Source organism: Dasypus novemcinctus, chromosome 12, assembly GCF_030445035.2.
Source record: "Dasypus novemcinctus isolate mDasNov1 chromosome 12, mDasNov1.1.hap2, whole genome shotgun sequence".
Taxonomy (NCBI): Eukaryota; Metazoa; Chordata; class Mammalia; order Cingulata; family Dasypodidae; genus Dasypus; species Dasypus novemcinctus.
In genome coordinates this window covers 99,265,490-99,332,113 of record NC_080684.1, presented here as the reverse complement: position 1 = coordinate 99,332,113, position 66,624 = coordinate 99,265,490, and the positions used below count along the sequence as shown (strand labels likewise).

Here is a 66,624-nt window from a genome sequence, read left to right as displayed (position 1 = left end):
AGGGCCGGGCACCGCGAGACCCAGACGGGGGAGCCCACCCAGAACCCCCTCTCCCAGCCCCCCGCGTTGGCTTTGGCCAAGGTGCCCCCAAACCCTCCTAAACGGGCTGCCTCCCAGCCTGCCAGTCCGCGGCGCCTCTCCCGCCGCAGCCCCACGGCCAGGCTGGGGGCAGTGCCAGGCACGGAAGGTGACCTTTGGACCTGGTCTGTCTTCACTTCTCTGAGCCTGAAAGCCACGAGCCCGGGGCCCTTTGGGCCAGTGGCTTCCTGACATTTTTAATGACAAAGGGTGGAAACCGCCCAGGCCCTGCTCAGGCCCAGGTAGTCGGCTGTCCAGCTGGAGTCAGGCCAGCGGGTGGGACTGGAAGAAGAGAGAAATTCTCCCCCGAAGCCTGGGGTCAGCCGCAGAAAAGGCCATTGGGCCGGTTCCCCACCCAGGGACCCCGCTGGCGCCCGGAGCCTCAGCCGCTGACCTTAGCCCATGGAAACTCTGAGACTGCTTGAGCCGCCCAGCTGTGGCTGGATGGGGTCCCACACCTGTGAGCTTCAGGTGGGTGCAGGCGCCACCAGCTTGTCCTGCCATCCCACACAGCAACTCCAACACAGCTCTGTTTACCTGCCCCCTGTGACGTGGTGCTCACTCTTTCCCCAAGGCAACTCTTTTTGTTGTGGGACAGCTTTGGCTATCAGAAATCCCAGAAGCCACTGCTCGGAACTGGCACATGAGTTTCATCATTGGCACCGCCGTCCTTCAGAAATTCAGCAAAAGTCCTTCCGACCGCTTCTCCTTCTAGGCTCTCTAAGCTCCTCTTATGACATGGTTTCCAGATCTTTCCATCCCAGCTGCTCTCCTCGGGCCACTTACCTGCTTGCCCTCCCCTCCCCGGGACGAGGCCTGACCAGCTCAGGCACGCACAGGGGCAGGGGCCACACTTCCCTCCCATGTCTACCCCTGTAAATGCAGCCACTGTCCTCCTGGCAGCTGCCGCACGAAGGACGGGGAGTTGGTGCTTAGTAAGGCTCAAGTGCTCAGAAAAAAATTCTGGCATAGGAACTGTAGACAAGAACACGGGCTTAGAAGGCCAGGTTCAAATTCTGCCTTTGCTGCTTCCCATGGACGTGGCTTTGGGCCAGTCACTTAACATCTCAGTATGTTATAAAACAGCCAGAGGTTGAAATCTGAAATTGCTGGAACTGCACCAACCTTACCCTTTGTACATGGTCATTTCCAACTAAAAACCTGCCATTGCGATGATTATTCTAGATGGACCCAGTCCCTAGCCCTGTTTATGGCCACTCTGGACTAGCCCCATCCTTGCGCATGCCTGCTCTTGCGATGGTCATGCTAAACTGGTCTCACCTTCTTTATGGTTATGCCAAACTGGACTCACCCTTAGGTATACGTGCTGTTGGGATGGTAACCACTGCACCTTCCCCTGTTCAGATCCATAAAACCCCCAAACTCCTCACAATGGGGAGGCAGTTTTTTGGGCTGTTAAAGAGCTGGCCATCCTTGGCTAGCACAAACTCTTGTCTCTGAAACCCCGTGTCTCTGGAACTGGCCTAGAAAGTGCATCGGGAGGAAGGAAGGCACCTGTGCTGGCTAGCTGGCGGCTTCCGCCACTTCTCCGCTTCTGACAGTTTAGGGCCGTGGGATCTTCTCCTCCGAGGGGGTGGCGGTTTGGTGCTCGGTCTCCTTGACCCCTGCTGGGGTGTGAACTCTTGTGAACAGGACCTTTAGACGAGGTGACTTGAGCTAAGGTGTGGCCCAAGGCAGGTCTTCCCTATGACTGAGGCCGTATAGGGAAGGTCACCAAGAGAGAAAAAAGTCTCAGCGGGAGCAGAGGGCGGCTGCAAGTCCACGGGACCCAGAAGAGAAGGCAGCTGCGGGAGGCCGCCATGTGCACGGCCATGTGACAGAGGAGCCCAGGGCCGCGCAGCCAGCGGCAGAGAGCCCGTCCCCGGGAAGAAAGCCTCGCCTCGCGGACGCTGTGATTTGGAATCCAGCCTCAAAGCCACGAGCCAATAAATTCCCGCTGTTTAAGCCGACTCGGTGCGTGGTGTTTACTTGAGCAAAATGGAAACTGCAGCAGAGGGTTTGGAGGCCGTGGCATGGCAGCCTCCTCTGGTTCTACCAGGGAGGGAACTGGGCCCCGAGAGGCAGGCGCCTGCCCAGAAACCCCGGAACCGGGAGCCCAAGCCCGCAGACGGTGGCCTCAGGCAGGGGCGGTGCATGTGGCCGTGCCGGCCCTTCCTAATGCTTGGCCCCCGCACCTGGCCAGGAAGGGGCCCCGGGGCCCTCAGGGGCTTCGCCAGGACAGGGGCCCATGCGGACGAGACACCCTGCCTCCAGCACCTTGCCTCGGGCTGGGGACCAGCGGCTGCAAAGGGTCCAGACTTGCTGGGGCCCCCCGGCCTGGCTCCTCCTGGGAGGAAGATGACAGACGGAGAGTGTGTGGAGAGAGCAGCGGTGCGCGCCGGGGGCCGGGTTTCTAGAACGACCTGCATGCCTCGACTCGCCGAGGCTCACCTGTGCCGTGAAGCGCTTGGTGAATTCCTGGAAGGAGCAGGCCCCAGCGAGGGATGGGCCGGGCGGAGGCGGGCAGCAGGACGGGGTGGGGGGCCTGCCTAAGCCCCAGGGTCTGACTGTTCGTGGCTTCCAGCCTGCAGCACCCACCCCACCCCACCTAGGCCAAGCGGCTAGGAGGAAAGATGCAGGCCACCTGAGCGCAAATCCTGCTTGCCTAACTGCGTGGCCAAGTCATTTCCTGGGCTGATCTGTGAAGAGAGGGGAAGACTGGACCCCACCCAGAGGGCTGCTGGAAGGACCGAAAGGGTTAAGAGACGTGCAGTGCTCAGCGCCGGGCTCGGCAGGATGAGCACGTGCTTGTTCTCCTTTTTCCGCCACATTTCAGATGAGGAAATGGAGACACAGAGAGGTGAAGTAACCTCCCCAAGGTCACACAGCTTGTGAGTGGCAGAGGTGAGATTTAACTCCAGAGCTTTTGCAGTTCCCAGAGACCTTCACGGGAGTGGGGGCAGGGGAAGGCTGGCGTCCCTCTGCCCCTTCCTGACCCCCTTCAGTGAACGTCGCTATCCAGGACCAAGCGTTTCCTCCGAACCGGGGAGGACTGGGCAGGGCAGGCTAAGGGCAGCCTCCACGGCGCTGCTCCCGGCCAGCCTGGCACCCCCAGCAAAGCCAAGGCAGGGCCCAGGGCCCGGCCTCATTCCCCACTGGGGCGGGGAGCAGGGTGGCTGGGGCCCAGGGAGGGAAGCACCCGGAGTCCTAACAGAAGTGGGCTCTGGGGCCGCGGGCCGCCCCACCCTCCCTGCAGGCCCGCGCCAGCAGGGCCACCACCTGCTCTCCCACCCCCGTCCCTCGGGAGCCCGTCAGCAGGTGGACGGCGCCCTCCCAGGGCAGGCACCTTCGGGTGGAGGAGTGTCCTCCCCGGCCTAGGCCGGGCCTGGCCCCCCAGGAGGGGCGCCTCTTTCCCTGCCCTGGAATCAGGGCTGGCCTGTGACTTGTTTGGCCGAATGACCAGTGGGAGGGACTTCAGAGGCCTCGCGGCTTGGGTTTTCATCAGCTCAGAAGCCGGAGCCCAGGTAAGGAAGCCTGCTCACCCTGCTGCAGGGAGGGAGGGGCCCCGGCAGCCCCCATTGCGACAGCTGCCCCCACCCGAGGTGCCGGGCATGGGGCAAGTCCATCCGGCTGCCCCGGCCAACGTCGCGGCAGCAGAGATGAGAGTCCCCGCCGAGCGCGGCCCAAGTTGGAGCAACGTGAGCATGTCCACACCAGTTGTTTCAAGGCGCTGTGTTTGGGACTTGTTTGTTACTCAGCAATCGATAACTGTTACACTGCAAATCATGAATGTTTTAAGGTCCTGATGTCTCAAGATCAAAGACCCATCAAAGTCAGAACTGGTTCAAATCCTGCTCCTGCTGGGTGGCCTGAGTAACTACTACAACTTTTCTGGGACTCGGTTTCCCCCCAAACGGGGCTAATGACAGCACCAGGCATCAGCTGTGGTGAGGGTGAGGGTGCAGAGTGAATGAGTGGGGGTGAGCGGGGGCCTGACCCGGGGCCCTGCCGGAGAACCGTGAGCCCCTTTCATCAGCGGCCGCTCGGGGCTCCCTGGAGGGGCTCCCGGCCTGGCCAGGCTGGGCCTTGGGCTTCCCCCCGAGTGGCTGCGGTGGCGGAGCAGAGGGAGGGAAGGCTGGTCCCCACCGTGTCCCGCAGGATGCTAGCCGGCTCCTGGACTCGGGGTCTTCTGAGTGGCAACGCCCTCCGGGGTCGAGCCGCAGACCCCTCCCCAGCTGCAGATGCCCGGAGTCAGGTCCCATGCCGCAGGCGCGCCTGCAAGGTGCCACGCTGCTTCTGCGTCTGCTGACCTCCTGGGAGGCGGGTGCCGCGGCCCGGTGGGCAGGAGAGGAAGTGGGCCCTGGGGGAGGGCAGCGCGTCCCCAAGCTCGCCCCTCGGGGGTCCTTCTACTGCCCCCTCCTGCTCTAGGAAGCAGAAAGATGGCCCGGCGGCTGCCAGCTGAGGCTGATTTAAGGGACACAAGGCCCGTCCTCCCCGCTGCCCCTCCAGGCCCCCGCTGCCCGCCCGGTCACCACGGGAGCTGCGCTCGTGGGTGTCGAAGCTCTCGGCTAAAATAGCAGGGGCTTCCTGTCGGGAGGGGGGGACACCTTCACCAGCTGGACATCCAGAGCAGCCTCCCAGCCGGCCGCGCTCCCCGCCTCGGCGCTGCGTCCCCTTCCCATCTCCCACCAGCTTATTTCTGGCTCTCCTGTTTGAGAACCTGCCAGAAGAGCTCAGCTCAGCCCAGAGGGACCGTGGGACCAAATGTCTACCAGGGAGGAGCTGGCGCAGGGCAGGGGGGGCGTGATCCTGAGGAAGGGACGTGCCTTGCGCTGCTCTCCAGCCACCAGGCTGCTTTTACCGGAGCAGCACGAGCTTTCGGGGTGCGAGGAGATTGGGGGCCACCCGCCTGACCACTGCCACTGCTGTCCTAAAGCGTCTGTCCCCCAGTCGGGGGTCCACAGTGACCTCTGCACCCAGCTTGTCCCTCCCCTTCCCCCGCCCCTCCTGCCCATGCCCCGTCCTCTCGGGACCTCGCACAGATGAGAGCCTGCCCGCGTGGCCTGGCACGGGCACCGCTCGCCCGCCCTGCCACCCCGCGCCCCTCCCCGCCGCGCGCCAGCTCTGGTCCCTCTGCGCCCTCTTGTCGGTCATGTCGGTGGCGGGAGGGAGGCCGGGTGGGAGCCGGGCTGCCTGGGCAGACCGTGTGACTTCCTCGGGGTGACAGCCAGGACCCCAGGGACCCACCCCGCCCGTGCCCCCCCAGCTCGCCTAGAGATACACCCTCCCTGGTGGGCCCACGGCAGGAAAGAGGCAGAGCCGACCCCCAAACCCCACCCAGCTCCCTGCTTCCTGATCTCGCTCCTCTGGGGCTGAAGGAGGGAGGAGGCGGCCCCAACGATTCCCCATTTCCTGTGGCCACCTCTCCTCTGCCACCCAGATTTCACCAGTTTTTTAAAATGCTCATTTCTGGAAGAAGAGTTTACTGACCCCCTCCCAGCCCTGAGGGAGACCAGGGCCACTTTATAGATGTGGAAACTGAGGCTCAGAGAGGTCGAGCTCGCCTTTTTTTTTTTTTTTTGAAGATTTACTTATTTCTCTCCCCTTCCCCCGCCCTAGTTGTCTGCTCTCTGTGTCCATTCGCTGTGTGTTCTTCTGTATCCACTTGCATTCTTGTCATGTGGCACTGAGAAACAGTGTTGCTTTTTTGTTGTGCCATCTTGCTGCGTCAGCTCTCCACGTGGGCGGCGCCACTCCTGGGCAGGCTGCACTTTCTTTCGCGCTGGGCGGCTCTCCTTACGGGGTGCACTCCTTGTGCGTGGGGCTCCCCTACGCGGGGGACACCCCTGCATGGCATGGCATTCCTTGGCGCATCAGCACTGCGCATGAGCCAGCTCATCACACAGGTCAGGAGGCCCTGAGTTTGAACCTTGCACCTCCCATGTGGTAGACGGACGCCCTATCCGTTGGGCCAAATCCGCTTCCCTAAGCTGTCCCTTGACCCAGCGCTGCCAGCCTGGCCTCAGGCCTCCTGCTGGTCCCCCAGGCTGCCTCCAGGGCCAGCAGGCAGCCATGCCCCTCAGGACCCGAGCGCCCTCCCGTGCTGCTGCCCCCTCCACGCTCCCAGGCTGTTGGCACGTGGGTCCTGGCTGCAGGAGGCGGCCCTGGGCTGCTGGCCTATGGGGCGAGCCCCCCGGCAGGGCCGCCAGTGCTGACCAAGCCCGAAGCAGAGCCCACTCCACAGGGAAGCCGGGGCCCGGGACTCAAGTCACCTGCCCAAGATCACCCAGCCCTGGAGGCCATGCGGGATCCGAGGTGGGGGCCAGTGCCCCTCCTGAAAATGAGAAAGTGGGGGAGCCCGAGATCAGGCCGGGCTGGAGCTTCTCCGCTGCTGCTGGTGCCTGCCCTGCTCTCCTCCCTCCGGGAGGCTGGGCCAGAGAAACTGGGGGGCACCTGGGAAGGGCCTGGGGTGGAGAACTTGACCCCGGGGCCCAGCGAAGCCGCACGAGGGCCCCTCTCCTCGCCCTCCCCGCTTCCCTTCCCCTCTCCTCCAGCCGCTGGCTGCTGCTGGCTGCTGTGGGATGGTTTCCTTGTGGGTTGTCACTCCCTCGGCGGGGTGCTTTGTTTTGCTCCCGGGGGGTCCTCCAGGCCTAGTCAGGGCTGGGCGCCGCGCTAGGTACACGGGGCCCACCGATGGGACCGAGAGTGGACGCCCGCTGCACGGAAGCCAGGTAGGCTGGGCGGGGCCAGGGCAGGCCAGGGCGCAGGTGCAGGACCCCCGATGCCCGCAGAGGGGGCGGGGGCTGGGCCCAGGTGGCGGGCGGGCTGGAGAGAGGCTGGGTGGGCATTACATTTAGGGAACGAGTGAGCAGGACTTGGTACCTGCTGGGCCGTGGCGCTGAGGAGAGGGGCGTGGTCTGGGGAAGGTGGGAGCAGGTGAGGGGGGCACCCCGAGCTTGCCGGGAGGAGCGGATGAAGCATCAGGGGCCTTGGGTAACGGGTTCTGAAGCTCAAGTGAAAGTCTGACCAGGGGTCTGGAATCTGGGGGATCTCGGCCCGTGGGTGCCAACGAGGAGATGACTCAGGAGGGACAGAGGGAAAGTGGAGAGAGGGGATCCACCAGGGGTTGCGAAGGGACCCAGCTGTCACCTGGCTGCCCGCCCCTGCCAGCCGGGCTGGGAGGCTGGTACCTCGCCCAGGCGGGACATCTCCTGAGATACACCCCCCGTCCACTCCTCAAACTCCTGCTCCCCTCCAGGCGCCCCCAGGCCTTCCCTGAGTCTCCTCCCGCCCCCTTCCTCTAGCAAGACAGTCCAGGGCCAGCTCCCCAGGGACGCGGAGCCCGTCAGACCCAGCGACAGCCCCAGAGGGCAAACCACGGCCCTTCCCGACACCCGGGCCACGTGGCCGCTCTCTGAAGGACAATAGCTTCTCACGGATCCGGGGCTTGTCTTAAATAACACGTATTATAGGGCTTCTTAAACACACACAAACTTGGAGTGTGTGTAAACCTCTGTGGACGTATTTGCCTCCAACATTAAAACCAAAGCAAATTTACAAAACAAATACGAAGAATAGAGCAGAGCCAATAAAAATTCAAATTGACAACAGTCCAAGTCTACCTTGTTTGGAGAAATATCTATTGAACCAATTTTGGGTTAAATGTCATAATCTTCAGATTCTGTCTTAGAGACTCCAGAGTTGCACAGTCCAGGCTGGTGGCCACAAGCCATGTGTGGCTACGAAGCCCTGGAACTGTGGCCAGTCTGAATAGAGATGTGGTGGATGGGTAAAACAGTGCCAAAAAAAAAAAAGTTAAACATTTTATTAACAATTTTTGTATTGATTACATGCTGAAATGATACTACTTTGGCTATATTGGATTAAATAAAAATATAGCATTCAAAATAATTTGACTTTTCCTTTGTAGTTTTTAAAACATGGCTACCAGGGGAAATGGACTTGGCCAGTGGTTAGGGCGTCCGTCTACCACATGGGAGGTCCGCAGTTCAAACCCCGGGCCTCCTTGACCTGTGTGGAGCTGGCCCATGCGCAGTGCTGATGCGCGCAAGGAGTGCCGCGCCACGCAGGGGTGTCCCCCGCGTAGGGGAGCCCCACACGCAAGGAGTGGGCCCCGTAAGGAGAGCCGCCCAGCACAAAAGAAAGCGCAGCCTGCCCAGGAATGGCGCCGCATACACGGAGAGCTGACACAAGATGATGCAACAAAGAGAAACACAGATTCCCGTGCCGCTGACAATAGAAGCGGACAAAAGAAGAACACGCACCAAAATGGACACAGAGAACAGACAACTGGGGGGGGGGGGGACGGTAAGGGGAGAGAAACAAATAAAAATAAAATAAAAATTAATTTAAATTAAATTAAAACATGGCTACCAGAAAATCTAAAATGAGGAACTGCCGGAGGCCACCTGGAAAGCTTCCCAGAGGAGGAAGCCTTGGGCTGGTTCTTCTTGTTTATTTTTTACTTTATTTATGAAAGTTCTAGATAAATATTCAAAGAGTCAACTGGTTCCCAGGGTTTGCTAGCCCAGTCACTTGAGCTTCACTGAAGGCAGATGCAGGGGCACTCGTTGGGGACCCCCTGTTTTACTCGCCCAGCGGCTGTGGCAGACAGCACACAGTGGTTGCCTTAAACCCCAGCAGTGGACTGTTTCGTGGTGTTGGAGGCCAGAAGCCCGAAATCAGGGTGTCTGTGGCCCAGCCCGTGCTTTCTCCCGCAAGTCCGTGGCAAGCCGGGGCGGGTTCGCCCCGTCCTTGGGCCTCCGTCACGTGGCCGTCGCTCTTTCTCCCGCATCTGCTCTTCCTGTGTCCACCGACTTCCGGCTTCTCCCAGTGGCCTCCAGGGCTCCCAGGAATACAGAGTAAGGCCCCCCGATTCAGTTGGCTGCACCTTAACCACTAACATCTTCAAAGGGTCCTTTTACAACAGGAAGGTGGATTAAGATGAATGACATGGCTTTTTGGGGGGACGGGCATGATTCGATCCCCCCCACATCAGCATGTTTAGGGTGTTGACCTTGGGAGGGCGGGATTCTCCAAGGGACCCCTGCAGGGGAGGGCGTCCCAGCCACGCAACTCAGCGGCTTCCCTTGGGATGGCGGGAGCTCGCGGGACTCAGTGCAGACGGGCCCTGGGTCCCCTCCCAGGTCCCAGCTCGCTTCTGACGCGGGGCCAGGGGGCGGCCCGAGCTCCTGCTAGCCCAGGAGCCCAGGGGAGGCTTCCCCGGGGAGGCTGAGGCTGAGCTGGCTTCTGAGGACAGGCAGCTCTCCCCGCGCGGGAGGCCTCCGGCCACGACGCAGCCTGCTCAGCCCTGAGGAGGGGGGGGAGGGGGCTGCGCAGGCAAGGGCCCAGGGCCCTGGCGATGCGCCCCCTGCAAGGTCAGAAAACGCTTCTCTCCAGAACCTGAACGGCCTGTCACCTCCAAACCCCTTCCCCAGCGGGGGCCAAAGTCCTGGACGCTTCTGGTTTGCCCGTTAATATTTCCCAGGCCCTTCCTGGGGGCCGACCCTTGGAAAAGACCAGCCCCTCCCCCGCGCCGCTGCCCGACTCCCCTCCCTCTGCGCCCTCAGCCCGGCCCCTTGCTCCCTGCTGAAAGCTTTCACTGTTTCCCGGGGGCCTTGGGGCCTCGGAGAAAGTCTGACCCCATGGTCCCCCAGGCCTGCTGCCAGCCACCCCTCACTGGGTCTCCTCGCCCCAGACCTGGGCTCGCGCCTTTTCGGTGGCCCGGAGCTCCCTTCCCTGCCTCCTTTGCCCGGGCGACTCCGACTTTTCCCTCAAGAAGCCACCCTGGCCTCACCCCCCTTCCAGGCTGCTGTTAGCAAGGTCAAGGCCGAGCCCTGGGGTGCCCCTGCAGGCCAAGGTCACGGCTGAGTCCCCTTTCTTTCCCCAGAGTCCTGTGTGGGGCTGAACTTGATGGGGGGATGGGAGGCGGGGGGGGGCCGGGACCCCATTTGTCTCTGCCTGAGTCTGACTCCGCTGCACCCTGGCCCTGGCTTGACCACTGGTCACACAAGGAGTTCCCTGGCTAGACCTGGAGGAACAGTCTGGACATGCCCGAAGAGTTCTGAGCGGACCTTGGAGAGGACTGGCAGCGAGGGGGAGGACGGGCGGGGGGATCCAAAAGGCTTCAGGGAGGAGGTGACGGCCCAGGGCCCAGGGTAGAGGCACAAACCAGTACCCGCCAGATGGAGTGGGTGAGGTGTTTAACCCGAGAGGCCAGCGGGCCCACCCCAGAGGGGACACCTGCCCCCTGGGAGCTGGCGTGCTGGGGTGGGGAGGGCGGGGCCGGTGGGTTCCCAGAGGGTGGAGCCTGGAAGCGAAGGGGCGAGGGTATAGGGAGGGCTGGGGCGGGGGCCGGTTCTCGCCCGGGGACAGCCAGAAACCTGAGGACAAGGAGGACGCTGTGGAGAGGGTCGGCGGGAGGTGAGGAAGGGCTCGGGCCTCTGGCAGGGCCCCGGGGGCCGTGGTGCCCCCAGCGTGGGCTTGGGAAGGCCGGCACGGGCACGGGGCTGCGGGGGGCGGTGGCCGGGTCCATGGGGAACGAGCTGGATGCTGGGACCTGTGGGATGTCCACGCAGAAATGCCGAGGGGGTGGTTGGGGCTTGGGCGTGGGCTCTGGGTTGGAGTTACGAGGGTTTGGGGGCCCCAGATGTATCTGAGGACACCCCCAGAGTGTGTGCAGTGGGAGAGAGAAGCTCGAGAAAGAGGAGCCAGTGGTGGTGGTTGAGAAGAGCTGGTGAGAGGAGGGGAAGCTGTGCGTGCATGGGCGCACAGCCAGGCGAGGAGCAGGGCGACTGAGGGCCACACCTCCTCCCGCCCGCACGGCCCCGTGGCCGAGGCGCTGCCCCCCCTCCCGAGCCTAGGCCGCGTCTGGTTCCCAGCCCTGGGGTCTGGGCTGGCCTCAGGACGGAGCCAGTGGAGTGCAGGGACCAGGGACATCATGCCACCCAGGCCCGGCCTCAAGAGACCCGGCAGTCCCTGCCTTCGCCTGTTGGGCCGCTGCCCCCACATGCCCGCCCGACGCTGGCCTAGCCTGCCGCTGTCCTCTGCCTCCGCCAGGCCCTGCCCGGTCTGCAGTTGAGGAGCAGGTTCCAGGGACGTTGACAGGTCAGACCCCGGGGACAAAACCTCAGCATGACCTGAGGGGTCCTTAGCATGGAAACTTCCTTCCCGTACGCGGGGGGGGGGGGGGGGGGGGGGGCAAGGCTGTCCTAGTAGGTCAAACTGGCAGCCCCCCTCTCCAGGCTGCAAGGGCCTTTGGAAACTAGGAAGATCATGATACCTAGAGAAAATTCCAGAACTCAAATCCCTTCTCCTGCGTGAGCTTGGGTAACTTGTTTAATCTGAGTCTCCACCTCCTCATCTGGGTAATGGAGTTAGGTCCCTAGACCATGCCAAGTCACTAACTGTTGAGTATTACACATCAGGGACATGTCTGGCACATAGTGAGGGCTCATCGAATAGTAAGATTTAAAAAAAAAACAAGAAAAAGCTGAGCTGCGCACCTTCATTTGGAGATGAGACAGGTCAGAAAGAGTTGTGGCCTTGCCAAGGTCTCCCAGAGGCACGGGTGTGCCCCTTTCTCTGCCAGCCGCGGTCCGTCCTCCACGTGGCCCCCCAGGCGGGTGATGTCAAGGGGCTGCATTTCCTGTGCGCTTGCCGGGGGCTGAGGTCCCCTCTGCGTGGGCACGACGCGCGTGCTCATGCCGCGCCATCACGACTGGCAGGCGGCCCAGGGGAGGATTCGTGAAGATGCCCACGGCGGAGACCCCCGGGAGCCGGGCGCCAGCCTCCGCCGGCCCCGTGCTGCCCGCCTGCGCCGCGCTGAGGAGAGCGCACCACTCCCCCTCGCCACGCGGCCTCCGCAGTGCTGGACGCCCCCCCCCCATGTGAGGCCCGGGTGGAGCAGGCGCAGGTGGAGCGGAGGGCGGGACGCGGCCCATGCCTGTCGCTTTTCCATCAGCTTCCACACCTGGGGGGCGGGGGCCACTCACCTCTCAGGGTAAAGGCGGCACAGGCACGGCGGCCATCTTATTGTGAAGAGCTGGGCAGATCGCTTCATAGATGGAAACTGAGGGTCAGCGCGGCCAAGTGACTTGCCTCCCGTCACCCGGCTATTTGTTCACTCAACGCCTGAGGGACCACTAGGCGCCTGGCCCTGAGATTGGAGCTGCGGAACCCAGTGGAATATGCAAAGGCCCTGCTCTCACACAGTGGGCATCTTTATGGGTGAGATGCAAGTACCCGGATAAATGAGAGATGTCTGGAAGATGCCTGGAAGAGCTTCTACGAAGAAAACCAAGCAGGGTGAGGTGTAGGAGGCAGCAGGAGTGGGGGGCAGGACAGGCCTTTCTAAGGAGGGGACATTTGTGCTGAGACCTGAATGACCTGAAGAAACCAGCTGTGCCAAGATTCAGGTGATTCTCCGCAGGTGAGGGTGGCCGCAGTACCCCAGACAGCGGTCTGGACAGATGTCTTCAAGGGATGAGCCAGCACAGACGGCAGGGGCAGGGCACCCTGTTCTGTCCCACCCAGCCTGAGAGGAAAGGTGAGGGCCGGCCCCAGAGAGGCGGCTAAGGGCCCGCGAGGGGTCACCTCGGCCCCGAGCCCCCCTTGCTAGCCGCCAGCTGGGGAAGGGGCTGAGAGGGCTGGGGTGTCCCTGCCACGCAGCTCTGCCTGGCCGTGCTGGTTCTCACCCTCTGGTCTTGGTCCCCGGCCCCGCTCCCCAGGCCTAAAGTGACCACCTAGCTCTCCCCGCTTTGCACCGCACCTCACGCCTTAACCAACAGGACCCTGGGTGTGGACAGCGTCCCTCTCACCTCCGCCTGCCCACAGAAGACAGGCTCAAGTGGCACTTAAGGGACACCAAGGAGGACAGGGGACAAGGCCAGCAGGGCAGTACCCTCCGCCACGCCTGGGTGAAGCGGGTGCTGGGAGGCCTGGGGGCTGAGGGGTGGATGGTGGCCGCCGGTGGCCAGGACTATGCCAGCACCTCTGGGCCTCAGCTACTCGTCTGAGAAACGGGCCAGCTCACCCCTCCCCGACAGGGTGGCTGAAGCAACGGCTCCAGAAGCGGGCAGGGGCCAGCAGGGGTGGTCAGCGGGGGGGCCAAGGAGGCGCCGTGCTCACAGGCAGGCAGATCCTGAAGGCAGTCCTGGGAGCAGAGCCCCCTGCAGGGAGCCCCTCCCCAGCAGAGGGGACCTCAGCGCACAAGCGCAAACACCGAGCTTGGCTGCAGTCCAGGCAGGCACGACGTCCATCTTAGCAGAGACTGTCTTGTTAGAAACATGAACTCTCAAGTCACAGAAAGCAGGAAGGGGCACTTTGCAGGACTGGTGTTTATAGAATATTCTTCACCCGAGCAAAACCAAAATGGAACAAAAGAAGGCCTGAACACCTGCTGGCTGGCGAGTGGGCGAGGGCTGTCGGCGACCGGGGGCACCACTCCTGGCACACCGAGGACCTGGACTCACTCCGCGGAGTTGGAGCATGAGCGCGGCCCCGAGGCCCCGCCCCTGCCCACAGGCCTGTCGGTTCTGGCCCAGGGTGGGAGCCACCTGTCACTCGCTGGAGGGGCACCGGACCACCTCCGGCTGTGCGGGCAGCAGCGTGGAGCAGCTGGGGGCCTACAGTTGAGTCCCAGTGCTGCCACTCGGTGCCGGGCACCCTACCCCTCCGCAGGCAGGCGGCAGCACCCCCACCCCCTCCCCGGCACACCCCGCGAGACGAGTAAAAGTACTATTAATACTACAGTCTGAGGCCAGCATTTATTATTTCTTTACTGCATTGAAAAAGGGATTCTATTTCTAGAGACCGAGAGAGAATTCCCTTTGTTCTGAAGCCTTTGTGACTGTGCCTTAAATCCGCTCACCTGCAGAAGAGGTGATGTTAGAGTGGAGGGGGAGTCAGGGCCCTTTGCCAAGCCCCGTGTTTTTCTCTGCTTATACTGCCGCTTCCTCAGGAACCCCAGGCTCTCTGGGACTGCACTGGGACCCTGCTCTGCCACAGGAGAAACCTCTTCCAGGAGGACAAGTGAGCAGGGGCTGTGCAATTTATTTAGCAGGAGCCCAGCTCACCAAAGGAGGCGTGGCAGCAGGCCAGCCCTGCCGGGCCACTTCTGGGGCACTGTGGGGCTCGGAGGCTGGGAGCTGGCAAGCCACGGCAGGAACCAGGGGAGCTGTGGCCACTGATGAGAACGGCCATGGCTCTGGGGTCACTGACTATGGGAGCAGGGCAAGCTCTGAGCCTCTCTGGACCTGAGCCTCCTCTGAAAAGGGGGTGGCAATCCCAGCTGGCGGCCTTGGCGCCCACTGCCCTACCCCCAAGACAGGACAGGCATGAAATGGCCTCACTCAGGGCCCGGGCCGACCAGCCACCTCCAGGGTTTGTGGTCACGCGTTCCCGAAGCCCGTGCCTCCCGCAGGCTCTCCCCCTCTGAACTCCTTCCAAGGAGTTCCACAGCTGGGCCGACAAGCCTTAGCCAGTTACGCTGGAGCCAGTCAAGAGTCACAGCTGTGGAAGCTCATTCATCACAGTCACCCCCAGCCTGTGGCCGCCCCTGCACCAGGAAGACAAGAGCAGAGCTGGAGCCACTCAGCGTGATTCAGGCTCCGGCAAGTCCTTCCCTCTCCCACCCCACCCCACCCTGTTCCCCCTTCTCGGAGAAGCCATCACCCTAGGCTGCTCACTCCCCTTTCTGGAGTCCGTGCTTCTCCAGGACCAGTTCCCCAGTTCCGTAGGCTGGTTTTTTCACACTTTTCACCTGTCCCCTCTGCTGCCACCCCAGCCCCCAAATGCTTTGCTGCTCTTCCCAGGTGCAGGGCTGGCTTCGAAGGTGCAAGCCTCACCAGGGGCACTCTGGATTGAGGAGCCTGGGCCTGAGAGGCTGGAGAAGGGCACCCAGCGCCCAGTGACGGGTGGAGGCAGCCGCTGTGGGCTCATCCAGGGGAGAGGGTAGGGGGGTGGCCTTGAGAAGGCAGTGCCTGCTGGGCCTGTGGCATGTGGCTCACAGGCCGCGCATTTCGGGAGGTGGAGATGGTTCGGGCTGAGGCTGGCCACTGGCCTCCTGTACAAGGTATATACAAGGTCCATACAACGGTCCAGCCTGCACCGCACCCTCGAGAGCCACAGGACGACGGTAGTGCAGGCTGAGGCCTGGGGGCTGTACTCTCAGAAAAAGGCGCAAAGCCCACCCCTGCCTGAGTGGGGCTCCTCGCTCCCACGCAAGGCCTTGCTTGGGCTGGCCCTGAGAAGGCTGCACTGCCCGGCTGGAGCTACGGTGCTGTCATCACGCTCTGCTCGCCATGGTCCACACTCCAGAGGCGGTAAAACTCCGCGAAGTCCACGTAGGGCTCAACGCGGCCGTCCTCGCCGGGCGGGAGCGAGTGTGCCGGCCGCGAGCGGAAGAGGCCCCCGTCGGAGCTGGAGCTGCTGCTCTGCGTGTGAGTGTTGGTGGACTGCAGGGTCAGGGTCGGGCTCTGGCTGCAGGGACAAGAGGGGTCCATCAGGGCAGCTGGCTGGAGGGCACTGGCCTTCAGCTGGGGTCACAGTGGCCCTGGCCTCTGCCAGCCTCTTTCTGGCCCAGTCCCTTGGGCCATAGGCACCTCTGGCAAACGTAAGCACAAAAACTGGTCCAGCCAGATGCTTTCAAGGGCAGAAGAAAAGTCAAAAGTATTTTTGAAGAACCTGCTACATGAGGCCATTTAAATGAACTAAAATGAAATAAAATAGAAGGCTCAGCTCAAGGGCTCCATGGCCACGTGTGACCAGTGGTGGCTGCTGGGGCGGCACAGATACGGAGCACTCCTGTCAGCCACAACCTTCTCCTGGACGCGCAGGGCTAGGGGGCAGCCATTCCGGTCTCTCCCAAACCTTCCTAATCCAGACCCCACTTACCAGAGGCAGGCAAGGGCCCTTCTCCCAGAAAACCTTCCTCGCTCCCCTCCCCCGTGTCCCTCCCTCCAGCTGGGCAGGGACCAGCATTTGTGTTCCCAAAGCTTCTGGGCGCCCAGTTCATAGCCAGCAATCACCGCTGTGAGCTCTGAGCACAGCACAGCACCTGTGCGGCCTGGCCCACGGGGGGACCAGTGCTCTGCTGCTGGCCGGACGGACAGAGGTTGTTGAAGGTCCAGGCAGTTTGAGGCAGAGACTGGTGGGTTCCCTGTCTTGCCTGGGGACTGTGGTGTCACCCCTGCCTTGGGTACACAGCTGGGCAGCTCCCTCTGGGCAGCCCTGCCAGGCTGGGGAGAGACCGCCCCTCCCCCCACGGCAGGCAGCTGCCAGCTCAGAGGTGGGGCGGGGAGAAGGGAGGGCCTGTGGGCTGCGGGAAGCAGGCCCCCTCCTCCCCAGGCCCTGCCCACTGGCTGCATCTTGTTGGCCCCCAGTGGGTTGGGTGTGGCCCCTCCCTGAGTCCCTGAAGGGCTGGAATGTGAAAAGCAGATCCCGGTTCCCTGGTGTGCCAGTGGGGGGGGAGGTTCAAATTCCACAGAAGTGAGGGGGTGGGGTGGACGCCAGACCTGTCAGGCAGGCCTGCAGGTGGGAGGGGGCCTCCGCCCTGCCCAGGTCCAGACCCTGCGACCTCTACCCTCCTTAGCCTCGAGAGCTCAAGGCCAGCAGTGGGCAGCTTAGAAAGCTGGACCCTGGCAGGCCAGCACAGGCCCGAGCAATCCACCCTAAGCACAGCGCCATGGGGGATGCCACCCCACCCCACACTCTCCAAGATGGGTGAGGGGGGAGAACCCTCCCTGGACACGGGAGCCTTTCTGGGGGACCCATAGGAAGCAGGAGCAGGGGCCTGAATGGGGGCCTGGCTGCCGCTCCCTGCCAACCTCCACCTCATCTTCGTGGGCTGCTGGGCCCAGCGGGCCTGCCTCTTCCTGCCGCGTCTCACCCCGGAACGGCGCTGGAGAACTGGGGAGGTATGAGACCCCAGGGCAGCTCATCCAGAGTTTCTCTCCACAGGACTAGGCCGCATGGCCATCTCTGGCCAGGCACCAAGAACTGTCCCTGTGACACACCATGGAGCAGCTCCTGCTGGGGTGGCCCCAGAGGGGCTGGGGGTGGGGGGTGCAGCTTACTTGGTGAGGGTGGGTGTGGCTTCGTCCAGGGTGGACGCGCTGTGGGCGCCGTTGACCATCTGGCCCTGGGAGGGCATGACGAGGGAGAGCGTCACACTGGTCTTGCTGGTGCTCTGGGCGCTCGAGTAAGGCACGGACACGGGGTAGACACGGCCTCCTGCAGCTGGGAAGAGAGTGGCAGGGAGGCAGGTCAGGACAGGGAGAGAGGGTGGGCAACTGGGACCTGGCAGAGAACTAGGCCGTGTGACCCCACCTGGAAAGCCCCTGCTCCTAAGAACAAAGCCAGAAAGACCGCCCCCCCAGACCCTGGCCAAGAGGTCCCATCTGGAACTCTTTCCAGGGTAAAGGGGAAGCCCTGGAGAGCTCCAAACAGGCCTCCCTTTGCCCGCCCCCCCACAGCTCACAGGAGGGGCGACTAATCAGAACAGCAAACAGTTGTGGCCCCTCCCCAAATTAGGAAGGGGAAGGAGGAAAGGTCTTAAAAAGGCCAAACCTGCGGCCTCCTGTACCCGCCTCTTCCATGAGTCCCTGTCTCGGATTGTGTGCTTGTCTCTTTTCCTATTTCTTAATAAACTGCTTATTCTCTTGCCTCCCCTACGGCGTGTCCTTAAACTCTTTTCTGTGATATAGTCAAGAACCTAGAGGCCAGAACCCAGAGCGTTCTGCTAATAGCAGGGCCATAGGCAGCGGCAGTTCCAGGGCCTCTGGGGAGGGGCTGAGGGGAAGCCGGGGCCCTGCCTCCCTCCCTGAGCCCTAAGTTGGCTCTCTGCCCTCAAGGACAGTTCAGGAAGATCCCTGATGGAAACTCTTCCAGGCCGGGCCGGGCTGGGGTCTCCTTCCACGAGGAAAGCATCCCTGTGCCCAGAGCTGAGCGCCTGAGGGGCCTCAGTGGAAGGTTACTGCCCGCTCCCCACGTACCCTTAATCCAGGGGACTAAGTCTGCTTCTACTTAAGGTTGGTCCAATAAAAATACCATTAAAATAATAACAAGAGACACTCCGGTAACCCTGGTGTCTGTGGAAGAACAAAATCCATCTGCGCATGCTTCTGTGCTAAGGTTTGCTTATTTTAATAAGGCAAAAGGAACGCGGTCCTGGGGAAGGGAAGGCTTTGACTCCAGGCGGCACGGGGAGGGAGCACAGAGAGGGCCAGTCACTTCTCCTGCCAAGCCCCTTGACTTAGAAACCAAAGAGGGAGAAAGTAAAATCGCTCATCCCCTGCACCCCTGATGCGGCTGAAGGACGGTGCCCAGGCCAATCTGTCCAGATGCCTAACCTTGTCCCAGGTCCTTTCTTCTTTTTTCTGTTGTGAGAACATAAAATTTGCCATTTTAATCCTTTTTGAGTGTAAGATTTGACGGCATTAATTACATAAGGTTGTGCTACATCACCACTATGTATTCTCAAAACTTTTTTATCACCCCAAATAGATACTCTGTAACCATTAGCAAAAATTCCCCATTCCCGTCTCTCCATCTCCCCAGCCCCTGGTAACCTCTTTTTGTCTTTATGAATTTGCTTCTTCTAGATATCTCACACCAGTGGGATCACATACTAGCTGTCCTTTGTGTCTGGCTTATTTCTCTTGGCATAATGTTTTCAAGGTTCATCCACATTGCAACACCTATCAGAACTTCCTTCCTTTTTAAGGCTGAATAATACTCTCTCACATGTACAGATCATGTTTTCTTTGTCTATGATAGATACTTAGCTTCCACATTTGACTTCTGTGATTAATGCTGCAGTGAGCACAGGTAACTGTTTGATTCCTTGATCTCAACTCTTGGACAAGGACAGAGAGAACTGCTGGGGAATATGTGAGTGTGCTCAACCTTTTGAGGAACCACCAAACTGTTTGCTGCTGCAGCTGCTCCATTTAGCAGCTGCCGGCTTCTTGGGCCTGCTTCCTCTTTTGTACAATGGGGGCCCACTCTTTAGGACTAAAGGCAACAGAGCACAGGGGGGAAGGGCCCAGCACTTGAAAGGCCCTAGCGGTGCTGCAGCCTCCTGCTCTTAAAAGGCTCCCCAACTTAGGGTGTGGTAGGGCAGGCACTGTTACCCTCATTTTACAAAGAAAACCCAGCTCAGAGAGGCTTGGGGATCTGCCCCCTCCTCGGGCATCTGGGGGCTTCACCTTTTCCTGTGGGCTCTCTCCCTGGCACATCTGTTAAAATTGAACCTGCATAAAACTCTAAGATTAATATGGGAGAAAAAAAAAGTTAGCCAAAGTTGGAATCGCTCAAACCAGTCCCCTGGCTCCGACTCCATCCCCACTGCAGACAGCGGCCCCCGGCCTCAGCCAGCGCTCCAGACAGAGCAGCCAGGGCGGCCTGTCTGTGCACCACACGTACCTGGGGCAGGGGCCGATGCGGGCTGGCTCATTCCACCCAAGGGGTAGCCAAAGTTCCTCACCAGCAGGGTCATGTCTTCATGCCGTGGGCAGAACTTGGCACGTTCCCCACCACTGGCAAAGGTGTCACTGTGGATACGCTTCACTCGGTCCACCACGGCCTGGGCCACTGCGTCCAGGGAGGTCTGCTTGGCAAACTCAGTGTCGATCATTGCGGCGATCTCCTGGGCGTGGGGGAAGGCAAAATCTCAGGGCCCTCAATCAGGATCTTCTGGGGTCACTGGCCTAGCAGGTGAAGGAAGTCCCTGCCAGCCAAGCTTGCAATGCGATCTTTTCAAGGTATTTGGGATAATCCTTCTAGAACTTTCTCATTAGAAAAGCTATGTGACCTTGCGATCGCTCTGATTGTTGGCTTCCTTACCTTTAAAAATGAGGAAAATATCCAGCTTACTGGATTATTAAGAGGATTAAGTAACTCAATGGCTGTGAAAGCAATTTGTAGACCCAAATGCCCAGTAATACTGGTCATTATTAAGCTCTCTTTCCTGGAACAAAACTATCGTAGGCTATGATGTGCCAGACCTTTTGCCAGGAATTGGTAATACAGGAATAAAGTTAGGGTTCCTGTCCTTAGAAAAGCCCACTGTCCATTGTATTCTAGAATCTAGTAGAAGGTCACTGGATAATTCTATTGTGAAGATCAAGACAAAGAACAAAAAAAAAACCACCTTGATGACCAGGCGCAAAGTACAGATATGAAGGCCTCTAGGAGAGGGCGGACGCCGCCTGGCAGAGGCAGGAGGGCGCAGAGGCAGGAGGGCAGGGGCCTTGGTAAAGGGCTCCACCCCTTCACCAACCAGCCGTCACCTCCAGCAGGTCCTGAACTCTGTGGGCTCAAGTTCTCCAACACTACGCAGAATAAGCCCCTGCCGCCTGCATGTTACAAGACTACTGGAAGGAATGATGAGTAAAACAGGTGAAAAGCCTGAGAACCAGGTATGGGAAAGGCTTTTTCCTCATAATTGTAAAAAGGACAAAGCATGGAGAACCAGCACTCTGGCTCCCTGAGCACCTCAGCGCTGGGTGGGAGGACTGGTCAGGATGAAGTGGCAGGGTTCACGACCGCCGCCAGCCTGGCTCTGCCCTGCAGCCACCCGTTCTGCCTGCCCAGCGCACCTGATTGGCCTGTCCAGGTCCGTGGGCTGCCTCCAGGGCCTTGTACAGCCCCTCAGACATGAGCACAAGGAAGCCGGTGACCCCGTCCACTGGATGTCCACCGTGGATTTCAGGCTCTGCGATGATGGGCTTGGACTTGGCAGCACTACGGGGAAGAGAGTGGAGGGGAGACAGTGGAGGGGAGAGCTTTGCTTGGAAGGGCCCCTGGGTGCACTGGGATTCTCTGAGGGGAGGACTCTATACCCAGAATGTAACACAGGACACACCACCAGCCAAGAGGAAAAGAAATAGTGGAAGAGAAAATCAGAAATGGATGTGTCTTCTGAGGACAGCTACTAAAATAAAGCTCAGAGGACCAGAAAAAGCCAGTGCGGAGCAGGGTAAAATGTCCAGTTCCAGCCCATTCCGCATTTGTTCACCAGAGCCCAGGGTGGCGGCAGAGAGATGGGAGAGGAATGGTCCATCTTTTAAAAGCCCGCTCCTCTTGCTATCGCTTGGTCTCTTCCAAAACAGGTGTCCAAGCTAACTAAGACCCCCAGATACATGGATCATTTACTGTCATGGTATCAAGAGTCATTAACCGTCAAATACTTCCAACATGTGTATGTGCACACAGAGGCAAGCACTCAAGGACATTCGAAGCAACATTCTTCAGAAGAGTAAGGTCTGGAAACATCCTGTGCGGCCACCAAGTGGGTGGGGCAGAGGACTGCTCATACAGTCACCCGACAGGACCCTGGGAGCTGCTATCAAGAAAGACACTGGGTGGGAAACGGACTTTGGCCCAGTGGTTAGGGCGTCCGTCTACCATATGGGAGGTCCGCGGTTCAAACCCCGGGCCTCCTTGACCCGTGTGGAGCTGGCCGCAGCGCTGATGCGCGCAAGGAGTGCCGTGCCACGCAAGGGTGTCCCCCGCGTAGGGGAGCCCCACGCGCAAGGAGTGCTCCCGTGAGGAGAGCCGCCCAGCGTGAAAGAAAGTGCAGCCTGCACAGGAATGGCGCCGCCCACACTTCCCGTGCCGCTGACGACAACAGAAGCGGACAAAGAAACAAGACACAGCAAATAGACACCAAGAACAGACAACCAGGGGAGGGGGGGGGAATTAAATAAATAAATAAATCTTTAAAAAAAAAAAGACACTGGGGAACAGATGTAGCTCAGTGGTTGAGCGCCTGCTTCCCATGTACAAGGTCCTAGGTTCCTCCACCAGTACCTCCTAAAAACAAACAAACAACACTCAATGGTCTATATCCTGTGCAGGTAAAGAGTCGGAATGTGCACTTTCTAAAACAGGAGGCCTGGTGTTGATGAAGGAGTTGCCAGCATGACTCCCCACAGTTCTGGCAATGCCCCCATGTGCCCTAACGGGCAGCCCATATGGAGACGTGCTCATTTTCCTAGCCAACATTCCCACATGCAGATAAGCCAGTGGTTAGCCCGGGGTGCACGGCCTGCCTCGGTCCCTTGCTAGTCCTAAGACCAGGGCAGGCTCTCAAGGTCTCTGTGCCTCAATTTCCTCCCATGTCAGTGCTTTGGGGTGGGTACATACCCACCTCCTAGGGCCAGAGTGAGAACTGAATAGATGGATGCGTGTGAAGTGCTCTGCGCGGCCTTGGCACAATACGGTTTCACAGTCAGTGTTGCTCACATCACTGCTGACACCGAGAAGGGATGCTTCCTTGGAGGGGAAATGTGAAACTCGTCCCCACCTTGGCCCTGGCCCCAGCCACACTCAGCACTGACCAGCAGGCCTTCGGCTTGGGCCTTTCCTGTGGGGAGAAGTGCTGCTCTTGGCTCTGGCCGGTCCCTGATGCCACCCCTTGTTCACACCGCCCTTCAGGATCAGGGCAGCGGCCTGTCCCGTTGGGGGCAAAGGTCTCCTCGGGCTCTAACTTCAGCAGCACCTCTTGCCCTGGAGCCCAGCATCTTCCCGTGCCCCAGGCCCTCTGGTCTTCCACACAAATGGAGGGGGATGGGGCAAAGCAGCTGACTGGCCACCTACCTGAGTAGTTCAATGTCAGTGTAGCCGTATTTGACCTTGTAATCCCCGATGCGCCGGGTGCTCTCCTGCCCACAGATGATCCCCACCTGCTTGATCTTTCCCGCATCCAAACCTACCAGAGGGAGAGTAACTCAGCGACCCCATCCCTTGTTTATAAAGAAGAATAAAAAGAAGGGGGCAGAGACCCATCCACCAAAAGGCAACAAGGGGGAAACGGACTTGGCCCAGTGGTTAGGGCGTCCGTCTACCACATGGGAGGTCCGCGGTTCAAACCCCAGGCCTCCTTGACCGGTGTGGAGCTGGCCCATGCGCAATGCTGATGCGCGCAAGGAGTGCCACGCCACGCAGGGGTGTCCCCCGCGTAGGGGAGCCCCACGCGCAAGGAGTGCGCCCCGTAAGGAGAGCCGCCCAGTGCAAAAGAAAGTGCAGCCTGCCCAGGAATGGCGCCGCCCACACTTCCCGTGCCGCTGACGACAACAGAAGCGGACAAAGAAACAAGACGCAGCAAATAGACACAGAGAACAGACAACCGGGGGAAGGGGGGGTTTAAATAAAATAAATAAATCTTAAAAAAAAAAAGGCAACAAGGATGCACTGAAGAGGAAATGTAGCGACCCGAGGGTGCCCTGGAGAGCGGCTGGCCTGAAAGTCCCCAGGGTCCCCGGCCCCACAAGGAGCACTCTGGGAAGAGCCGGAGAGTGCAGAGGCAGCAGCTGGAATCCCGACTTCTCCAGCCTCTGCTCAATCTCCTCCTGCTCTGTGCCAAATACTCTTTAAAGCCCTTTATACCTATCAATTCTTTTAATTCTCACAATACACCAAGGCAAGTGTCATTATGCTCATCACACAGACGAGGAACGTGTGAGGCACCAGCGAGTGCGCAGAGCTGGGCTTCGCCCTCAGGCAAGCCAGTCCCAGAGCCCAGGGCCACCGCCCCGCAACCACACGCAGCTCTCTGCACAGTCTCCAAAGGAGGGGAGGGACGAGCCCACGGGGGGCAGCCCCCCCTCAACCCAGTGACCCCTGGCCCACTCACCCAGCTGCGAAAGGCGGAAGAGCTCATCCTCGTTTTCCGTGGTGTGGTCCACATTCAGCTGCGTCACCTGTAATCCGTCCACCGTGGATTTGCATAAAAGAGCACGGTTTGTACCTGCAGCAAAATTTGAGCAGTTGAACACAGACCAAGCGTAAGGAGAAAAAGGACATATTGAAAAGTTAAAAGAAAAGGTAAGCATCTCAGGTGTAGAAATCCTTGAAAAGGGCAAACAAAATAGACTTAGACCACTGGGTAAAAGCTGCCAGCCAGGAATAACTGATGATATCAAGGAATTAGGTTAAACTTTTGAAGTGTGATAACAGGATTATGATTTTAGGAAGAGAACTTTTCTCTAGAGATAATGGAAATATTTGCACATATTATGATGTAATGTCTGGGATTTTCTTCAAAATAATGTGGGGACGAAGGGAGTGGGTAGGTCGCAGATAAAACAAGATTGGGCAAGAATTGATAATTTGGGACCAGGTTCATTAAATACCATCCACTTTATTATTTTATGTTTTTGACATTTTCTTATAATGAAGGAAGAGAGGGAAGGAAATCATCAGTTGGGTCTACAAAGTTCTTAAGCTGGTCCTTGTACAGGCTTCTCTGGTTCCCAGACGGTCCAGCTTTGCCTAAATATCTGTGGCCCCCCGCCCTCCATCTGACACCCAGCCACATTTCACTGCCATTCATGGGTATACTGAGAGGGTGTTCCACAGCAGGCCCTTCTCTTCCAGAAGATGGAGACACTGAAGCCCACCCAGAGAGGGACACCCCTTCCCCAAGACTCACAGCCAGTTCGGGGCTCTGGAAACCTGCCTGCCACCTGTGCTCTTTCTCTCTCAATTCAAAATTTCCCTCCAGCTTGCACTGCTCATTTGTGTAGAGTTAAGAGGGGAAAATATCTAAATGGCCTCAGAGGATTTGGGGTTCAAAGCATCTTACCTGATTGGAAAGAAGAGTGCCCAAAGCATGTAGCAACCCTGCAGGCTGACCTTCTCCCTGCCCAGCCCCCCAAGCACCCTCCCTAGGACAGGCAGGAGCTCACCAACGTTGGCGACATAGAGCTTGCTGTTGAGAAGGACTGCCACAACGGCCATGGCTCCTCCTGAGATCTCCCTCTCCAACGCTTTGAGTCTCTCAAGGATCTTCTGATACTGAGGAGGCAGCTGGTGCTGAGGGACACCCTATAACCCACCGGCAGAGCACGTGAGAGCAGGACAGGTCTGCGGCAACATCTTACCAGCCTCCTCCCTCCCTTAGAGCGCCGGATCTGAGGGCCTGGAGGGCAAAGGGACAAGCCATGGCACAGCCAGGACATGGCAAGTTCTCTCCAGGCAAGCCGGAGATGAGCGCAGTTTGTGCCATGTGGGCCAGAAGTCAGAGGCCGGCTTTTCCAGTGCCGTGAGGGATGTGAGCGGGTAGAGATGATGAGGCTATGAACCGAGGGGAGGAGCTTTCTTCACGCCCCTTGCTGCCCGCCCCCAGTGCTGAGCCTCAGAGTGAAGCTGCCGACAGCGAGCAAGAGAGCCGCTCAGAAGGCAAACCCATCGCTGCCCAACAGCGTCACCCAGTCAGGAACCATCCCCAGACCCTCCGCCACCCTGGCCCAGGGGCACCAACAGCCGGGCAGTGATACGGTGGATGAGTCCCTGTTCCTGGTACACGCAGGCCTTGACGTCTCCTGGGTTATAAGCTAAGGAGGTTACCTCTGGCAGCTGGGACTGGAGGCTCGCCTTCTCAGCCAATGCGTCATCGATGGACTCCAGGAAGCTCCTTTCCACCACGTCAAAGGCCTGGAGGGACAGGAAAAGGCATGAGGGCAAAGGTTGGTTCAAAACACCAACTGTCACTTAATGCTGAACTATCCCCCATTAATAGCAACAAACTGGATTCCCAGCAAGTCCTTAGGTGACGGAGATTTTTCACACACTGGTCCTGCCTCACACACAGCACTGCAAGGCACCACTACCCCCTCCGGATCAACCTCTTTGACAAAGACATCCTGCCCCAGGGGAGGGTATGGCTGTGTGCGTGCATTCCACAGGGGGCATCGCACAGGTTAAGAGCCCAGGTTGGATTCAGACCACTTGGGTGTGAATTCCGGCTCTGCCACTGCCAAGTGTAACCCCAGTTTCCTCATCCACAAAACGGAGATAAGAACCGTCTAGAGGATGCTGGCAGGTGTCCCACCTTTAACACTCAGCACAGCCCCTGACTCAGAGTATGTGCTAGATCAGTGCCAACTGGGACCATTGCTACGGCCACTGGGTGGAAGGCTCCAAGTCCTCCGCTGGCTCCTCGACTCAGGTCAAGCTGATCCCTTCCGCCTGATGTGTGTGACTTCCTGAGAATCAGGCACAGGAGCCAGGAAGCCAGGGGGGTGCACTGGCCCCCAGGTGCTGGGGCAGAAAAAAGACTGGGAATGTGTTCCTGAGAAACATGACTCATCCTTCTCACATAAAACTCAAAAGTCTCCAGATATGCTTCTAAAAGGAGACACCAGGAGGAAAAACAAAACAACACGCAGAAACAGAACTAGAACACGAGACACCAGCCAGCCAGGAAGCGGAGGCCAGGCCTGGTCCCCGAAGCCCAGGGACGCTGGCGGCAACCACACTGGGAGGCACCGGCTGGTGCTCACCTCCCTCCAACTGCGCGCGTCTCCTGCAGAGCCAGCCCTGCCAGTCATGGGAAGGACTGGAGCTCCCAGGCATATGGGGAGCCCCTGCTACGGGAGATGCTCCTGGTACTGGCCAGGGGCAAAAGAGCTGGCAGGGTCTGCAGGTGGGCCTGAGTTCGAGGGGAGTGGTCTATGTGAGGTGGCTGCCAGCAGCCCCAGCACCATTACCTGCATCAGCACCCGCCGCACGTCGGCCTCCGTGTGCTCGGTGTTGAGCTGGCCCAGGAGCAGCTCTGCAGAAAGCCGCTGGGCCACAAAGTTGGTCACCCGGTTGCCATCGTAGCCATTAAAGACGCCATAGAGGAAGCAGTTGTTCTCACTCCTGACAGAGAGGGAGAGGGCGGAAGGAGGCCTGAGCCTAGTGGCTCACAGAAGAGTGATGTTAGCTCCTGGGTGGAGGGGGGGAAGGGGAGAAGCCGGGGAGAGACCAAAGAAATAGCAGGTGCAGCTCCTGGGGCCCGCGTGGGGTCCCCACTCTGACCACGGTTCCACTCCAGCCATGACCCTCTGGGTGGTCGCTACCCACCAACGGAGCAGGCCCTCGACTGGTTGGAAGCCTGGATGTGGAAGGGGCAGCGGCAGAGGCCACCACCTCACAGGCAAACCCACACAAGACAGTTGCAAAGGGGGGCCTCTTCTTGCTTGCCAACCAACTTCTTGGAGCCAGAATAGCGCTGCTGGCACTGTCGCTGTCACCTGAACTTGAGCCAGTTGTCCTCTGGCGGATGGCTCTCGGTGCTCTTGCCATCAGCAGAGTAGCTGCGGTTGGAAGCTGAGCCGACGCCAGAGAGGTGGCAGAGTGGCAGGTCGTCCGTCCAGCTTGGCTGCTGCTCCTGGGGGAGGGAACGAGGAAGCGGTGAGGTGCCACCTTCCTCCCAGGCAGACCCCACCTCCCCTTCTTTTTCTTCTCCAACAAAATCCTAGAAGGCCCAGAGCCCCGTGCAGAAGGTTCCACTTCCTTCAGGGAAACGACGATGCTCGTAGCATAGCTAACTGGCTTTGGTCTCTGTTTTGTAGAAAGGGTCTTGGGACAGGGGTGGAACAAGGTGAGCTAGCAGCCATTCTGTAAGCAAGGACGCTTATAAGCCAGGACTCCTGTTAGCCAGGTGTCGGTTATTTGGGGAACTTCCTATATAAACACTTAACACAGTGAAAGAAACAGATCCTTTAGATAATAGGTCAAAACCAGCTGTGAAGATGCCATGTGGAGGGCCCTCTGAGGGCCTGGGCTCTGAGGCATCTAGAGCTCACCTCAGGCTCCTCGCAGGTCCTGAGGAACCAGAGCTACCAAGCAGCCCCTCCTCTGGGGCGGTCAGAGGCTATGAGGGAAGGCAAGGGGGCAGCTTGGCAACCTTGAAAAAGCAGCAGAGGCCTGAGCCCGCGGCCTGAGCCCCACAGCCAACCCTGTGGGTGGCCACAGCACGTGGCTCTCCCAGCAAAAGGATCAATTAAAGGTCATGAGAGGTGGCAGCCGCGAGCTCTTGAATTTATCTTGACTTCGAAAAAGAACCAGACTTTTCGCCACTCGATGGTAATCTTTACCTCCCTGAGTCCACCATTATGGGAAGCCTCTAACTCCTCAAGTCCTCATTAGAGCACTGACTCTTGCAGTGATGGTTTCCAAAGTGACTGTTTTGCTAAGACAAAGCAGGGAGCCAGAGTTAGGGGGGTTACAGACCTTCCCACTGGGGACCACACTGCAGTCCCTGCTATCAGAAGGACACACACAACACAGACTTCCTGAGGATCTTAGCCCTGGTCTTCTGTCTTCAGTGAACCGTCCGAGTCTATCAAATAATGTCTATCTGCACCATCAAAGCAGTTCCTCTGGGATTATTTTTTTAGAAGACACCGGGGATTAAACTTAGGACCTAGTACATGGAAAGCAGGAGCTCATCCACTGAGCTACATCCACTCCCCAGGGAGAGTTGCTGTTTTTTGTTTTTTTCAGGAGGTACTGGGGCCTCATACATGGAAAAAAGACACTCAACCACTGAGCTACATCTGCTCCCAACTTTCTGATTCTGAATCTTCTTGGGGTGAGCCCTGAGCATCTGTATTTTTTTTTTTAAGGAGGTACCAGGGATTGAACCTGTACATGGGAAGTAGATGCTTAACCACTGAGCTACATCCATTCCCTGTATTTTTTTAAGCCTCAGAAATAACTCTGAATCAAGGCCCAGGTGAGCGCCCTGCCCCAAGCCACCCAGCTCCCCATTTGATGCGGGAACTACGCCTTGCTCACAAGGGCATTCCCAGGACCACCCTGGAAGAAATTACTGAATTAAATAAGTGGAAGAAGCAAAGTTCAACTTCAAGGAAAATAATTAAAACTCAGATGAAGAGCCTTATTGAAATATTAAACAAGCAAGAATACTAGGCATGGTTTCTTACAGGTTAGGAGTAACAGTCTTCAAAAAAGGATGAAAATCACTTCAATAGGCTTTAGCAATCAGATATATAAATAGCCTGCAGTTAGCTCTAGTGGCAAATTTCATCTTTGGTTTATTTGCATACTGCAGGGAATGAGTTTTTCTTTATAGATTTTTTCCATTTTAATTGCTTTCATGCTGCAGCCATCTAACACTTTAGTTGTGTGCTTTGTACCCTAGAGCAACTTCTGCAGGGTGTGGGAGTTTGTTTTTCTTTAAAAAATAACATATAGTAAAATCGACTTTTCTGGCATACAGTTCCATGAATTTTATTTATTTATTTATTGGAAACTGTCATTAATTTATTATTAGGAAATCCACTTATGACTGTCATGAGCCCAGGCTGAGTTAACAGTAACATGCTCTGGAGATATCTACACCCCACTCTGGACTTTGTGGCTATTATCAGTCTCGTCTTTCTCCACCTCAGTTGAACACCTAGATTCACAAGCGCTCAATCCCTGCCCTTCTATTCCTAGCAAATGCCAAAGCCAACTATGTAGGAGGCTTTTTCAAAGGAAAAGATCACTTAGTCTTCCCAGAAGACAAATCCTCCATTTTGGTTTATGAGGCAGATAGCAACCCCAAACCACAGACAGGTTGGGGCCTGCGCAGGCCTCAATAGTTCCATGAATTTTAAAACATATATATATGTAGGAACCACCATCACGATCAGGATACGGAAAAGTTCCATCACCCCAAAGACTCCTTCCTGCTGCCTGTTTGCAATCAGGCCCTCTCCCCACTCCTAAATTCTGGCTACCAATGACCCATTCTCTACCACTATAGTATTGTCTTTTCAAGAACGTCCTATAAATGAAATTATATAGTATGGAAACTGCTGGGACTAACTTCTTTTGTGCAGCATCATTTTTGAGATCCCCTAAATTACTGCATGCATCAACAGTGTGTTCATCTATATCAAAGAGCAGCATTCTCTCCTGTCTGGATGTAGCAGTTTGTTTATCCTTTCATCCAAAAGGACATTTGGGCTTCTCCCAGTTCTTAACAACTGGAATCCACTTGCTAGAATCAATCATTCATGTATAGCGTTTGTGTGAACATAACCTTTTATTTCTCTAGGACAAATACCCTAGGAGTGGGATTACTAGGTCAAATGGTAAATATATGTTTAAATTTGTAAGAAACTGCCCATTCGTTTTCCAGAGTGGTGGTAATACACTGCATTCCCACCAGCAATGGTATTGTCTTTTTTTCCCCTCCTTTAAAATTAATTTCAGCCAGTCGAATAGGCATATAGTGGTATCTTAGGGTGGCTTTACCTGCAGTTCCCTAATGGCTAATGATGTTGAGTATCTTTTGTGTGCTTAACTGCCATCCTTATATCTTTTTGGTAAAGTTGCTATTTAAAGTCTTACACCCATTTTAAAATTGGGTTAGTTGTTTTATTACTGTTGAATTTTGAGAGTTCTTTATTTACTCTGGATAAAAGCCCTATGTTAGATATGTGATTTGCAAATATTTTTCCCAACTTGCACCTTGTCTTTTACAGTATCTTTTGCAGAGCAAAAGTTTTAATTTTGAGAAATTCCATTTTATCCATTTTTTTTCTTTCATGTGGTTCATGCTTTTGGTGTCATGTCTAAGAACTCTGACTAGCTCCAGGTCACAAACATCTTCTCCCTAGGTTTCTTTCTAAAAGTTTTATAGTTTTGCATTCTACATTTAGACCTGCCATCCATATTGAGTTCATTTTTGTATAAGGTAGGAGAGATTTAGGTCAATGTTTTTGCTTTGTTTTTTTCTCACTGGATGTCCAGTTGTTCCAAAACCATCTGTTAAAAAGACTATCCTCTCTCTATTGAATTACTTTTGTACCTTTTCCAAAATTACCTGGCCATATTTGTGAGGGTCTCCTTCTGGACTCTACTGAGCTACATTTCTATTCCTCCACCAATTTCACACTGTCTTAAAACCAGGTAGTAGGATTCTGCGGACTTAATTCTTCTTTTTCAAAATTGTTTTGGCAATTCTTGTTCCATTGCCTTTCCATATAAATTTTGGAATCAGCTTGTCAACATCTTCAAATTCTTGCTGGGATTTTGATTGGGACTGCTTTAAACCTAAAGATACATTTGGTTAGAAGTGACATCTTCACTATGTTGAATCTTCCAATCCATCGAGATGGTGTGTCTACTTATTTAGGTCTTTTTTATAGAATTTTTTTTCATTCATACAATTTTACCACAATACCTGAAGAGGAACTAATGCTTACTCACCACCTCTGAAAACAGATAATATGACTGAAACTTACTGATGGAAAGGAAACAGCAAAATGAGCTGGATTTCTGATGACAACTGGCATTTAACACTTTCAGGTCAAGACAGGCAAAGAAAAATTTCTTCACAATAACACAAAACTCTTTCTAGCTCTAATCATGACCTGTCCCATTTGAAAGCAAAACAAGTGTCTCTCTTAACATAAGAACAAACTTGTCTTTGGACTCCATGAATGATATTCATGCAATTACAACATATTCAATTAATATAGTCAGGTATTTGTTGAAAGTTCTAGGCCCTGGAGACATAGCAGAAAAAACAAGAGAAGATCCTTGCTTCCAAGCCACTTTTCAAGGAGAAACTTTGAATATATAATGTAATAAACAAACAAGTGATTTCAGACGCGGATCTGTACTAAGGAGAAAATGCAACAGGGTAACGGGACAGAATAATGGGGTGGGCTCTTTTAGATGAGATAAGTAGAGAGCAGGATTCTCTGGGGAGGTGACTTCTGAGCCATACCTGAATGACTACAAAGCAGTGACCCTTCCAGAAAAGGAGGTAGGCATTTTTCTGAGCAGAGGAAATAGTACTTGCAAGGACCCTGAGGTGGAAAAAAAGCCCATTAGATTTAAGGAAGCATGAGAAGGTCAGCGTGGCCTCTCTGCTGTGATCACCAGGGAAAGTGGCTCACTGCCGTGTCCGTGTGTGTGTGTGCATATGAGTCTATGTGGGGGTATGTGGGCGATCAAGTAAAGCCTCTGCGGTCAAGATAAAGAGTTAATTGCCAAGGAATCTGTTATATTTTGAGGAACCGATTTGTTGCCAATCATCAGCTCTGCTTTAGATTTGGTTAGTATACCTCCATTGCCAGGGACCTCAAAAAGGCCTCGATACACTTCCAAAAGAAACTCCTTTTTCTAAGGTCTGTCTCCTACCTCCGCCAACTGGAATGAAATTAAACCTAAGATTAAGCAGAAGAACAAAAGCATCCCATATCAGGAGCATCCTATGTCCTCCTCCTGAAAAGATGGCCCTTCAGCACCCCAAAGTGCCACAGCTATATTAAGACATACGTGGAAAAGAATTTATATTTTTTGGAATCCTGTATGTGATTAAAAGTGCAATCAAGATGGACTGAACTTGTCCTTTAACATGAGACACAAAATACAAATTTGTCACCCATGACACAAAACTTGTAATTGATGCTGCAATCACAGTGCTTCCCACAAGGAAGACAGGCTTTCAGGTACCTGAAATCTTCCCACCAAAAAATAAGAATATCCAAGCAACAAATGGGCCCACTAGCCATTGAGAAATATGCCATTAAAAAAAGAGGGAGGGAGGGGGGCAGGGAGGGAGCTCTAACAGGTGGCTGCAGAACTTGCCGTTTCAGTATGACAGCACAGGAACAGCTCCAGCTCGGAGCAGTTCATGACTGGCCCCCACAGCGCTGCTCTCCTACGTGGGCTGATGCTGCCCTGACGGCTGCCCCCACACGTGGCCAATGTGTGAAAACCAAACTATCCCAAATTAGAAAGCCTGCGTAGATGACAGCAGTCAACGTACTTAACTAGCATCCGGTTTGTCATAAAGCACTTGTCTAGATACTTCTACAAAGTGAAGTTCTTTTTTTGAAATCTGATTTTCATTATGTTGAACTGGTGATATACTGGAAGCATATTATTTTATTTTGTTTACTGTAATGAACATGTCAGGTGGTGTTCTGGTCAACTGGACTCCAGTTCTATTGTTTATGTCAAGAAAGTCTCTGCTCATTCCTGATTTTAAAAAACACTTAGGAAAACAAAAATTGATGGATGCTTCCTTAACATGCTTCAGTCCTGATGCCAACATCTCATTTATTATAGGGAAACACAAGAGGTATTCCCACTAGGATCAGAAACATGGCAAGGTGCCCACTATCTCCATTATTTAACAATGAACCAAAGTTGTTAGCCAATGCAAGTAGACTAAGAGATAAGAATGAAAGCATAAGACTTGGAAAAGAAATATAGCTGTCTCTATTTGCCGTTGACCTGACATTATACCTGGAAAACCCTAAAAAACCAATGACAGGGAAGCAGATGTGGCTCAGGCAACTGGGCTCCTGTCCATCACATGGGAGGTTGCTGGTTCAAATCCTGGGGCCTCCTAAAGAAGACAGTGAGCTGGTGCGATGGGCAGGTGCAGCAAACTGACGCAATAAGATGACTAAACAAGAGACATGGGGAGGAGAAACAGAATGAGACACACAACAAAGCAGGGAGCACAGGTGGCTCAAGCGGTTAGACACCTCCCTCTCACACTGGAGGTCCCGTGTTTGGCTCCCAGTGCCTCCTAAAGAAACAAGGAAGGGAAGTGGACTTGGCCCAGTGGTTAGGGCATCTGCCTACCACATGGGAGGTCCGTGGTTCAAACCCCAGGCCTCCTTGACCTGTGTGCAGCTGGTCCATGCACAGTGCTGATGCGTGCAAGGAATGCTGTGCCACGCAGGGGGTGTCCCCCGCATAGGGGAGCCCCATGCACAAGGAATGCGCCCCGTAAGGAATGCTGCCCAGCGTGAAAGAAAGAGCAGCCTGCCCAGGAATGGCGCCACACACACGGAGAGCTGACACAAGATGATGCAACAAAAAGAAACACAGATTCCCGTGCCGCTGACAACAACAGAAACAGACAAGAAGAACACACAGCGAATGAACACAGAGAACAGACAACTGGGGCGGGGGGGAGGGGAGAGAAATAAATAAAATAAATCTTTAAAAAGAAAGAAACAAGGAAGATGAACACATTCAGCAAGTGAAAAACAACAACGGGGTGGGGAGAAATAAATAAATAAAAATAAATATTTAAAAAAATGTTTTTAAAAAGAATCAATGATAAAACTAATTCAATAGAACAACTATAAGACCCAGCAATCCCACTTCTAGGTTTATACCCAAGAAAATTGAAAGCAGGGACTTGATCAGATATTTGTACACCAATGCTCATAGTAGCTTTATTCACAATTAGCCAAAAGGTAACAGCAACCTACATGTGCATCAGCAGATGACTGGATAAACAAAATGTGGTGTATCCACACAATGGAATATTACTCAGTCTTGAAAAGGAATGAAGTTCTCACCCATGCCACATGGATGAACCTTGAAGACATCACATTGAGTGAAATAAGTCAGACATGAAAGGACAGATATTGTATGATTCCACTTAAATGAAATAGGTAGAATATGCAATCTCACAGAGACAGAAAGTAGAGTACAAGTTACCAGGTTATCCAGTCCTGGACTGGATCTAATAATGGAGGAGAAAAGACCCAAAAGGACATTACTGGGACATATGAAAAAACTGGAATACAGACTGTAAGCTTTATATCAATGTTAAATTTCCTGACCCTGATAACTACGTAAGGTGGTTACATACGTGAATATCCTTGTTCTTAGGTAATGCACATGGAATGATTAGGTGTTCAAGAAGTACGATTTATACAATCTACTCTCAAATGTTTAGAAGATAGATGCATGGATGTATGGATGCATAGATGGACAAATAGATCATTCAGCAAATGTGGCAAAATGTTAAAAGTTGGTGGACCTAGAGGCCTGGGAGGAGAGTATGTTGGAGTTCTGTCTAGGTTTTGCATTATTTTTGCAACTGTCCTGTAAGTTTGAAATTATTCCAAAAAAAAAAAAAGTTAAAAACAAAACAAAACATGACTAACACAAAGAATTGAAATCAGAAAGGTAGCAGGGTATATAATCAACAAAGAAAAATCAATAGCCTTCATGCAGTGCAATAACAGATGGGCATCTAGCCTCCATGTGAAAACTCCATCTTGCTGTCAACTAAAATCAAAGGGCATTTCCCTGTGAGCTTTTATCAAGTCAGTCTCCCCCATTCACACTTCTGTAGAGGATTTTTTAAAAATCTAAACTTTTATCGGTTGGATTACATCTTAATGCTTTCATCCCAGCCTTCCCGCCTGGTGACACAGTTCTGCGACATGCCCTTCAACAGGCGAACAGTCTCATTCAACATTCTTGGACAGATAAGGCCTTCTATACAGCCTTCTGTATGATTTCTAAACTGTGACTAAAGGAAGCAGATGTGCGTCAAGCAAGGAAGGTCCATGGTTCAGTTCCTGGTGCCTCCTAAAGAAAACAGTGAGCTGGTGTGAAGAGAAAGGCACAGCAAGCTGACACAATAAGGTGACACAACAAGAGACAGTAGAGGAAAAACATAATGAGAGACACAGCAAAGCAGGGAGCAGAGGTTCCTGGTGCCTCCTGAAGAAGATGAGCAAGACAGCAAGCTGACAAAACAGGTAGGTGCAGCAAGATGACTCAACAAGAGATACAAGAAGAAAAAAAACCATGAGAGACACAACAAAGTAGGGAACGGAGGTGGCTAAAGTGATTAGGCTTAAGGAGGTCCCGGGTTCTGTTTCCAGTGCCTCCTAAAGAAACAAAGAAGACAGACAGACACAGTAAGTGTAAAACAATGAGGGGGTAGGGAGAAATTAATAAATAATAAATCTTAAAAACAAAAAACAACAACAACAAAAAACCGACCAAAACAAAAAGCACGGGAGGCTAACCCATTTTGGGCAGGAGACAGCCGTACCTAACACAGGAGACGAATAACATTTACACTATTTGAGAAGCCAAGTGTTTTTTGGGGGGCCTCAGCTGAGGGACCCCAGCTGTACAGACACAGAGACAAGCACACACTTCAAAACAAACCAACTATTTTAACACACGTACCTTGCTTAGCAAAGTTCAACTTATTTTATATCAGTACTCTTTAAACATGAGGTTCCCAGTTAAGGTGTCTTGGCTTGCTATTAAAATAAAGGACAAATAAGAAAAAAATTACCCAAATAGCATATTGAAAGTATCCATGGTGAGGAAAAACCTCCTCTTTCCAAATCCTCTCCCCTGTTCCAAAGGCCCTGCTCAAACTAAACAGGTACTAAAGCCTCATGTTCCCCAAACTCAATACCCACTCACCATCTTTGAGAAATTACTCATTGCAGGTTACTACTTTAAATTGCCAAATTTTCTTTTACTCAAATGATTTCATAGTTTCCACTAGAACTATTCTAATATCCTAAGTGGAAAAACAGTATTACTTGCCATATCTAAAAGAAAATAAAAAATAATAAAACAAAAACAAACACATAAATAAATAAAAACAAGACAGTTATTCAATTCTAGCCAAATCTATTGCCTGTTCTAGGCTCTGTGCTGGAGCCCTGATCTCTCTATGCCAAAAGGGGAGATGAACAAGTATCAGAAGGTGCTAAGAACCTACCAGAAGGAAGGGGATGTGGCTCAGTGGTTGAGCACACTAGACACCCCACTCACTGGCTGCTAACCCTGTGGCCCTGGGGCAACTCTTAGGCCATGGCCTTGAGTTAACTACCTGCCTTATTTAGCGATTCTAAGATGCATATTTTCTGCATTTTACCATCTCTGCAGATGGGGCATTACAGGTTAATTACTAGTGAGTTTTCTTTCTTAGTATATAAAATAATGGTGGTCTTATAATTAATGGACCCAATGACACATGGATAAACTTCTCATTTACTCCTAGAAGTCTCTTCGGTGGAAAGCCCCGCCTGCAACAAAGTTCCCACAGCACTGCAGACACTGATTTAATAACATGTGGCAGGAAAATTCCAGGAGGTTCCACCAGCGTGGGAATGGAGAAGGACTTGGCCCTCCCTGATCCCAGCAGGGGCCTGAAGGTCACTCTCAAGCTGCTGTGGCTGGGGAGCACCCCTTAGATCCTTCCATTCTCTCCATCGCTATTCGGGGTCACTGAGCATCCACCGCCACTGCTATTAAAACCCACCAGCCTACCAAGTCTCCTGCTTCCTTCTCCACATTTCTGAGCAATTTTCAGAAAGGTCATGTATTTTCTATTCACGCGAACCACCCACCTCTCCACGCCTGCTCACACTGATGCATACTTTCTCCCACACCCATAAATACCAGGCCTGCCGGGACCTTGAGTCGCACACTTAATACAGCCTCATCACCATCCTGTTGTAAATACATACAGCAGTGCACACAGGGGAGTTCAACTCTGTGGTGGGTTGAAAATTATTTCCTCCCAAGAAATTAATTTCTCCCAAGAATTAATGGAAAATTAGAAAAAGGAAGAAGACAGTATCAAAAAGCCTAACCTTCACTTGCTTTTGTGAGTTACCAAAATTTCTATTTCCATATGACAAGTTTCTATACGATCCATTTGTTTTTAACCCAAGGAGGGCTTTACAAACACCCTGTGCCCATGTCATAAATGGAGACTTTCAGAGGCATATATGACCACGTCACATAAAAACAGGCCAGAAAAGCCTTCACAAAGGCTAATCCCACACTCCTGGGCAGCAGAAGTGGACAAAGCATGGTTGCAAGTTCAGGCCACAGCTTGAATATCAAATTATAGTATGAAAAGGCTGAGTGTTTTTGTGACAAAAGCACCCAAACTCCTTAGAGGCAAGAAGGAAGCTCAGAAAGGGGGAGAGACGCCCCCAGGAAGATGGCTCAGGGTTGGGGACAGCAGCTCTCTCTCTCAAGGGCTTAAAGAGGCCCCAAGCCTCCTGCCACTGCTGTCTTTCTGGGTGGACACTTGTCCTTCCTGCCCCTCGGGGGCCAACTCCACTCCCTGCCCCCACCTCTCCCACTAGGGTTTTAATCAAAGGTTCTTTTCATCACAAAAATAGTTCTAATACGTTGTGGCTTCTTCTTGAAGCCTTTTCTCTGACATGATGGAACACTTCACAGGCACACATGTAAAAATAAGACATGGTCACAATGTGGAGGGAAGACAGTCTACCAGACAGTTTAAATGCTGTCAGCTGACTGGAAGCTGAAGTGCCGGGGTGTGACACGATGAGGGCTAAGGGCTGAGGGTTTCCCTCCTTCTCCCTCACTCTCTCCTTCACCAGAAGCCAAACCAACCTCTTCATAACCCTTCTCAAGGGCAGGCATGTCTTTGTGGGCCTCAGAAAATGCTCCTTCCTCCATGCCCTCACCCACGTACCAGTGAACAAAGGCACGCTTGGCATACATCAGGGCAAGCTTGTGGTCCAGGCGAGCCCACGCCTCGGCAACGGCTGTGGTATTGCTCACTCAGCATGCACACAGCTCGCTGGACCTTGCCCAGGTCTCCACCAAGTACCAAAGCAGGAGGCTGGTAATTAATGCCAGCCTTGAAGAAGCCAGTGGGACACCAATCCACAAAGTAGATGCCACACTTGGTCTTAATGGTGGCAAGGGCAGCACTGTTATCTTTGGGAACCATGACACCATGATACTACAGGCAGCAAGCCATGTGTTTACTGTGGCAAGGGTTGCATTTCACCATCTGGTTTGCTGGCTCAAGGCAAGCAGTGGTAATCCCTGCTACAGAAATCAGAAGAGATTCATGTTCATGCTCATGGTAGGCTTTCTCTGCAGAGGTGACGGGAGCATATATGGCCAGAGGCAAGTGGATGCAGGGATATGGCACCAAGTTGGTCTGGAATTCTGTCAGGGCAACATTCAGGGCACCACCAAACCTGAGGGAAGCAGTGATGGAGGACACGATCTGGCTAACAAGGCAGCTAGGTTGGTTTAAGTTGGGCGCTCAATATTGAGGTTTCTATGACAGGTGTCATAGATGGCCTCTGCATCTATCATGAAGACACAATCTGAGTGCTCCCAGGTGGTGTGGGTGGTAAGGATGGGACTGTGGGGGCTTGACTACAGCTGTGGAAACCTGGAAGGCTGGGTAAATGGCAAACTCCAGCTTGCACTTCTTGCTACAGTTAACAGAGAGACGTTCCATCAGCAGGGAGGTGAACCCAGAACAGGTTCCCCCACCAAAGCTGTGGAAAACCAAGACGCGATGAAGATCTATGTGCTGATCAGCCAGCAGGCGAATTCTGTCCAGAACCAGGTCAATGACCTCCTTGCCAATGGTGTCGTGCCTACAGGCATAGTTATTGGCAGCATCTTCCTTGCCTGTGATGAGCTGCTCAGGGTGGAAGGGCTGACAGCAGGTGCCAGTGTGAACTTCATCAATGACCGTGGGCTCCAGGCCTACAAACACTGCCTGGGTATGTGCTTGCTGGCGCCTCACTGAAGGTGTCGAAGGAGTCATCTCCTCCCCCAATGGTCTTGTCACTTGGCATCTGGCCATCGGGCTGGCTGCTGTCTTCCAAGCAGAGCAGCAGTGCTCCCAGCAGGCATTGTGAATCTGGACTCCAGCCTGGCCGAGGCGGATGGAGATGCATTCATGCATGGTGGCTACAGGTTGGGAAGTGAAGACGACAGGAGCGGATACCAAATCCTGGTTATTGTCCCCAACAAGCTAAGAGTCAAGGTAAGTAATGCACTCTCTAATGTTTTTAAGGGGCCATTAATAATTGGGGAGTACTATTGTGTGCAAGAGCAGCCGGGCCACATTATGACGATGTATGAGATGGCTGGAGGAAATGGTCTGGTGACAGCTTTATTTTAATGGCTATGTATTCATTTCAATGTACACAAGAAAAAAATATATACCTAGCATCTGTGATTTCACAGATATAATTGTTTAGGACATGTAGCAGTTTGATATGGTTATGAATTCCAAAATAGATATTGGATTATACTTGTAATCTGATCTGTACCTGGGCATGACTGAGTTATGCCCACCCCTTGGTGAGTGGGGACTCATAGATAAAAGGCATGGCAAAAAACAGATTTGGGGGTTTCTGATGTTGGAGTTTTGATGTTGGAGTTTGACGCTGAAGACTTAAGCCGAAGCCCCAGGAAGTCAGCACGCAGAGGAAAGAGAAGCCAGCCCCAGGAAGAAAGGAACCTTGAACCCAGAGAAAAGCAAGCCCCAGGAACGTAGGAACCTAGGAAGCCTGAACCCTCACAGACGTCAGCAGCCATCTTGCTCCAAACAGATTTTGGTGAGGGAAGTAACTTATGCTTTATGGCCTGGTATCTGTAAGCTCCTACCCCAAATAAGTACCCTTTATAAAAACCAACCAATTTCTGGTATTCTACATCAGTACCCCTTTGGCTGACAATACAGGACATATCCAAAAAAAAAAAAACAAAAACAAAAGATTTCAAGTAGATTTCCTTTTTCACATGAGATAAATATAGTAGAGGCAAAAAATGAACTCTTAACTTTCACTGCCCCAAGGTGCTCCTCTTCCAGGGTCCCGCAACTCACCGTTGTTCAACCCCCAAACCCAGAGTCCTTCTTGACTTCTCTTTTTTGTCACGCACCCTGCAGCCTATTATCAGCAAGTCAGATCAGCTCTTCCTCCAAACCACAGGCAGAGGGTGATACTCCTCAGCACTCCTCTCGCCTCACCTGGGCCAAGCCACCATGGTTTTGCCCCCGGATGACTAGTGAGGGCCCCTCAGCAAGCCCTGTTCTCCCAGTCTCACCACTCAAAGAGCTATTCTCAAGAGGGATCTTTCTCCAGTCATAAGCTAGATCACATCAAGGCCCTGCTCAAAACCACCCAAGGCCTTTGCATTGTACTTAAAATAGACTCTAAAGTCCTTGACAGGACCCGCAAGGCCTGGCATGGCCCCAGCTCCTAGGACCTTCCTACTGCTGCTCTCCCCCCATGCCCTCCACTCCAGCCTCCTTGATGCTCCTCAAACAGGCAGGCCTTTGCACCCCCTGCTTCCTGAAGCGGGGACACCCCCTCCCCTGTATTCAGATGGCTTGTTTCCCTTCTTCAGCACATCTTTCCCTACTGCTTTGTCTAAAGTGGCCCCTCCCCCATTCTCTGAATCCAGATTGTTCTTCCTCACTGCACCTCCTGCTGTTATGTTGTTGTAGATATTACCTTATCATACGAGATCTCTATTTGCTCACTTTGTCTATATTTTAGTAAGCTCCATGAGGGTGCTGTCCCCTGCACCTGTGCAGTGCCTGCGACGTAATAGCGCTCCATGACATTTGGGGAATGAACAGCATGTGCTTCTTCACAGCACAACTCAAGGTGGAACTCAGACGGCTTGAGTGTGGCCACGTTAGGAGTGTCGTGTGCATTTAATACTAATGAGACTTCTGGTATTCCTCTGGGTTTGGGGAAACCGAGACTCAGGGATATTAGGGTATTAGGTGCCTAGGCCTATGGGTCTCACGCTGTTTTGTCTGGCTTCAAGAGGCCCAGATGCTTTTGAACAAACGCTTTCTTCAAAAGCTCAAAAACCTTCTGAAGTGCCACACTGGCTGGGGATGAAAGATAAAACTCCTCAGGCTCAAATTCAATGAGCCGCTCAGTCATCTGCTCCCATACACTCCTCCAGCCCCAACAGCAATCCCCCTGCCCTTCCTGCACATCCACTCTGATCTGGTCAAACTAGGCCATGCCTCAGTCCCTCTACACATAAACATGCAGTACCATGCTGCTGGAATGTTCCTCCTCTCCTCTGCCTAGAAAACTCCTACCCTCCTTAAAAGCCTTTAAAGTTCTCTGCTGCCTCTTCAGGGATCCCAATGCACGTCCATGCCAACACCAGAGTACCTAACACACTGTCTTCGTATCTGGCTCCTTCTGCATTCTGGACTAGGAATGCAGGGTAGGTACCACACCTTACTCCCCCTTTGGCTCCCCAGGCCCAGACCAGCAGCGCTTACAACCATTTGCTGAATGACAGCCCTGGGGGTGCCCTCACCAGACTGGGGTCCCTGGCAGGGCAGCAAGCCCCGCCTACTGCCTGGCCCTTTCCTCCTCTGTGTACAGCAGGGATGTCTTGATCGTCATTGGAGAAAAACAGGGTGGGAAGGGCCCCTGAGTGGACATCCCCACCCTAGCTCCTTGCTTTCATCACATCACCATGATATGGAGTTAAAGCTAACTATTCTATCTTTTAAAAAACACCAGGAAAGATTCCACAGCCACTCCCAGAAACACATTCCAGAGCTAGTAAAGCTTGCCTTGTGTCTACCCTGAATCCCTGGGGCTCCATCATGCCTGGAGGGGAAGGAAGCTGACAGCCGCCCTGTTCTGCAGGACCCAGGAAACCACTCTCCCAGCAAGCCACGGCAGTTTGCAGCGTTTATTACTTCCAAGCCACTCTGTCAATGCCACAACCCAGAAGCATTTCGGGAATGCTCATAACAAAGGGGATATTCATAAAGGGCCCTGCCCTCCAGGAGCTCACAAGGCGGAAGGCACCAGGCCTACCTAACCAACTCGCCACGGCAGGTCTACTCTGCTGAGCGGGAGTACGATACAGGGGTGTGGAGGGGACACCTGGGGGGGCTTCCTGGGGGAGCAATTTCAAGACTGCTTCCAGAGAGTCTACACAAATTCTGTCATTAGTATACAGCAGTGAAGGTCACTCCCAGCCCCAATTCTGATGCTTCAAGATCTTCAAGGGCAGTAGGGCCAATACCTGCTGCATTGTTGTAAGACCAAGGCCGAGCCCTGGGCCTGGCTACAAATGCTTTAATCGTTATTTTACAAAAACTTATTAAGTGCCTGGCAGACATTGGTAGTGGGTTCTGGGGACACAAAAGGAAGCTAGAGATCACAAGCCCTTGTCGTCCAGGAGTTCACTTCTAGTACAGGAAGCAGATAAGTCCACAGGCAATTACAACAGAGTGTCACTAGGACACTAGGAGGGACCAGCGGATCATCAGAATAGGCCTATGATACCATCATATCCGCACCTAGTTGTGCCTGCATGCCAGGAGGACGCAGGGGCCAGAGGCAACGTTAGCACCAAACCTATGGGCATCCAGATGGGGGATGAGGGGAATCTCAAGACACTCCCATTGCATGCCCTCATCTTCAGAAAAAGAAACCGAAGCCGAAGGAGGCAGTGAGTCAGACCCAGGACCAGAATTTAAGCTGCCACTATCCCAGTCATTCCTTCAGTCTGGCCTCGAGATTAAGAAGGCTTCTAGAATCAGACTGCCGGGACTGGATCCCCCTCTGCTGCCTATCAGCTGAGTGGCCTTGGGCAAATGGCCACCTCTCTGTGCCTCAGTTTCCTCATCTGTCAAACAAGAATAATAATAGCACCTACCTCAAGGGGCTGTTATGAAAGTTAAAATTTTCAAATGTGTAGCAATTACCACAATGCCTGGAGTATGGTAAGCAGTACATGAGTGGGTGCTGCTGGCGTTATTGTCACTGCACGACTACTCTGGGCTAGGGGTGGGCTCTGGGCCCGGATTCTCCCTTGTGGCTGTGGGAGGGTTTCCACCCTCGATGCCCGAGTGACGAGCCCGGCGCCCTTGAGGGTGGGGGACGCTGGGACCTGGAAGCCAGGGAACCCCCAGGCGACTGGTCAGCAAGGCGCAAGCGCGGGACTCGCGGGACTAAACTAGCCGAAGGTCTCGCGCGCCCCCGACATGGCGAGCGAGGGGGGCCAGCCCAGGGAGAGGGGAGGGCGGCGGTCACACCACGCCCGGGAGAGGGACACGTTCCCCCGGGCTCCCAACCCTCTGCCCGGACACCGGATCGGTTCCTCACACTCTGCAGCAGGCTCCTCCTCTGCGCCGCCATCTTGGAGGTAACCCCGCCGCCGCGCCCGCTTCCCGGCAGAGCAGGCGAGAGGGGCGGCTAGAGCCGCCAGGAGGAGCGTGGAGGACCGCCGCCAGGAGCATGCGCCCAGCGCCACCCCACGGCCGAAGAGGGACGGGAGCAAGCACATCGGGGCGTGTGCGCAGGCGCGCTCTTCCACCTTTTTTCTCCTGAGAGGTAGAGGGAGATAAAGTACGTTTTAGGAAAAGCCGTCACATTCCTTAAGTGATTCCATCTATATATGGGCACTTTCTCCAGGACGCCTTTCATATGGGGCTTCTAAGGCCCCGGATTAGCGTTCTTTATGAACACTGGGGCACGGGTCGGGGATGAAAAGCAGTTCATTCATTCATTCATTCAACGTATACTCATTGGATGACCGTGTCTGGCCTTACAGTGTGTGCAGGGAATACCGCACCGAAAAAGACATCCCTCAAGGAGCTAACATTCAAATGATGCTTAAATGGTAGAAAGGAAACGTTTATGGCTAGGGGCGTGGGGGTAGTGGCCAGGATCCAGCCTGTGGAAGACATGCTTGGGCTGAGCTCTGAGGGGAGAATAGGCGTTAACTGGCAACAGGGAAGGGCAGACCTGACAGAGCGGACATCTGGTGCAAAAGTCCCGAGGAAAGAGGGAGTGTGTAGCTTCAAGAAGCTACCGGAAGGTGTGTGGTGAGGATGGAGATGGTGGGGGAATGAGATGTAGGGGTGGGAGCCAGGGGTTCTTAGCCTTTTTTGTCCCACAGACCCCTTCGCTAGTCATGGTCCCTTACTAAACCCACACTATCCTGCGTATTATTTAATAAATAGATCACACCCGCACCAACACGTTCCTACAAGAATGATGCTTTTCTGAATTTCACTTCAACTCACGGACCCGTTAAGAAGCCCTGCCCTAGGCAGAAGTTTGACTCTTCATTCAGGGGACATGGGGAAGTCATTGGCAACTTCTGAGCAAGCCAGTGACAAGATCCCATTGGTAGAAAGATCCCTTGACTACTGTGTACAAACAGATTTTTAAGGGGGTTGAAGGGGCGGCGAGGCAGGAAGAACAACTAGAGGACTGCTGAACTAGTTCCGGGTGATGAATGAAAGGAGTCTGAATTGGCTGATCGCACAGAGTAGATTTTATTTAGGAGATGAAATCGTCAGGGCTTGAGGGTGGATTGACGGGTGACGGAAAGAGGTGTATCAAAGATGTCTCCCACGTTTTTGGCAAGAGCAACATTTTGCTCTTGCCAAAAAGTTGGGGGAAGGGAGAAGGGAATGAGTTCAGTGTGGGCCTGTTGAGTTTGAGGTGCTTGCTTTTGAGACATGCAGGTAGAGAAGTCAAGTCAGTTGTTGGATAGAGGAGGCTGGAGCTAAGAGCAGAGACTGAGCTGGCAGAGAACAAGCAGCCAGTGAGGCAGGGAGAGCATGAGGCACAGAAGCCAAGGTGAGGAGTGTCTTGCGATGGTCTGTTTTTGAGAGATTTTAGTTAGAAGAGAGCTGAAGAGTCAATTAGATGTAGCGGAGCAGACCTTGGCCCAGGCAATTACACAGAATGGTAGAACAGAAGCCCAAAAACAGTGGGCTGAGGAAAGACTGAGAAATAGAGACGTGGAGACTTTCAGAATAGGCAGTTCTTCCCAGTCAGTGAATGGTGAAGAAGAGTCAGAGAAGGGAATGTAGAAGGGGATATGGGATTGAGGAAGAGGTTTTTCTTTTCTTTTTTTTTTTTTAAAAAAGAAACCACTAATTTTTATTTATGCTATTAAGCCAGAAATTCTTATAAAACCATAAAACAAATTTTATAATCTTTTATTCTTCTCAAACCAAGCCCCTAAGGGCTTCTGGGAGACCAAGCTGTACTTGGTTTTGACTTGATTAAGGGCAGGTACTGCCTAATTTGCTTCATTTGTCCTCGCCAGAATTTGAGATGCATGTCATCACTTGACAGCTACCGCGTGGTAAGACAGAACCACAACGCTGGCCCCTTAGATGCGTTTTGCGTTGAGATAAGTCTTATGAAGCCTCGCCAAGAGCAAGGACCGTACCCATGTTGGAGAAGGACAAAAGGAGCCACAGATCTCTGTTCTAGATACTCAGTGCTTCCCCTCAATGAGTTTATTAACTGCTGGCTAAAAAAAAAAAAAGACATCTTGCCCTCTGAATACCTAGCAGGTCCTGACAGCTTTAAAACAGGATTATCTTCACTAGCACTCTTTTAACATTAATTGTAGCAAAACCATTATTTAACCTTATTGTGTGTCAGACACTAGGCTAAGCACATTATTTCATTATATTGGTTAATTCACACTGTTCATGGCGGTTTAAGGTGTGCACGGGTCAGAGCCTGGGTTCGATTCTGGCCGTAGCGCCTCTAGGCCTCAGTTTCTCCCTCTGTATAAAATGAGGGTAATAACAGCACCCACCTCAGTGAGGTGCTGTGAGCGTTGAATGTGGTAACCCCTTACAGACTTTGAGCATTTGGCCTCTTGGTCAGTGTTAGCTCCCTGGGGTGGCTGTTAGCAGGATCCTGTTTCACCGGAGACTGAGCTCCGAGAGGGCCAGCAAATTGCCCAAGGTCTCATGGCTCGGCGAGACAGCTGGAATACATATCCTCTCGGAAAGAACAATTTTAATGTTCTTCTCAATTAAGAAAGAAGAAAATCTAACTCCAGTAAAGTAGTAAAGTACCTTCCCCTCAACTCCATTTGGTAATCAAGACTTGATCTTGCCAAGAATCCTGAGCTTCACATCCCGTATTTAGAATCCTGGCTTCTGGGTGGCAAAGAATTGCAAGCGCCGTGAACTGTTTTCTGGTCCAGATACAGGAGACTAATTTGCGAGGGGACAGGGGTGGAATAAAGGGCTGGAATTTCAAACAAGAGGTTCAAAGTGCATTTCTCCTGAAAGAGCCCTGCGAGCTCGCAGTATTGCCCTCCGCCGTCGCGGGTGACTTACTTAAAGGAAGGGGTTCCTGTGTCTGCGAACCCCCCACAGGTCCTCTCCGGCCCTGGCTCTTCCCCTGCTGCCAAATCCTATACAGACCTTTCCTGACCCCATTTCATTTTCTCTCACAGACAAAATAGTGTCCTGTTCCTTTCCCCCAGGAATAAGTGAGTTGGAGAAAAAGGAAAGTTCTGAATATGTAGAAAGCATCAGTAACACCAAGAACAAGTGCCCGCCTCTTAGAACCAGTTTGGATTTTGCTGCTTTTGGCAAACTTGAGGTACCAAAGTCCGCCCCAGTAACTAGCCTTCATTTAAAAAGATGCCTTGGCAAGCAGGTGGAGCTCAGTGGCTGAGCGTCTTCACGGGTACAAGCTCCCAGGTTCAAACCCTGGTCCCTCCTTAAAAAAAAACGGTGACCGCCCTTTCCTCTCCAAACGCCCACCTGCGCACGGCAGCACCGAGCCACGTCCCCGCCTGGGGGCTGCTCTTTCCTGCCCTGCGTCCTGAGGACTGCTATCCTGTCCACACTGCCCGGCCGGGGCTCGAGAGGTGTCCTGGGGCCGAGGTGGCGGGCAGGTCGCTCAGCCAGGCCACTGCTCTGACCCCGTTTGAGGGTGTAACTCGGGTGGGGGAGGCTGGGGGGCCTTGGAGTATTGGAGGAGGACGCCGCAGCGCCGGCGCACCCCCGGCCTTCCTCGCCGTCGTCGTCATTAAACCACAGGGCTGTCTTCCTCACGGCACCGGACCCCGGGGTCATCCGCGTTTGGGCATCTGGGGTGGTCCTCACTGGGCCAGCAGTAAGACCCGTGGAGGAAGCTTCCAGAGACTTCCCTGCTGGCCGTTTTGTAAGTACTTAGAGTTTTCTTTGACGATGGAGTAGGGAGTATGGACAGTGACAAGCGAAGATTTGACCCAGCAGTCCCAGCTGTCACTGCCTTCGTGGGAAGTGGGGGATGGGGGGCACAGAGCCGCCGAGTCTTCCGGGGTCCCAGGGAGTTCAGAGGCCTGAGCATCGCCCGAGCAGGGCCAGAGCACCCGGCAGCGCCCAGCACCCTCAGCAGAACTCCAGACAGGCTCGGATAGGCGAAGAACGGGCCTTACAGGCACAGGACCCTGCCCTGCCAGAGTCCTCGGCCGTTGCCCTTGACAGGAAAATCAGGTTTTTCTTTTACATTGGGAGGAACTTGAGCCTGTTTAAATGCTAAAGACAAGGCTTAATAGGGAAGAGTTGATGATTTACAAGAGAGAAAGGGCGGGAGGTGATCTAGGCCTGGGATGGTGCTTCATCTTCTTGTCCTACCATTGTAGCACCATGTAGCCCAAAATAGTTGCTTGGGCTCCAGCCATTTTGTCCATGTTCAGTCAGCAGGAAGGAGAAAGGTAGAAAGATGGTGCTTCCCTCCCCTCTTTTTAATTTAATTTAATTTTTTAAAGATTTGTTGGGAAACAGATGTGGCTCAACCAATTGGGCTCCCATCCACCATAGAGGAAGTCCAGGGTTCAATGCCCAGGGCCTCCTGGTGAGGGCGAGCTGGCCCACCAGAGGGTGGGCCCATGCGGGAATGCCACCCTGTGCAGGAGTGCTGGCCGACACGGAGAACTGGTGCAGCAAGATGACGCAACAAGAGACAGAGAGGAGAGAAAATAAGAAGACATAGCAGAACAGGGAGCTGAGGTGGTGCAAGAGAGTAATTGCCTCTCTCCCACTCTGGAAGGTCCCAGGATCGGTTCCTGGAACCGCCAAATGAGAATATAAGCAGACACAGAAGAACACACAGAGAACAGACAATGGGGAGCAGGGGAGGGAGGGAAGAGAATAAAGGGAAGCAGATTTGGCTCAACTTATAGAGCATCCACCTACCACATGGGAGATCCAGGGTTCAAACCCAGGGCCTCCTGACCTATGTGGTGAGCTGGCCAATTAGTAGTGCTGATGAGCGCAAGGAGTGCCGTGCCACGCAGGGGTGTCCCCCACATTGGGGAGCCCCACACACAAGGAGTACACCCTGCAAGGAGAACCGCCCCATGTGAAAAGAGCACAGCCCACCTAGGAGTGGCGCCGCACTAATGGAGAGCTGACGCAGCAAGATGATGCAACAAAAAGAGACACAGATTCCCCGTGCTGCTGAAGAATACAAGCAGATACAGAAGAACACACAGTGAATGGACACAGAGAGCAGATAATGGGGGGGGGGGAGGCGGGGGGAGGGGAGAGGAATAAATACAAAATAAATCTTTAAAAAAAAGAGATTTATTTATTTATTTCTCCCCCTCCGCCTTGCTGTTTGCACTCACTGTCTGCTTTCTATGTCTGTTCACTGTGTGCATTCTGTGTCCACTCATTCTTTAGGAGGCACCAGAAACCAAACCTGGGACCTTCCATGTGAGAGGGAGGGGTCCAATCACTTGAGCCACATCCGTTTCCCTTCTTGTTATGTCTCTTGCTGTGTCTCTTTCTTGTGTCTCCTCGTCGTGTCATCTTTTTTTTTTTTTAAAGATTTATTTATTTATTTAATTTCCCCTCCTCCCCTGGTTGTCTGTTCTTGGTGTCTATTTGCTGCGTCTTGTTTCTTTGTCCGCTTCTGTTGTCGTCAGGGGCACGGGAAGTGTGGGCGGTGCCATTCCTGGGCAGGCTGCTCTTTCTTTTCACGCTGGGTGGCTCTCCTCACGGGCGCACTCCTTGCGCGTGGGGCTCCCCTACACGGGGGACACCCTTGCGTGGCACGGCACTCCTTGCGCGCATCAGCACTGCGCATGGCCAGCTCCACACGGGTCAAGGAGGCCCGGGGTTTGAACTGCGGACCTCCCATATGGTAGACGGACGCCCTAACCACTGGGCCAAAGTCCGTTTCCCTCGTCGTGTCATCTTGTTGTGACATCTCGTTGTGACATTTTGTTGTATCAGCTTGCCATGCCAGCCCTGCATATCAGCTTGCTTTTCTCTCATCTTCTTAAGAGGCACTGGGAACTGAACCCGAGACCTCCCACGTGGAAGGTGGTGGCCAGCTGCCTGAGCCACATCCACTCCCTCCCCCCGCTGTTTTTTTTAAGATTTTACTTTTTATTTATTTCTCTCCCCTTCCGCCCCCTCCCCCAGCTGTCTGCTCTCTGTGTGCATTCGCTGTGTGTTCTTCTGTGTCTGTTTCTATTCTTGTCAGCGGTACCGGGAATCTGTGTCTCTTTTCGTTGCGTCATCTTGCTGCGTCAGCTCTCTGTGTGTGTGGTGCCACTCCTGGGCAGGCTGCCCTTTTTACGCGCGGGCGGCTCTCCTTACGGGGCGCACTCTTTATGCGCGGGGCTCCCAAAGCGTGCAGGCACAGATGTTTAGTAAGTGCCTGGAAGGGGAGGATAACAGTGGAACTTTCTCCCATAGGCCCTGGGACATTTGCTTAGAGTGGGCGAGATCCAGGCTTACAATACCACACCTGTCAACCCTCCTCAGGAGCAGGCGGTACAGCCGTGTTTCTTCAGGTTACTCACATCACTCTGGCAAGCATTGCCCCTGCTGGTGTGTCTTTCGTGCAGTTGGCACACTCTAGTAGCATCAGTCCTCTTGAGTCAGGAAGAGTGGTTCCAGGGTTCTACCAGCCTGTTGCATGGCACCCTCTGGCACTGTGTACCAGAGCCAGTCTGGAGGCAGCATCCACGGGAGGCAGCGTCCACGGGAGGCAGCGTCCACGAGTCCCCAGCAGCAGCATGCTTCCATCCACTTTGGGGTCATGGCCTGCTGATGTAGCAGATTCCTTTATTGTTTTTAGGGACTGCACCAACTGGCCATGCCAATAACTTAAATGGAGAGACAGCATGTACAGTAGCTGGGGCCCGGTCTAAATGCATGGTACTATTTGCCAGTCCCTTAAGGGTATGTTGGTTTTGTCCACATGCCCACTGCTGTAAGGCACCAAAGGCAGTTGGAGCATTAACAGGCCTCACAATCTTGTATAATATGAAATAGACCAGAATATTCAGTGGGGATGCCTAGTGCCTTAGCCAGGCACCACCCCTTGGCAGTTCCTCTATGGCCACACAAAATGAGTGGCCATAGGGTGGCTTTTTCATCTCTTTTAGAGCTCAAAGGCATTGATTTTTTTTTTTTTAAGATTTATTTCTCTCCCTTCCCTCCTCTCCACCCCCCCCCCCCACCGCCATTGTCTGCTCTCCGTGTCCATTTGCTGTGTGCTCTTCTGTGACCGCATTCAAGGAAAGCTCTGTCGGGGGGGGAAGGGGAGAGAAATAAATTAAAAAAATAAATCTTTTTTAAAAAAATGAGAAGGATGAGATCTGGGACATACCAGACAAAAACTTTAAAAATTGTCCTAAACATGCTCAAAGAGCTAAAGGAAAATATGGACAAAAACCAACAGAAATTGGGAAAGGGATAGATGAACACAAAATGAATGTCAATAGAGACATGGAAACAATGAAAAGGAACCAAACAGAACCAAAGGCAGCAATAAAAGAAATAAAAAATTTCCTTGGACAGTGGATGTAGCTCAAGTGGTTGAGCACCTGCTTTCCATGTATGAGGTACCGGGTTCGATCTGAGGTACCTCATAAAAATAAACAAATGGGAAAACCAACTCTCACTGGGGAGCAGATATAGCTCAGTGGTTGAGTACCTGCTTCCCATGTATGAGGTCATGGGTTCAATCCCTGATGCCTCCTTTAAAAATAAAAATTCCCTTGAAGAGTTCAACAGCAGATTGGAGCTGGCAGAAGAAAGAATCAGTGAACTTGAAGATAAGACAATTGAAATCATCCAGTTTGAGAAGCAGAAGGGAGAAAGAATGAAGAAAAATGAACAGAGCCTAGGAACATGGGGGACCATCAAGCATACCAATATATACTTCATGGGAGTCCTAGAAGGAGAAGAAAAGGGCAGAGAGAATATTCAAAGAAATAATGGCTGACAACATCCTAAATTTGATGAAAGACATGAATATACACTTCCAAGATGCTCAGTGAACTCCAAACAGGATAAACCCAAAGAGACTCACACTGCTAAAGGTAGAGAATTCTGAAAGCTGCAAAAGAGAAGCAATGTGTCACACTCAAGGGAGATTCAATAAGATTTTTTTTTATATCCCCTCCCCTCTTGTGGTTTTTTGAATGCGGTCTGCTCTCTGTGCCCGTTTGCTGCGTGCTCTTTTGTGTTTTTGCTTGTCTCCCTTTTTTGTTGTGTCACCTTGCTGACTCGGCTCTCCACGGCATGTGGGCAAGCCTGCCTTCACAAGGAGGCCCTGGGACGTGAACCCAGGGCCTCCCATATGGTAGATGGGAGCCCAGCTGATTGAGCCACAGCCACTTCCCCCAAAGCCATTGTCTCTCTCTCTCTCTCTCTTTCTCTCTCTCTCTCCCCCCCCCGCCTCCCCCTTCCCCCCACCCCCCACCCTGGTTGTCTGTTCTCTGTGTCTATTTGCTGCATCTTCTTTGTCCGCTTCTCTTGTTGTCAGTGGCATGGGAATCTGTGTCTCTTTTGGTTGCGTCATCTCTGCGTGTGTGCGGCACCATTCCTGGGCAGGCTGCACTTTCTTTCATGCTGGGCGGCTCTCCTTATGGGGCCCACTCCTTGCGCATGGAGCTCCCCTACGTGGGAGACACCCCTGCATAGCAGGGCCCTCCTTGCACGCATCAACAGTGCACATGGGCCAACTCCACATGGGTCGAGGAGGCCCGGGGTTTGAACCGTGGACCTCCCATGCAGTAGAGGAATGCCCTAACCACTGGGCCAAGTCTGCCGCCAAGCCATGGATTTTTAATTACATTTTATATATTTGCCTTTTAGGTCCTTGAGGAATTAAAAAGTGGGGTTACAAATAAAAAATACACTAGTACTGGTGTTTATATTTACCCGTGTCCTTAATTTTACCGGAGATCTTTATTTGCTTATGTGGCTTCAGTTTATTGTCTAGTGTCCCTTCCCTTCAACCTGCAGAACTCCTTTGAGCATTTCTTGTAGGACTGATCTAGTGGTAACAAAATTTCTTAGCCTTTACTCGTCTTAATCCTGCCCACAGTTTTGAAAGACAGTTTTGCTGGATATAGAATTCTTGGTTGGCAATTTTTTGCTTTCAACATTTTAAGTATGTCCTCCCACTCCCTTCTGCCTCCATGGTTTCCAAGAGAAATTGGCACTTTTCTTCATTCTGTCTGGTGGGTGGGGACTCAAGAGATAAAAGACATGGCAAAGGACAGAGTTGGAGGTTTTTGATGTTGGAGTTTTTGTTTTGTTTTGCTTTTTAAAGACTCATTTTATTTATTTCTCTCACCTTCCCCCCTGTTGTCTATGCTGTGTCCATTTGCTGTATTTTTCTGGATCCTCTTGCATTATCTGGCAGCACTGGGAATCTGTGTCTCTTTTAGTTGCATCATCTTGCTGTGTCAGCTCTCTATGTGTGCAGCACCACTCCTGGGTGGGTTGTGCTTTTTACATGCAGGGTAGCTCTCCTTGTGGGGCGCACTCCTTGCGCATAGGGCACCCCTACACAGGGGACACCCCTGCGTGGCACGGCACTCCTTGCGTGTGGCAGCACTGCACATGGGCCAGCTCACCACATGGGTCAGGAGGCCCTGGGGATCAAACACTGGATCCTCCATATGGTAGACAGATGCTCAGTTGAGCCACATCCACTTCGCTCATCCTTGTCATTGATGGTTTCCAAAGTTTTAATTAATCTTCTTTGCCTGGGCCATCACTTCCTGTTTCTTTGTATGTGTTACAATATTTTGTTAAAACCTGGGCCTTTTGATATTCTAATGTGTTATTGCTGGAATTTAGACTCTGAGGTGTCTGTTCCTTAAGCTTGTATCCAGCAAGTATTGTGACAGATTTTTCCTTGACTATGGACCTAAAAAGGGAAAAAGAAAAGAAAAGAAAAAAATCTTTCTCAGTATTTGCAGATTGACCTGTGAGAGTGCTCTCCTTCAGGGCTTATCCATACCAGGAGTTCAGAGAATAGCTCAGCATAGGGGTCTCCCTGATCCTTTCTGAGCGTGCATCTTATCTAGGGCGTGCACATTTGGCCCCAGGAATTCCTCCATTTACATGGATACAAACAGACCCTCTTCCCTAGGAAACACACTGCACTGTGTGTCTCACAATCAGCAGTGCATTGCCCCAGGCAGTCATGTGACTGCTCTCCCACAGGGTTTTGCAGGAGAGTTTGGTGAGCTGCCTTCTGCACACAGGGCAAGTTCTGGAATGGTGAATCCCTCAGGCCATAGCCAGACAGGCTGGGCCTGATAATACGTACTCCCAGTATGTGCATGAGGGTGACTCTGCTTCCTCCAGAACCAGGACCAGGAGCCCACAGTGGGAACATGGGCTGGCTCCGAGCCAGGCAAGTGAGGCACCACGAGCTCCTACAACTTTTTATTTTTTTAAGATTTATTTATTTATTTCTCTCCCCTTCCCCCCCACTTGTCTGTTCTCTGTGTCTATTTGCTGCATGTTCTTCTTCGTCCGCTTCTGTTGCTGTCAGCAGCATAGGAAGCTGTGTTTCTTTTTGTTGCGTCATCTTGTTGTGTCAGCTCTCCGTGTGTGCAGCGCCATTCCTGGGCAGGCTACACTTTCTTTTGGGCTGGGCAGCTCTCCTTACGGGGCGCACTCCTTGTGCATGGGGCTCCCCCATGTGGGGACACCCCTGCGTGGCACGGCACTCCTTGCGCGCATCAGCACTGCACATGGGCCAGTTCCACAAGGGTCAAGTAGGCTCAGGGTTTGAACCGTGGATGCCCTAACCACTGGGCCAAGTCCGCTTCCCTCCTACAACTTTTTAGCAACCTTTCTGTTGATTCAGCATTGGGCCTGGCACTACAGTCTTTTAACTCTTTTCTGGAGCTTTGAGGAAGATGTTTCAGCCTGTTCTTGCTGGTTATCCGGAGCTTCTACTATGGGGCTGTGGAGCCCTGAAATGTCTCCATTGGCCGTCTTGATTGGGGTCTCTCCCATCCTTTTTTTTTTTTTAAGATTTATTATTTATTTATTTATTTCTCCCCCTCCCCCATTGTCTGCTCTCTATCTGCTCTCTGTGTCTGTTTGTTGTCTGCTCATCTTCTCCTTAAGAGGAACTGGGAACCAAACCTGGGACCTCCCATGTGGGAAAGAGGTGCTCAATCACTTGAGCCACCTCAGCTCCCTGCTTTTTCATGTCTCTCATTGTGTCTCCTCTTTGTTTCTCCTTGTTGCGTCATCTCATTGTGTCAGCTTGCCATACCAGCTTGTCACGCTAGCTCACTGTCTTGCTCATCTTCGGTAGGAGGCACGGGACCTCCCATGTGGTAGGTAGACACCCAAATGCTTGAGCCACATCTGCTTCCCTCCCATCCTTTTAAATGAGACTTTAGGAGTTTCCACATACTGCTTCTACTTACATCTCACTGGCTCAGATCTAGCCCCGTGGCCACATCTAGCTAGAAGTGCAGGCTTTGGATTGAGCATGATGTGCCCAATTACAAACAGATTCTATTACCAAAGGAGTGGAGGGAAGTGGATGTGGCTCAGGTGACTGGGCTCCCACCTACCACATGGGAGGTTGCTGGTTTGGGTCCATTGTGTCCTAAAGAAGACAGCGAGCTGGCACGACAGGTGGGCATAGCAGGCTGACAAAACAAGAGACACAAGAAGAAAAAACATAATGAGAGACCCAACAAAGCAGGGAGCAGAGGTTCCCAGTGCCTCCTAGAGAGGACAATGCGCTGATGCGACAGGCAGGCACAGCAAGCTCACATGACGACACAACAAGAGATGTGGGGAGGAAAGACAGAATGAGAGACACAGCAAAGCAGGGAGCAGAAGTGGCTCAAGGGATTGGGCACCTCCCTCTCATGTCGGGTGTCCCAGGTTTGGCTCCCGGTGCCTCCTGAAGAGGCTGGGAGGACGAACAGACAGACACATCAAGTGAAAGACAACAAGCGGGTGGGGAGAAATAGCTAAATAAATCTTTTTAAAAAATAAAAGAGTGGAGAATGGATATCAGGAAGACATGAAGAGTCTCTGCCATGCAGAGGGAGGAGGGAAAAGGGCAAGTGGTTTGCCTGGAGAGAGAGTCCAGAAGGACTTAGAGTCCATCCCACCTTCATTTTAATCCCACTCCATGCCCTGTCACCTGCGGGACCTTGAACAAGCCACCTCCCCTCCCGGGGCCTCAGTGTCCTCCTCTGTAAGATGGGGGTGAAATCTGGCTGGCACAATCCCTGCAAAGATTAAATGAGATGTGTATAAAAAGACGTGGCCTGTGGGAGGCGCTAACCTTTGTTACATTCAGATTGCAATATAACTGTTTAGAAGAGTTAATAAACGTACATTGAGTGCTTACTGTATACCAGCCGCTTGCTGGGTTCTTCTTCGTCCTTATACTTATTTTTTTCTCCCTTCCACTTTGTGAGGTAAATACTGTTCTTATTTTACAAGACAGGAAGCTCCAGCTCAGCAAGCCACCCAACAAACTGGTACCAGGATTTGGACCCTGACCAAGACAACTCCTGGCAACACTGGGAGGTCAGCAGATCCCCCACGGTCCTTCTCAGAGCTCAGCCTGCGGGCAGGAGCCACAGCAGTTCGACTCTGGGTCTCCTCGCAGGCCCCTAGAGCGGTGGCTTAGCAAACGTTTGTGGTGTCAGGCTGGTCGCTGAGTCATACAGAGATGAAGGGGCACATGGTAGATGAGGAAATTGAGGCACAGGCAGTTCCAAGGTCTTCAAGCAATTTTGAGGGGAGCTGGGCCTACAACTTCCCAACCCCCACCCAGCCCTCTTTCCACACCTAACCCCCCAAAATATGCACCATGGGGGCCGTCCCTCCAAAATTCTCCGAATCTGGTTTTCCAGGGAGCGAGGAGAGGATCCTGACGGCACATCATTTGGTAAACAAGCATTAGGTCGGCGCCTCCTGTTTGCAGGGCGCTGAGCTGCCGGGGGTGGGGGATGGATATGAGGAAGTGGGCTGTGGACGGCTGCTCCCCTGGACGGCGTGCCTGGAAACCAAGCTGTGAGAGGGAGCCCAGTTTCCCCCAGGTCAACCGTGGGCCACACTGGGGTTTGCAATCAATCCAAGACACGCTTTTGCCAGAGGAGCCAAGATAGCACGCTGATCCTGACGACTGTTTAAACAGCCGGCGGGCCCCGGGCCCTATCGCCGGCAGGCAGACGGGCGGTCACGAGGGCCCCGAGGTCCTGCGAGATGCGCGCTGGCCCAGAACATCAGATAACTCACCTCCACTGCCCCCGCGCCCTGTCCAAAGCCCAGATGCCAGGGAGAACAGACAGCCTTACGGTGTGTCGCTCAGGGTTGGGCCACCTTCTGGGAACTGCAAAGGGCTTTGTGGAGAAGGCCCGTTGTCACAAAACACGGCAGGACGAGGTCTGCGGCGAGGCTCTCTGCCCAGCCAGCAGATTGCAATCCATCCTTTGCTCAGCTGTGCAAGCAGCCGCTGCAGCAACTCAGGTGTGCAGATAGGGGCTTGCAAAGATGATATAAGGATACTGAAGAATATTTTAAGGTGCAAATAAAGCATTTGCCCATCACCCCACCCTGCTCCTTCTACCGTTCTTTCTTCCCTCTCTGTCTGGCCTAGAACCCATGGGCATGTGTTGGCTGGTTGCCAAATGAGAGCACAGGGGCCACCCTGGAACAGGCTCTTTGCCTTTCTGATTTGTTCTTTTTTTTTTTTTTTTAAGATTTATTTATTTATTTGCCAACCCCCTCCAACCCCCTCCCCCCATTGTCTGTTCTCTGTGTCCATTCACTGTGCATTCTTCTGCATCTGCTAGTCTTCTGTTTAAGTGGCACCGGGAACTGATCCAGGAACCTTCCCGAGTGGGAGAAAGGTGCTCAGTATCTTGCACCACCTCAGCTCCCTGGTCTGTGTCTCTTATTGTCTCTCCTCTGTGTCTCCTTTCGTTGCATCATCTTGCTGTGCCAGCTCTCCACTTGGGCCAGCTTGCCTTCACCAGAAGGCCCCGGGAATTGAACCCTGGGAGATGGGAGTCCAGTCCCTTGAGCCACCTCCACTGCCCTCTGGTTTGTTTTTTTGTTTTTTTTTTAAAGATTTATTTATTTATTTATTTATTTAATCCCCCCCCCCACCCAGGTTGTCTGTTTTCTGTGTCTATTTGCTGCATCTTGCTTCTTTGTCCGCTTCTGTTGTCATCAGCGGCACGGGAAGTGTGGGTGGCGCCATTCCTGGGCAGGCCGCACTCTCGTTCGCCCTGGGCGGCTCTCCTTACGGGGCGCACTCCCTGCGCGTGGGGCTCCCCTATGCGGGGACACCCCTGCGTGGCACGGCACTCCTTGCGCGCATCAGCACTGGGCATGGGCCAGCTCCACATGGGTCAAGGAGGCCCAAGGTTTGAACCGCGGACCTCCCATGTGGTAGACGGACGCCCTAACCACTGGCCAAGTCCACTTCCCTGGTTTGTTCTTGATCCTAAGTATTTTGCTTGTGGCTGTGTGGTCTTCATATTGAGAATTTTAATGGATGCATCATATTCCTTTGACCGGATAAACCATCATTTTCAAATAGTTGACAAGCTTGTTTCTAGTTTGCAGGAATTAGAAAAGCCCTGCAACGAACAGAACAGGCACTCATTTGGTTAAAAATTATTTGTTGAATTTTTAGAGAAGCACTCTGAAATAGGTGGGAGAAGGGAAATTATTTGCTTTGACAACACTTTAGCAAAAATAAGAAAAAAAGAGGCGAGATGGAGCCGGTGGGGCCAAATCTTGACCGTTGTGGGGCAGTAGTTGTGTCGGGTTTCGTTGTGTCATCCCCTCCCTTTTTGTGTATACTTGAACGTTTTCGTAATAAAACAGACACAGTCCCTGCTTTTGTTTTTGTTGTTGTTTTGCGTTACTGAACCCGGGACGTCTTATGTGCGAAGCTGGCGCTCAACCACCACATCGGCTCCCGGAGTTGGTTTTTTGTTTGCTTGTTGTTTTTGTGTTTAGGAGGCACTGGGCGCCGACCCTGGGAGCCCCCATGTGGGAAGCAGGCGCTCAACCATCTGAGCCGCATCTGCTCCCTAGTCCCTGTCTTCAGGGAGCTCACAGTCCAGTGGGGAAACGGACCAGGAACAAAGCTCTGGAGAACAGTGTGGTAAGTGCCCGTGGTGGCCAGGCTCACGTGCCAGCTCAGCCAGGTGATTGTGCCCAGTAGCGTGGTCAAGCAGGCACTGGGCTAACTGTGATACCAGGGCGTTTATGGACTTTAGTGAGTTGATTGCATAGATGGCTGATTACATCTACAATCAGCCAAGGAGACTGCCATCAGCAATGAGTGACGTTTTATCCAATCAGTCGAAGCCTTCAAAGGGGACGTGATTTCAGCATTGGCAGAGAATTTTCCAGCTTGACTTCGCACGGCCAGCATCTCCCAGAACTCATCAAGGACCCTCACCGGAGCCCTTGGTCTGCAGCCTGCCTGTGGAATGTGGACTTGTGCATCCCCACGGTCACGTGAGAGAATTTTACAACATTTTATGCTATTTTCAGATATCTCCTCTTGATTCTGTTTCCCAAGAGCACCCTAACTGATATAGTGCCAGTCCTGAGCCAGGGGACCCAAAAAAAGGCCATCTACTTGTGACTCAGGAATTCAGGGAAGGCTTCCCGGAGGGAGTGGCGATTTATCTGAGGCCTGAAGGATGGAGAGGAGGTGGTCACAGGACACGAAGGGGAAGGGCGGGCGGGCAGAGGGCCAGCCACAGCAGAGAGCTGGTGGAGAAAGACCTGCCCTCCCTGCTTCCCTGCCAAGCCCGGGGAACTGGCCCAGACAAGCCTCTCCCATCAAGGGTGAAGAGAGGGAGCAGATTCCAGCAGGAGAAGTGGATTTGACATGCTCCTGCCTCGGCCCGGTGGCTCGGGCGAGCCTGGGACCCCTCCCAGGCCTGGCTGCCAGCTCCTGCGCTTGGCGGGCGGCGCCGCCTCCTGAAATCCCATCCTGCTTATCTCCCTTGGCTCAGCCCTCAGGAGGGTCTCCTTGCAGGGCCACCCCTCTGGCCGGCCCTCCCCAGGCCAGGGGCGGCTTGTGGGCTCCCTCCCACACCTGTCTCTGGAAGCCCTTGGCCTCTGAAGGGTCCGCGGGGAAGCGGGTCCTTCCTGAGGCTGCCCGGAACCCACGAGGCCGCCCATCTGCCGAGCAGGCTGTCTCTCCACCTGGCGGCTCCTCGAGGCAAGGCCTCGGCTTCCAGACACTCCAGACCCACCGCCCACCCCAGGCTTCGGGAGCCCAAAGGAGAGGGAGTCGGCGGAAGCCGGGCAGGAGCAGGCAAACAAGAAAGCAAAAGGAATAACAAAGACTGGAGTTTGACTCTCAGGCATTCACTCAACAAACATTTATTGAGCACCTACTCTGCATCAGAACACTCTAGAGATGTGGTTGAGTGCACGTACTCTGGACTCAGAGGGACCTGGTTCAAGTCCCAGCTCAGCCAATTACTAGCTGTGTGACCTTAAGAGAATGGTTTAACCTCTCTGAACCTCCTCTGATTTATCTGTTAAATGGAAATGATTTTACCATCCTCCTTGGAGGGTTGTTGGGAAGATAGAGTAGGTTAGGTCTGGGGGTTAGCATGTATCTGGCCCACAGTTAGCGCTCCGTAAATGGCTATTGCTCCTACAGCAGGTGCTGGAATTGTAGAGGTAAGTAAGGCAGAGTGGCTGCCCTGGAGAAGCAAACAGGGAGAAAGGTGAGCATGAATCACCATGCCGCAGGTTCAGTCATAGAGGCACAGGCACTTTGGACTGGGTTGGGGGTGAAAATAGAGGACAGAAAGGTGGAAATCCAAGAAGGCTTCCTGGAGGAGGTGACAACCTTGGACAAGTTGGCTACTTTTTTGAGTGGCTAGTCAATTGTTTATTTTCTTTAATAAGTAACTCTTAGGTAAAACTATAGTGATAGAAATCAGAGCAATGGCTACTAGGGGTCAGGGGAGGCAAAGAGGTCCAAGGGAATTTTCCATGATGCTGAGAACCCTCTATGGCTTAATTATGGTGGTATCCCACAACTGTTTATGTTTGTCAAAACTCATCAAATGGTACACTTGAAAGTGATGAATTTTATTGTATGTAAATTACACCTCAATACAACTGGTTTAAAATAAAAACTTTTAATGTGGTTTTATGTCTTATAAAAATAGTATATGTTTAACATGTTCCACCCCAGTGTGGTATGTTGCTATGTTGGTAAAGAGGGGTTGTACGGGAATTCTACACATGTGCATGATTGTTTTGTAAGATCCCAAGTTCTGTAATAAAAATATATTTAGGGAAGTGGACGTGGCTCAACTGATAGAGTGTCTGTCTACCAGATGGGAGGTCCAGGGTTTGAACCCAGGGCCTCCTGACCCACGTGGTGAGCTGGCCCACACGCAACGCTGCCGCACACAAGGAGTGCTGTGCCACGCAGGGGTGCCCCTCGCATTGGGGAGCCCCGCGTGCAAGGAGCGTGCCCTGCATTGAGCCGTCCCACGAGAAACAAGCGCAGCCCACCCAGGAGTGGCGCCGCACACCCGGAGAGCTGACGCAGCAAGATGACACAACAAAAAGAGACACAGATTTCCGGTGCCGCCAAGAATGCAAGAGGACACAGAAGAACACACAGCGAATGGATACAAGAGAGCAGACAATGGGGGTGGGGGAGAAATTTAAAAAATATATTTATATATATATTTAAGGGAAGCAGATGTGGCTCAGTGATTGAGCTCCCGCCTACCACATGGGAGGTCCAGGTTCAGTTTCCGGTGCCACCTAAAGAAAAGGAGCAAGACAGTGAGCTGACGCAAGGGGCTGGCAAAGCGAACTGGTGCAACAAGACGACACAAGGAAAACATAATGAGAGACACAACGAAGGGAGCAGAGGTGGCTTAAGCAATAGGCACCTCCCTCCCACATTGAGGTCCCGGGTTTGGGTCCGTGCCTCCTGAAAGAAAAAAAAGAACACACAACAGACACAAACCACAATGCAACTATTAGAGGGTGGGGAGAAATATAAAATAAATCTTTAAAAATATATATTTTAAAATAATAGGGTGGGTTGGGGCAAAAATGCACCAAATGTAAGTGGACTATAGTTTGTAGTACTGTTTTGACAATATTCTTTCATAATTTGTAACAAATGTTCCACAACAATGCAAGGTGGTGGTGCTGGGGTGATGTATGGGACCCCTGTATGATGTTATGCATGTTTGTTGTGTAAGTTCACAACTTTGCTATACACTTATTGTTTATGTATGTTTGTGTATAAATTATTTACTTCAATAAAATTAAATATATATATATGTTTAATGTAGAAAATGAAAAAATGAAAAGAGCCGAGCACAGTATTTAAATCACCCATAATCCTACCACCTAGTCACGTAACTACTGATAATTCAGTAAATAGCCTCAGAGCTGCCCAAATTCCAAATTAGAAAAACAAATTCTTCAATTAATAGACTCAGTTTATGTAACTGAACAGAACACTTAACTTTGTCTAAAGCAACTGGCTCTGGGCTTCCCCCAAAGCAGCAGGAGGCGCTTACTTCACAGCTCCTGACCAAGAAGTCTTTCCAGAATAAAGAGAGGGCCTTCTCTGCAAACCCTGACCTAGATACAAAAACTGCTTGTAACCTTCACAATGACAGCTTTCCAGCTTCACCAGTCATCGATATATGTATTCTCCAACTGGCCCTTCATGTTATGATATTTATTAAAATAAACCTTTGATACTTTGGTAGATTAAAAATAGTACCTTAGTTTGACTTAATTTGCATTTCTATGATTACTAGAGAAGTTAAAATGTTTTGATATATATATATTAACCCACTTATATTTCTTCCTATATGTATTCTCTTTATATTATAAGCATGTATTTCTGTCTGCTAACATGTTGGGGCTATTTTCCCCAGTTTTTCTTTTTTTTAAAAAAAGATTTATTTTTTATTTATTTCTCTCCCCTTCCCTGCCCGCCCCCCACCCCCACTGCCCAGTTGTCTGCCCTCTGTGTCCATTCGCTATGTGTTCTTCCGTGTCCACTTGTATTCTTGTCAGCAGCACCGGGAATCTGTGACTCTTTTTGTTGAGTCATCTTGCTGTGTCAGCTCTCTGTGTGTGGCGCCACCCTGGGCAGGCTGTACTTTTTTCATGCTGGGTGGCTCTCCTTATGGGTGCACTCCTTGCGTGTGGGGCATCCCTGCATGGCATGGCACTCATTGCATGCATCAGCACTGCATGTGGCCAGCTCATTACACGGGTCAGGAAGCCCTGGGTTTGAACCCTGGACCTCCCATGTGGTAGGCGGATGCTCTATCCATTGAGCCAAATCCGCTTCCCCCCAGTTTTCCATTTTAACTTATTTTTTTTTGACATCCTAAAAATTGATATTGTCACATAGCCACATCTCTCAGAATCTTCCTTAATGGTTTCTGCCTTCAGTATTATGTTGGGAAAGCCCTTCCCTGCTCAAATTCACATAAATATTCATTTCAGTGTTGATCTTTACTCCATTTTCAGTTTTAATGCAGTGTAAAGGACCCAACTTAATTGTTCCCAAGATAGCTAATTACATACTGAAGATGTCTATTGACTCATCTTTTCTTTTTCCCACTGCTCTGAATTGCTACCTTTATGGGTTTGGTAGATCTTACACACCGGTTTCTTTGTTTTTAAAAGCGCTACCTCACAGGCAGGTTTGAAGAGGGAATGCAGCAGTATCTTCAGAACCTTTAGCCCGGGACATAGCTCCTGCTCACGCTTCCCTTCCCCGAGCCCCCTTCCCCGTTACTGCCAGCATTTGACTGGGGCTGCTGGGAATGGTTCCAGATACAGTCGGCGTTACTCAGGCCTTGCCAGAGGCCCCCAAAATGCTTTCTGGCCCGTCTGCTCCCCAGCCAAGGTGACCTTGCTCATCATAGCTGTGACAAACTCGAGGCGAGACCCGGGGGAAGAGGGATAATCACGGAGCTGGGGGAGCACGAGGAAGGGCGCAGTTCATTCTGCCAGATGAGTCAGGGAAGACAGCAGCGAGGCGGCTTTCTAGCTGGGCTGAGGCGTGGAGAGGAACTGGGCAGCAGAGAAGGGAGAAAAGCATCCCAGCCAGGAGGCTGCGCCTGATCCCAGGCCAGGCGTGGCTGGCCATAGTCAGAGGCCAAGGCGGCGGGAGGGCTGGAGGGTGGGGACGCAGGGCTCAGGGAGGGGCGTGGTGTACCCGAGAGGACTGGCTCTGTCTTCCAGGGTTAAGGATTCAGTGTGACGGGAGTCACATGATCAGAAGCACGTAGGAACATCAGCCTGAGCCAGACTGGAGGCTGCTGAGATAACCAGAGAAGGGGGGTAATGGCCTGGGCGAGGATGGGGCCGGGTGGGGGAGAAGAAATGGGAAATGGGTAGCTTTGAAAACATCCAAATAGGTGAAATAGAAAGAACATGGCAGGAAGCAGATTTGGCTCAAATGACAGAGCGTCCACCTACCACATGGTAGGTCCAGGTTCAAACCCAGGGCCTCTTGACCTGTGTGGTGAGCTGACCCACACGCAGTGCTGATGCACACAAGGAGTGTCGTGCCACGCAGGGGTGTCCCCTGTGAAGGGGCATCCCATGTGCAAGGAGAGTCGCCCAGCGCGAAAAAAGTGCAGCCTGCCCAGTAGTGGCGCCACACACACAGAGAGAGCTGACGCAGCAAGATGACGCAACAGAGACAAATTCCCGTTGCTGCTGACAAGAATACAAGCGGACACAGAAGAACACAGCAAATGGACACAGAGAGCAGACAACTGAGGGGGGCGGAGAGGGAGTAAGGGGAGAGAAATTAAAAAATAAATCTTTGGGGAAAAAAAAGAAAGAACATGGCAATGGATTGGGAGGGGAGAATGGGAGCTGAGGATGGCTCCCAGATTTCTGGCTCTGGTAGCTGGTGGAGGATTTACTGAGAGGGGACCCAACAGCAGGAGCCTGGGGAGGAAATGGATGGGAAGGGTTGGGGTGGAGAAGATCCAGAAGAGTTTAGGGACATCAGAGTTTGGTTTTGAGCATGTTAAACAGGAGGCATCAGGTGGTCTCAGCTGGATGCACAGTGGCATCACTCAGTATCAGCAGATAAAGCCAGGAGACCAGATGGGCTCACCAAGGAAGCTGGTGCGGATGGAGAAGCAGCTCTGGGGTGGGCCTGGGAGCCCGCCACGCTGAGAAGGTGGGTCACCAAGGGTTCAACTGATGCCACTGCTCAGTTGATGTCACTTTCCAAAAGCCTGAGCTTTTGAAGAAACTTGAGAAAAAACTGTTCTAAGTTCCTTCCGTTTTGTCTGAGATCTATCAGACATTTTAAGTAGTATTTCTAGGACACAAAATTAGGACAGGGCCTGGGAAGACACCCGAGCCAGGTGAGCACAGAGGACAAATATGTAACCGAAGCTGAGACCTTTGCTGACCCAGAAACACACAGAGCTGGAGATATTTTTGTCCAAAAACAAACACAACAGGCTTTCAGGATATATGAGTAACTGAAAATATTTAAAAGTTATTTAACAAAAGGCAGCACCATGGATAAGAGAGTGGGTTTTGAAGTTGTACACACTAGGGTTCAATTCAGGCTTGGCCACCGTGTGACCTGGCTGTGCCCCTTCTCTCTAGTCCAGCTCCTTATCCTTACAACGGGACCACCAAGGGCCAACGAAGAGAAATAAAAGACTTAAAAAGTGCTTAGCCCGTCTCCAACCGCAGCCAAGGGTAGCTAGCTAATTGACGAGATTGAAAGAAGAGCTTCCCGAGAGAACATGGAAAGGGGGCTGGAATCAGGCTCCTGACAGAGCGGGGCGCCCACACTAAGAAGCCCCTGGGGTCTGCCGTAGTCATCTGGAAATTCTTAATTATTTTCTTTGTAAGTGAAGTCTCTTGGGGCCAGGAAGCATGCACAGAGCCTGGCAAGTCACAGTGCCATTTCTTCTCCTTGAAGAGCCTGGGGCGGGGTGGGGAGGGGTCAGGTGAAGGGTTTTTAACAAACGAGGGGCTGGGGTCACGCAGGGCTGCAGCCCCGGCTGGGAGCCCCCAAGCCCAGGGGGTGTGGCAGCCTCAGGGTCGGGTCCCCAGGGCAGACCACCTTTGAGCAGTGGTGGCGCTCAGGCTCCCTTAAGGGTGTTCCTCGTCAGAACCTGTAACACCACCCAGGAGCACACCCCCCCGCCATGTTTGAGGGAAGCCCGCCTCTTCCCAGCCACCTCCCACCTCTCCCTGGCTACTGGCTGGTGCCCCTCTGGAGGGACGCAATCTGATTGGCTTAATTGCCACTCTTGGCCCCTATTGGATGATGGCTCGGAGGCCAAGCCACTGGGGATGCGTCAACCTACGGAGGGCTTACCCTGGGGGTCAAGTGCTCACCCCTGTCCAATCAGAGACCTAGGCATGTCTCTGGGCGGGACTAGGTGGTGGGTGGGGGAGAGGGCGTGGCCCGCAGCATGACTGACAGGCTTGTGCTGCGCCCGGAGCTCATCTGCGCCTGCGCCAGGACCTCAGCTCGAGCGTCCTTTCCACCCAGGAGTCCCCTGCGCACCAACCTCACCCACCTTTAGCCAACACATCAGCAAAGGCAGTCGGCCCTTGCTTCAGCATATCTTGACTCCCTCACTCGCTGCTTTACTTTGGTGGCCTTCCTGAGCAATGGGCAGCCGCCTCCCGGTCTTTTTAAGGACCCCTCGGGATGGCCCCCACTCCTAGTGGTCACACTTAGCACGAACCCGCTTCCTCCTGAGGTGTGGCCGGAGGAGCCCCAGGCCTTCCCTCCTCCTCTCCCACTAGGCTTTGGTCCCTCTCTCCCACCTCCAGTTCCTTTCTAGATGCCTCTTGGGCTCCGCCCCACTTCATCCTACCTGTCCCCTGTTCAGGCGGACTGTCTTGGCCCGGGTCTAAAACACGTCTTCTGACATTTTCTCCAACCCCACCCCAGCTTTCATCACAACTTCATTTTTTTTTTAAGATTTATTTTTTATTTCTCTCTCCCCCCCTCCCAGTTGTCTGCTCTGCTCTCTGTGTGCATTCGCTGTGTGTTCTTCTGTGACCACTTCTATCCTTGTCAGTGGCAC

The 66,624-nt window shown here is 53.0% G+C and overlaps 1 protein-coding gene across 1 annotated transcript; it reads right to left on the bottom strand.

Annotated features, from left to right (window-relative positions):
* Nucleotides 1-13,846: 13,846 nt before the first annotated feature.
* On the bottom strand, nt 13,847-43,810 carry TAB1 (TGF-beta activated kinase 1 (MAP3K7) binding protein 1). Its single transcript, XM_004447838.4, has 11 exons — nt 43,590-43,810; nt 27,123-27,259; nt 26,595-26,748; nt 25,453-25,539; nt 24,792-24,930; nt 23,738-23,851; nt 22,702-22,813; nt 20,700-20,844; nt 19,525-19,747; nt 17,175-17,337; nt 13,847-15,579 (listed from the first exon to the last, which is right to left on the bottom strand). The coding sequence occupies exons 1-11, from the start codon at nt 43,620-43,622 to the stop codon at nt 15,372-15,374; spliced, it is 1,515 nt and encodes a 504-aa protein (XP_004447895.1). The 5' UTR covers nt 43,623-43,810; the 3' UTR covers nt 13,847-15,371.
* Between the last annotated feature and the right edge of the window lie 22,814 nt (nt 43,811-66,624).

Bases quoted from the DNA above. Each gene is read 5' to 3' on its own strand.
- TAB1 (XM_004447838.4), bottom strand. From the start codon at position 43,622: ATGGCGGCGCAGAGGAGGAGCCTGCTGCAGAGT. The intron at 23,852-24,791 runs GTGAGCTCCTGC...ATTTTGCTGCAG, and splicing joins GCTCTATGTCGCCAACGTTG to GTACAAACCGTGCTCTTTTA. The intron at 17,338-19,524 runs GTACGTGTGGTG...CTCTCTTCCCAG, and splicing joins CGCATCGGCCCCTGCCCCAG to CTGCAGGAGGCCGTGTCTAC.